This window comes from Dama dama, chromosome 8 (genome assembly GCF_033118175.1).
Source record: "Dama dama isolate Ldn47 chromosome 8, ASM3311817v1, whole genome shotgun sequence".
Taxonomy (NCBI): Eukaryota; Metazoa; Chordata; class Mammalia; order Artiodactyla; family Cervidae; genus Dama; species Dama dama.
In genome coordinates, this window is record NC_083688.1 from 15,314,857 (window position 1) to 15,383,493 (window position 68,637).

A 68,637-nucleotide genomic window follows, 5' to 3' on the forward strand; every position below is an offset into this window, starting at 1 on the left:
TACTGGAGTGCATTACCATGCCCTCTTCCAGGGGATCTTCCTGACCCAGGGATCGAACATCTCCTGCATCTCTCGTACATTGCCTGCATTGGCATGTGGGTTCTTTACCACTGATGCCACCTGGGAAGCCCTCCCTGATACATTACTCTTTACAAAACTTCAGGCTTTTTTCAGATTTCCCCACATTTCCCATTCGTGTCCTCTTTTTTCTTGCCCAAGCTTCCACATTAATCAGTCATGTCTCCTTCCCTTCTCTCAATCTGACAGTTTCTGGATCTTTCCTTTTCTTTCATGATGCTGACCCTTGGGAATAGTACTGGTTAAGTGTTTTGGTATTCTGTAGACTGTCTCTCAGTGTGGATTTGTCTGATGTTTTCTCATGAGCAGACAGGTTATGAATTTGGGGGGAAAGACATCAAGTGTCCTCGGCACATATCAGCACACATGGCGTCAGTATGACCCAGTGGTGCCATGAACCCGGATCACTTGGTGAAGAGGGTCTCTGTCAGGCTTCTCCACTAGCAGTTACTATTTTTTATTTTCCACACATGTTCTCATTAGAAGGGAGTCTTTTCTTCTTCTCCTTATTCTTTTGGCACCACCTTGCAGCTTGTAGGATCTTAGTTCCCTGAGCAGAGACTTCTGCTTTAGCAGTTGGCAGACCACTGGATTTCTCCAGCAGGGTGCACTTGAGTGCTGGAGAAGGGATGAGCTCTGGCCTCATCTCAGCGGTAGCAGTGTGTTCCTGAAGCTGAACAAGCTCAGGTCAGTTTCGTTCCACCCTCAGACACCAGCACCAGGTGAGCGGCATCCACCCCGAGGAGCCTCCCCCTGGAGTCACTGCCTCCTTGGTTTTGTCTCCTTTAGGCCTTTTTAGTGGCTAAGTCAACAACAATTTGATCATCTTGTTAAAATAACTTGCCTGGTTTGTGCTTCCACTTGGACCATGGCTGATAGACAGAAAGGAAATTTCTATTGAAATGCAGTCTCAAAACTACACTGCTTTAAATCTTTTGTAAGGCTTTGCATTAAGTTTCATTCCCCCCTGGTATTTCACATGGGCAATGGTCACTGGAATGCATTACATGCCCACCTTTGGGCTAAATAAAACATTCCAGGCTAAGACCCGGGGTGGTTTCTTATTTCCAAATCTAAATCTTTGGATTCCAACATCCCTCATTCCAAATTAAGAATTAAAATTAACAACTATATTTTGGTATAAAAATGTAAATTAAGTTTTGGCAATGATTAGTATCAATTAGAGAACAGTACTCTGATATTACATTCATGTAAATAATACTGGCAGTGTCTGGACTCTTCCACATATTTAGTTCTGGAATGCACTTAAAACAAAGACTCATGTGCTGAAGGGCAGAAGCAGGAAGCAAAACACTATTAGTCTCCCCATTTTCCACTGTATTAAAGAGTCCACAACCGGGTTCTTGCTGATATTTTCCATTTATTACTGCAGTAGACAATTGCTCTGAAAGTGCAACACTAAATCACTCTTGTCACAGCCTCTGCTCCTCCACTGGCAAATACTTGGAAATTCATTCTTGGAGCATCGTGGACCACAAGCGTCTCTCTGGGTGGAAAACGTGACTGCCAATGTCACAGGGCAAACACACACACACATGAACAGGAGGGTAAGAGAAGAGCACTGGCGAGGTGTGGGGCCAGTTTCTGGGGGTCCTGGGAACAGCCTGCCTGGGCACAGGGGGCGCCCCACCTCCAGCAGCCACCCCACACGTCTGCTAGGTTGGCAGATGCCTGGTGTACCTTGCTTCCTGTTTCTCTGGAAATGGTGACACCATAACCGCAACTGCGTCCTGTCTGTGTCACGGAGGTCCATGGAGTCATTAGGAGTTGAAAAGACCTCTCAAACTAGTGTGGAAAACAGGTGGTTTGGAGAACTGACTCTTCGATCTCTGGTTTAAAGCTGTTAGGCAGAAGATCTGGAAAGTTCTAGGGTGAGACACTGCCTAGCAGAAACTCTTGTTCTAGCCAGCATATTTTTGATGGGGAAAAAATAACTTTCAAATACTACAAAGAGGAAGGCGGGGGGCAGGGAGTGACATCAGCAGCTCTAGAAAACACGAGGCTAAGAAATTAAAACGAGACCCCCCCCAAAAAAAACCCCCACAAATATGGACAACTAAGCACTCGGTCTGACAAAACCTTCACTCGTAACATGTAACAAACATATGCACCCACACACACTTACTAATAGTCAGTCAGGTAGATGCCCAGAGGGCAAATTCAAACGTCCGCTCTCTTTGGGATTTTCATGGCAAATCTGAGTTTAGGCAAAAGTGAAGACCTCCCTGGGGTCTAAACTCAGGAGGCAGCGTTTGTCCCCTGCTTGGGCCAACGTTGCTCCTGTATTTGTCTGAGCCCTTCACAACTGTCTGGGCACTAGAGTTTATTCTTCATACTCCTGGAGTTTAAATCCCTGCTAGACCTTCTCTGATCTAACTTCACCTGCAATGGAAGCACCTCCCTTTTGGCCCCTGTTCTTTTATATGCCTCTATTCTTTTAGGAATAAGCACCCCAAGACAGTGGTAATGAGAGAGTGTTCAGGAGTTGGAAAGTAGGAAGAGTAATATAAATACCAGAAGGAAATGCCTGTTACTCTCCTATGATTTCTCTGAGACCAGGTGGCCAAGGACCCCGGCCTGCAAGGATAGGTTTTAGGGGAGGCCTTAATTTAAGGTACTGCAATCTGTGCTCACAAGAGCCAAGTAAGATGGCGCTCCTCGGAGGTTGCTGAGGACTGGTCCTCGGTACTTATTCCAACCCTAGGTGCTCTCTGACCTCTCTGACTTCAGTCCTTCTGGAGTCAGATCACCCGGCTTCTCTGGCGTGTGCCTGGTCATTTTTAGAGCCTGCCTGCAACAGCCCACAAGGTTTGTGTTGGGCTTCCTGGATCAGCACACACCAGCTAACACATTTACCGGGTGATGAGGACTGACAGCAGCGTTCTCCACCACTGCAGACAGGCAGAGCCATGCAAAGAAAGTCGTCTATCACGGTCACCTTTTCTCCAGATGTCCCAGTTTTGAGATCACAGAACTGACCATGTTAACACCTGGCAGCAGCCAACTTCTGCTTCCCTTCCTCCACGAGGGGAATGCAAGAACCCACAGCAACAGGCTGGACACAACAGGTCCTGCCCATCTGGGAACCTGGGTCAGAAAACACCCTCAGCTCCAAATCCTGCCCTTGGAACCTCTAGTACAACCTCGCTCCTCATCAAACTGCAGTTTGGTGCAGTTTAATTTACAATCATACCTTCTAAGCTGCCTCAGTGAGACCTGTGTGGCCCACTGGTTACAATTCTAAGTGCAGCAGTGCCTAAAAGGAAAGAGTCCCACAGGAGGGCAGACTGGAGGGCGTAAGGCAGGAAACTACAGAATTAGTAACACATATTCCAAAAGGGTGGCCTTGGGGGACAAGGGGTGTGAAATAAACAAAATGTCCCAATAATTTAATGGCAGATCTAGAAGAGAGCGTTTATAGCTATTCTGGGACTCTCCAACAAAACGCTTTTCCTGGATGCACAGACATTCATAATACTGCTCACTCTCAGTCGACAGCTCTGGCCTGTACACGTGGTCACGATGCCCTTCGTACAGCAGAGGCGAGCACGGCAGAGTGCCCGGGAGGCACCTGGACAGCACACAGCAAGACGAAAGGCTGAACTCCCCCCCACAGAACCCCATTAAAAAAAAAGTCTGTCCTGTTACAAAGTCACGTGTTCCGTTTTTTCCGCTTTATAAAGTCAGCGACGCTGGAGGGTGTCTAGCGGAATCCGTCCTCCAGGAATGAGTGCAAAAGGGGAGCACGCGGCTCGGGGACGTCGCTTCAGTGAGCAGATAGAGGGGCCAGCCGGAGACCTCCCATCCGCTTCGGACACACACACACATACAGAAAAGGATTATTGCCAGCTTGTGTACTCTCACAAGGTGATTTTTGTATTTCGAAAGCTTGAATTGTCCCTGAAAGAAAAAATGGGAGAAAAGAGGGCATTCAATACACAGTGTCATCTCCAGGCAACACACACACACACAGGGGGAAACCTGAGCTCGGCAGCTCTGGGGCCCACCTGACACCCTGGGACCTTCCTTCCTTGCTCATCTAATGCCAGCATGGCCATCTGCCCCCACAAGTCCCTTCAAACACTTGGGCTCAACTGGCTGTAATAGCAAGAGGTCAGAAACAACCCAAATGCATGCGACCAGGGGACTAAATATTAATGGGACACTGTGCAGCTTTTAAAAAGGGGGAAAGAAGCTCTCTACTGAGACTTCTGAAAAGAAGTCTTTCTCCCAGAGAGACCAATAGGTTAAGGTGCAGAACAGCATGTGCATGTGACGCCTGACTGTCTGTGTAAGCAGGGGTGGAGGAAATAAGGTTTTTATTTGCCTCAAGTTAAGCCATACATACTGAAACGCTGTAAGGCTCCGTGGGAACCAGTAACAGTGGCTACCTGGGGCGTGTGCTGGCAGAGGAAGGGTACTCTGGAAACTGGGCTGATGGAGAAAGAGTGGAAGGGAAACCTCTTTTTCTGTTTTCTTACACACACATATGCACACAGAAAATGTTTTAAAAAACTGAATCATCAATTTGTATTATATACTCAAAAAAGAAAAACAAAAAAAACCCAACCAACCAAAAATCCCTTGGTTCAAAACTTACAGCTGCTTACAAAAGGATATTCCAGGTGAAACCTGGACACCCTTCACTTTAAAAGCCTGGCATGTACACATGCACGTGTATGCATGTGTGCGTGTAACAGAGCACAAGGTATCTTCTTAGTTGCCTTCTAGGGGATGCAGACAGGTTTGGCTGCCCACTAGTAACCTCTCCTGTTTCAGCCTAGAAATCCAACACCTTAGCCATTTTAATCCCAAAATCTCAGGGGTGGAAGGGGCTTTAAAAGTCATTGCGCCTACTACTCTGGCCCCAGGCTTTGGATTTAAGTTTGTGTGAACTTTTGAGACATAAATTCTCATTAATCTGATTTTGGATTCATTTCCTCCGTTTAATTTTAATGGCACATTCTAGAAGCTTTGGTTTTCATTGACTTGTCGGAGAATTGTTACAATTGACTGGGTATCTGGCAACTGGACTGGAGAGAGTTAATACTGATGAATACATATGCTCAGCCCAGCCAAACAGCAGTGTCTTCCTGCCGATGGCTAACCAAGTCTCCCCCATGATGGTGGCAGGCTGACAGTAACTTACAGCCCTCACTACACAGACAAGTAACTGCAGATAAGAATGCTGAGAGGGAAACCGGAGCTGGCATGGGTGAACTCTGGCTGGGAAGAAACTGATATTATCTCAAAAGCCCACTGGCAATATTGTAACTGACACACATGACCATGCAGCTCCATGATCAATGCTACTAGAATTTGAATGATTTCCATCTAAGGAGTTGACTGAACACAAAGAGAACTTAGTGGAGTGATCATCTTTTTAAAGGAATGTCCAAAAGGACAGACTCCCCTGAGGTGCCACAAGTAGCTAGCAAAGAAGGAGGCATCTGATAGTAAGACAGAAAAGCAGGAGTCACTGAGGTGTGCTAGTTGAGTGCCCCCAGGAACACTGTGCTGCAATACTGAGGGCTGTATAATGGAGAACGCCTCTAAAAACAAAGTGGTTGGGAAGGAAGGATTTGTTTGGCTTCCTTCTTCCCCTTTGATGCCATCTTGATCCCCATGGGCCATCTGGTGGCTTGGATGGTAAAGAATCCTCCTGCAATGCAGAAGACCCAGGTTTGATCCCTGGATGGGGAAGAGCCCCACAGATCAACTGGATCACAAAAGTCAATCAGCAGGCAGACCAGAAAGGCAGGGCTTCGGGAAGGCAGAATCAGAGAATCTTCTGACTATGGGAAAAGGATCTATCTTGAAGTAGGAGAGATGGCAGGCAAATATCTGGACTCAGTCCTTTCACAGCTGTTTAGTGATGTAAAGAAGAACGTTCTCAGGATTAATCGTCCCCGTGAGCAGGACATCTTATCTTCTGGGAGAACTCCTGTGCTGTGCTGGAGCTGGGCCAGAAACAAATTCTCTCAGGTGGCAGGTAAACTGAAGAGCTCTACAACACGTTCCCATTCAGAAAGAGGTAATATTTAATTCTACTGTCATAGATCTCTTCATAGAAATCCTAAGAAGTCAGAAGCATTCTAAAGTTTATTTGCAAAACAGAAATGGGGAGGAACAGAGTAACGGAGCTAGAATCCAGCTGTTTTTCCTCCAGAATCTGATATAAAAGAAAAACAGAGGAACGAGGGTGGGCAACAGGCTCCTGATGACGACAGGCTGAAGCAGGCTGATGGCAGCGAGCCCCTCAGGTCCAGCCTTTGTTTAAAAAAAAAAAAAAAAGTGGGTTGAGAACAGCCTGGTGCCAAATTTAGTCTGAGGAATGTGTTCACATCAAAGCAGCTGAGAACTAACCCTCAGCTGTCCCTCACCCCAGGCTGCAGTGTATAGAGAGACGAGAAGATGGGAAGGGAAAAGGTAGACAGGAAGTGGCAGAGAACACAAGCAACTTTTTTTTCCCCCTAAAGATGGGTTTCTGTTCTTTTAAAAGCAAATTAAAATTTAGACAATTAAGACTGAGCACTGAAAAGTTAGACCCTACAGGCATCTTGCGGTGGGCAGACTATTGGCAAGGTTTATTGGTTTTGTTTTTTCAATGGTTCTCAATAATATAAAAGATCATTCAGAAGGAAATGGTAACACATTTTACATCATGGTCTTCAGGGAAACATTCTGTGGCTATTCAGCTGCCCAGCCCAGGCCAGCTCTGGCTTTCTCCTCGTGCCCTCCCTGCATAGTAAATAAAACGGCAAACCACCTAGGTTCACTCAGGTAAACTTCAATCTCTCATCTCTGCGAAGTGACCACATTAACTTTATTCCCCATCAGTAGAGACCACTGCTCTGCGCATGCCAGTCTAGATATGCAGGGACCCAGAATCTCTGCCCCATCCCCCAGCAGCTAACTGGGACTTCTGCTGAGGTATGGTTAACAGTGCCATGCTTATTTGTAAGAGGTCACATGACACAGTCCTAAAATATCAGCAGCCACATGGAATGGCACAAAACAGCAGATAAATTGAGGAGAATTATTTGTGGTTCAAGAATTATTTAACTAGCAGTTTATCCCTTCACAGATCATAATCTACTTGGCGGGAGAAAAGGCAGGGAGGACGAGAAGGCTAAAGTCCTAGGGGGCCTCTGAAATGGCAGCTGGTATGTGCATCTTCTTGGAACACCCAGTTAAACACTTTCAAGGTAAAATCAGAACATATGAAATAAAAAAATCCTTCTCAAGTCTGTCGTAACAGGGAAGTGAGCTGGGTTTTTTGTTTAGATTCAAATATTCCTTTCATTCTCCCAAGTCTGTGCTTCAAGGAGAATACTTAACCCACTGAAGGAATGTACCCTTCAACCTGCCCCATGAAAATGATATGGGGGTGGGGTGAGACAACAAAAAGAACAAAGAGCCTACAAAATGGCAATTAGGCAAATATGACTGTTCAAAAAAATTCAAAGGTATTTTTCCTGGGGAATCTAGTGCCAGCTGAAGGGAGAGGGAATAATTTTAAGTTTTCTTCTATTCTGTCTCTTCCAACTTCATTTTAAAGCCCCCTCCCACGACCCCATGGAACCTAAGATGCTGCTGAATTTTAAAGGTACCATCATTCTATGTATTTTGAGAGGTAAACACTGCCATTAAACTATGGCAAAAACCTTTCTTATCACATTCAGTGTAAGAAGCCCAATTTTAGGGATCTTCAAAGCAGAAAAAAAAAAAAAGGAATTTTATATGTGGTAATGCTGTTAAAGCAAGTCCCATATCGCACCAGGACTCTGGAAATTTAACCTATGGATGTATTTTGAATGTCTGCTATTTTCCAGCCTACAAGTCAACGTGTTGGTATTAGAACTAATACATGTTTTCATCCCTCTGATATACTAGCCACCATCTCAGAATTCTATATTGAATATACTTTACAGAGAATCCCTTTCAATTTCAATTCTGAAAACCTAGCATTATCATCTAAAAACTGAATTCGTGATGAAGGAATTAAATTATTTGAAAAACAGATATGAGTGGCGTGAGCATACAGGAATTCTGGGACTGTCTGTTACTCAGACCCCAGCCACTCGCTCTGTCCCTCACAGGGTCATACTCTTTTTGGCTCATCTAGGGAAGAGGGCAGGTCTCCTTTCCTGGAAAAAGTCTCCCTTGCTTCCTGTTCTGAAGTGGAGTTCTGAAACAACTACTGCAGCTGGCATGTTCTTTTCCAATTTTAGAAATTCTCCATTTCTTAGGGATGGGGTCAGGGGGTTAGGGGCAGGGATAGTTAATGTCCAGGGATGTGCTTTTGGGCCAGGCACATGCAGACACTGTCCCTGTAGCCATTCCTCTCATCCAGAATAAATTCATCCAATCCCTTCTGCTAAAGAGACAGACATGGACTTGGAACTCCCTTAACTGAAATATAAATATTCTTAAAATGAATGCTTCGCTGACCCAGCCTTTGCTATCCCAGGGCCCCTCTCTGCCAGCAAACACGTGTTGGTCTCACCATGATACAACCTGGAACCATGCTTCCTACACAGCCCTGAAATCTCCCCTATCTCCCACCATTCACTTTAGCCTTTGAAACTTGGAGGTTCCACCACTGTTTCCTCACAACTGACAAATACCACCAGCAAACGAGACACACCTCTCGCCTAAGTCATACAGGGGCCAGAGGAACTGCCCTATTAGTCACAGGACACTGCCAGATAGCTTAAACATGGCCATGTCTGGGAATTAAATAAAAAAAGACCTCTGGTCCATTTATAGTCATGAAATGTCAGCATCCAAAGAGACCAGACGTGAGTCCATGGAACCTCACTTTCCAGATCAGAAAGCAGAGGTACGTGAGGCTCATCAACCTGCCCAGGGGTTCACTGGGAGACACATGACCCAGGGAGGATAAGTCTGCAGCTCTGGACTCAGTGGTTCCCTCCAAGACGGTGGGTGCCTGGCACAGGCTCAGTGTTGGCAGAGATAAGCCTGGGGGCAGATGGGGAGGGGCAAGCCCTTTGGAGGAGGGTCCTACGGCTGGGAGGGACATCACAGGGTTACGGAGTAAGATAGACGAGGCCCTACCCTGAGTGTGAGAGACAGAGGGGGAGCGTCCGATCAGCGGCCGCTGCTGTTCACCAGGCCATGAAACTCCTCCCAGGCCCTGGCAAACCAGAGACAAAAAACACAACAGCACATTCAGATCAGAAGCTTTTTAACAAAGAGAGCAGACAAGATAACCCCACATCCCAATTCAGATACCCTCAAGGTCAGGTGGGGCCCACCGATACCTGGAAGCACAGCTGTGAGGGTCCCCGCCTAGACTTTCCTGTTAAGCAGGGTGGCTGACACCTTTCAGGGGCACCTGGCACTTCTGGCTTGTGCTCCTGCCCATCTGGCCCTCACTGTCCCCGGGAGGACTTCCACATCCTTCCAGCCACTCCTTCCACAAGTCTACTGGGGAGGCCACGGAGGTCAGATTAAGTTCACCCACCATGGGAGACACTTCCAATTCACTGAGGCGAGGGGCAGCAGCACTTTCTGTCTTGGGGATGTGAGGAGAGGAGGCAGAAGTGATTCTTCTCCATCAGGCCTCACCCTGAGGGTAAAGGCAGGCACCCAACAGCACTGTGATGCTGACGCCAAGACAGGTGAGGAATGACACTGCTTCCTCTGCTGCCATACATCACACCTTTTAACCCTTTTCAACTCAGATCCCAAATTCATGTCAGGTTCCACGCGTTTCTGATAATACCCAAGTAACGATTATCTTAAAAAATTGTATGTGCCACAGCATTTCCAAGGACCAAACTCCTTTGAAATTCCCCAGGACCGATGCTCATCGCAACTTTAATGGTTACTACCTAAATTTAGAAACTGGAGCTAGGAAGGGATAAGGAATGTGACTGAGGGGCAGTCTCTTGGAGGACATTCCACAGAGAACAAGCCTTGGTGGCTGCAGGCCAAGCACCAGGAGAAAGAGGCTCCCTCATGCCTCTGAAGCCCTGACCCACCTCAAGTTCTGAGAGGAGCTGATGTCCTTCCTTTTTGCCTGAGCCATTTTTCAGCCACTTAGGGGCAAACTGTCAGGTAACTTCCCTGGGAATTATATATAAAATGGGTAATTTGGTGCCTTTGAATCTAAAATCCCTTACCATCAATTATTCCATTCGTGGCTTAAAGGGGTGAAATACTCATGGTAACAACATACAGGGTTTAATATGTTAAATTATTTGCTCACTACAGGTTTAATATTATGGCCACTAAAACTACACTTCATCACTAGGTCTCCTACAGATAGCTTTTCTTCTTTTCTCAAATAGGAAAGGATGAAACAAAGACTGGCCCAATAAATTCTTTCTTCCATGCAATCATCACATCAGTTTCATTAGTTATTTCCCTTTTGAAGAGCAACACTTATGAGTTAATGATGTAGCTCTCGGAACAAGAGACTGATCCACAGTTAATGGTTTCTTCAGAATATCGCCAAAACCTGGATACATGTATGTTCACTGAATGGAAGGAAAACGTTAAAGAGTACCCAGTAAGCATGCATCTTGTCAGTTTACAAACTCAGTTTCCATAGAAAGACATGTTTCACAGCTCTTTCTGGAGAGACGGTAACACAATGAACTTTGAGAGTCCATCAGTGATGGCAGGAGGTCATTTCACTCTTCACTCCAAATGAAGATAAAGAGAAAGCAAAATTTGACACCCAGGCAATGACCCAGGAAATGCCCCTTCTCATTCTAAGAGTGAGGTTTAAGTTATATTTAAGCAAGTTAGGTGTCAACAAGAAACTGCATGGCTGTGTTGAAGGTTCACCTCACTTATCCTTTAGTTTCCGGAAAGGCCTACACTAGTCCAAATGGAAGTTCTCTATGTCAAGAACTTATGTCAAGAAATATGGATTTCAGAGTTCCCCTCTAATCCAGTTTAGCATTAAACTGCCCTCCTATTTTCTTCAGCAGTATATTCTTTACATGGAAAACTTCAACATGAAGAATCTGGGCAAAGAAATTTCCTCAGGTGGATTCAGTGGAGATAAAACCACTACTCACAGTCATTGGTACCATCGCTGGTTCTCAATGATTGACTAAGTAAACCAATCGCCTAAAACTAGGTGCGAATGTTCTAGCTATTTTCCACCTGGCATCCCAGGCATATATGTAATTTTAAAACTTGTTTCTTTGAAAGGTAAACAAAGAACAAGTTAAATGTTATATCTGTCATGTAAACTGAGTTTCCTAAAAACTTTTTTTCCCCCTATTATCCTAATACAACCTACAGGGAATTCTAAACAGATTCAAATGACAAGGTAACAATGAGTCCTTTCAAGACCACTTTTTACCAGCTGGCTTACCAGAGAGCAAATTCTAAAGGCAGAGATCTCATCCCTTAACTCTCCATTTGCCCCAACTCTGGCCCAGCCCCACTTCACAGCCTTGCCCTCAGCTGGCCCTCACACTCACAGATGAGCTGGGCCTCATACTGGTCTGGGCTTTACCTTGCACATCAGCATAGAGGGGCATTTCCCAAAAGCAAAGCCTGGCCAGCAATGATGCTGGGTGACGCAGCGCCACCAGCTATGATTTAGCCGTGGCAAGAGAAGGGATGGTTGCTCCCTGCATACCAAATTCAATATTTAAATAAAATGAAATCTAGATGTGGTGGAGTCCCCATGATTTGACCCATTTCTCCTCTAGAACAAATGAGTAAAGACAAGTCACCTACCCTCAGCTCTCTGTGCAGAGGGGGGCTGGTCAGTCTTCCCAACACTGTGGCCCACCAAGTGCAACAGGCCCTGTCTTCCCCTTCCCATCCCAGGCCAGAGGCACAAAGGGACTCAACAGACTATTCCAAAGAGGGATTTCCTCACAAAAGACACTGCTGTTTTATACGGCCCTGTGACCCAAGTCTTCTCCTGGTGGTCCCATGATTCTAGGGTGCAAGTCTGGCTGTGTTGTGAGGCTGTCCACCTGCAAGGACCCAAATCTCTGAAACCTCAGCCGCACACCTAACACTTGATTTAACCATTTTCCCACTTCTCAGTGGGCCCGTGCACCCTTAAGGGACTGACTGTTAGCAGTAAACAAGGGTACGAGGCAGCAAGCAGTGTTCCCTCTGCAGCAAAGTGGCTCACCATGCCCCTCGCGTAGTGGCAGCGGTCACCCCAGCTCAGCAAGTGGTGCTAGCAAGGAGCGCAGCAGGGAAAGGCCATGAGCAGTGTGATGAAGGCAGGCTGGGGAACGAGACACTTGAAATAGGACGTTGGAGACTGGACGGAAACACAGCAAGGGGGAGGGACACCTGACCAAGAAAGCTAAGCCACCCCTAAAACACTCCCCTCACCATTTCCAGGACCCCTCATCTCCAGAGTACATGGGAGAGAACAAGTGTTGGCTCTTTCCTCCTCGTGTCCCTTCAATTCTCAAGTCCAAGCAGTTGCTGTTCCTTGACTCAAACACAGCCACGCCTGTGGGAGAGCCATGGGGGAAGGACAAAGCAGAACAGTCCTGGCTTCTGTTCAGATGTGGCAAGGCTCAGAGGGGTCAAGGTCAGTTTGGTGCTTTCCGATCAACTCTTACTCTGGTGGGTGGAATCAGGCTCAACCTCTGGACCAGCTATATTAGCTGAAATTAAGATCAATACATGTGGACATCACAGCGGAAGGCAAGAGGGAAAGGGCCAGAGAACGGCATTCTTTGACAAATGTTGAAAACATAGAAAATATGCATTTCTGCACATCAACCATCTCCATCTTTCAGGAACTTTAAGTAATTTGGGGTAAGTGATCACAAAAAGCAGCAATGACAGGGCCACCTCCAGGATGCTCAGCCCACGTGCTAGTCCCGATGTGTGGTCTGTGGGATCCCAGGCCTCATGGAGATGGATGGGCAGTCAGGATGGCACAGCTCAGGGCATCACTGCCAAAACGGAGCAGCACAGCCACTTTGGAGAACTCCACACTACGCCCACAGTCACCTTCACAGATGCTATCAGGCCACCTGGCCTAGTGTGAGCAGAAGTGGTTTATTTATGGTTTGGGTGGAAGCTGTAAAGAAAACCTTCACATTAAGCCTTGCTAGATTTCTCCATGCAGGTTAGGGGCCTGAAGGCCAAGTTGCAGCACATACATGCCAAGCCTCAAAAACACGTGAGGGGCTGGGCCATGCTGTGGTCAGATGTCCTAAGGAGCAAAGTCACACAGGACAAAGACACGTCCCCACCCCCAGGTCCTGATGCACGACAGCCCTAGGGACTGGGGAAAGGGAAGGGCTAGAGCTTTGCGAAGTGTAAGCAGTGTGAGCTCAGAGAGGAAGACGAGCTGGCTCCAAGGGGAGAACAGAAGGGAAAAAGCTGGCAGAGAGCTTGCGGTTGGGCGGTTTTGGCCAGTGAGGAAAGCCCACTTACACAAAGCAAGGAAGCTCTACACACACAGCGGCACACAGACGGAAGCAGGGCTTTACCTCCAAGCAAGAGATGTCTTTGAAGTAAGACAAATGAAGTCAGCCAAGCGAAGGTCAAGGATCCCCCTTTCCAACCTGATGGACTTTTGAGCTGAATTCTAAATCAGAAATCACTCTGTTCCTGTCCTCAGCATGGCTGGTGGAAACTTAAATTACCAAAAAAACCGTGGGGGTCTCTTTCTGAGAGCCAGATGTCACCTCAGTGTCGGACCTCAGCGGAGATGGAACAAAATACCGTGTGATGTGATACCATGGGCTTATGGAAATGAGGCTGCATTCCCCGGATGGCCCTCCACGGAGAAGTCTGTGCCATTCCTTAATATGGTGACAGTCAGTCTGAAAGGCCACTTCTTTGATGCACCATAAAGAGCAAGAGCATGAGACAAGCTAGTTTAGCACCATTTATTAAGTGATCTCAGCTGTTGTCGTAGCTGCTGCATGTCAGCCTGTTCTTAAAACATAAAATGCTCTTCCAATTCCTCTTGTCCGGGACGGAAGGATCTTCCAGGTAGCACACCAACAGAACAAGAGACTCCGATGACGCCGGCTTCAATGACGGTGCCATCCAGAGAGGGAGAGGGTCATGGCACATTCAACCGCGGCTTCCAGAGGTTTTGAAAAAGGAGCCTTTGGGAGCCCAGCCTGCCTGGCATTCTAGTGGAAGTGCAAAAGGTTGGCACGTTGGGAGAGAAAGAGAGGGAGCCGCGAGGGGAAAGTGGCATTTAGGTGTCAAGGAGGGGTTTCTGGCCCCTGTGGCTGCAGGGCTGGAGGACTAGGCAGACCTCTGATAAAGCAGCAAGCAGCAGACTAAGGCACCAAGCCCCAAGGCTAGCCTAGACTCTATGGACCTGTACACACTGCTACAGAAGTCAGGAAGAGCTGCTTCAGGGTATTTGAAAGGGAGAAGAGTGGAGAGGGGAGAGTTGAAAAATATCTCTTTCCCTTTCCTATCTGGGCGAAAAGGTTGCTTGGGGGTGGGGTGGGGGGATGCGGGGGGCATTTGGGAACACTAAACACAAGAGTCCTAGGAAAAGCAGGTATGGATCTCTCCAGCCTAGACTGCGTCTGGCTGGAGGGCAGAAACTATTTGTATTCCAGAACAAAGAATAAGAAAAATCTGCCAAGAGAAAAAGAGTGCTGACCCAGGGCTGCCAAGGCAAGCCCTCAGGGTCGTAATGGCTAATAACTGCTGGTGGCTGTGATGAGCCACACCTAGCCATTTCAGACAGACCACCTCCTATGGCAGCATTCCCAGTTAAAAACTGGAGCTTAGCTGGTATGAGCCAGTTCCACCCACAACATGATCTGTAAATGCAGGGGAAAAGATTCCCAAATGATCTGCCTGCTGAGCCATCATTGGGCTCATTACTATAATGCTTGTAATAACAGTGTGATGATGTTATTACTAACGATGATGAGAGCAATAATCCTTGACCCTGTTAGAGCATACTCCATCTGAGGACCTTCAATTACAAAGACTGAATCAGCCTCACAAACAACCCTGCTCAGTAAAGCACTCTTACCCCCCACTTTTCCGATGGGACACGTGAAGCGGAGTGGCAGAGACTTTTCAAAGGCACGCACTGGTATCTGAGTCAGAGGACGGAACTACACCTATAGGTCCTGACTCCTAGCTGCCTTGCTCTCCCTTCACATGTGAGAAAACTCTTTAACAGCCACTCCCCACAACGTGTCTGTAACACCCTGACTTTATTTATGATCTTTAGTCACTGAAGGAGCAACCCTGGCCAGTGATTCTCACTTGTGGATGTCCAGCTCCACTCCCCTGAATCTCAGGTAGACTGCCAAGCTAACTTCCCCTCTGGCATTCCTGTTCCCCTTAGAGTCTACTCTCACACACTATTCTACTTCCCCTTCGACTTCAGCTCTGCACACAAGGAAATGGAGTCATCATTCCTGGTAAAGAAGTCAATTTCCCGGGACAAAGAGAGCAGACTGAAGCTAACAAGTTAAAAAGACATGCAAAAGTGGAGTGAGGGACAGACAGGGAGGAGGGCCTCACTGTTCAGTGAAATTATTTTAGAAACTGCAAGAAAAAGAAGAGCACTTTGTCTTTCATTTTAAGATAGAGGTTAGTGAACTAAAGACAAGACAGCCTGTGTGAATACAGCAAGCCCAGGCGGTTCAGCTGGGACTCTGCAGAAGGGATGTCTCTCATCCAGAGCACCCAGGGTGCAGGCAGGCAGAGAACCGCACCAGCAGAGAACTGCTATGAGTGGACAGAAGCACTGGGGGAAGACTGGTCTGTCCCTTCTCCTGAAGTCAGTCTCCTAGAAGACCATATTCCTCTGGACCCGACTAAGGAACTACTTTTGCTGAACTCAGGGATATGCCCCCCACACCCCCCAAACCCCCACAACACATACTTGATGCTGTCGGTGTGGGTTTTGTATTCCATAATGGTGTTGGGAGGTAGGTTAAGCACTCGCCGAAGCGTATCCCGTATGCGGGCCGTGGTGGCTTGATCGCTGGCAGTCTTATTCCATATGGAAATAATGTCCTCCTATAGGAGGGACGACAGAAGGATTCATCAAAGGAAACTGGAGGCAGTGAGAAGAGCAGAGGTAACACACGTGAAAGCAGACCTGCCCACGAGGCGGCTTACCTGAAAGCGGACAGAGACCACAGCCCCGCAGATCTCCTCCCCAACCATGAACTGTTCCCCCAGCATAGCCAAGATGAGATTCTCCCAGCAGCGGGATGCCAAGCCCTTCCGCAGTCGAATTATCCATTTTCCGCCATTTTTATTTGCATCATCCTGTAAAAAGAAAGTATTAAAAGTTAAAATATCGTCTACAGGAAAACTCTACAGGAAAATGTGGTAGGACTATAGGCAGAAGAAACGAGAAAAAAGAAACACAAGGTGGGGATCCTTGCAACCAGCCATTAAAGAAAAACAGCCAAACAGACCCTTTAAAAATAATCCTCTTTTGGGAACTCCCTGGCGGTCCAGTGGCTAAGGCTCAGCACTTTTCAGTGCCAGGTCCGGGTTCAATCTCTGGTCGGGGAACTAAGATCCCATAAGCCATACAGTGTGGCCAAAACAAACCAACCAACCCTCTTTTTTGAAAACTACATTAAAACAAAATAATGTCAGATTTCAAACACAGATCATTCCTTACTTCATTTGCTAAAAGTTTATCAAGTGTCCCATGTCCCCAAATACAGACATGAAGTCACGATCTCTACCCAGATCCAGTCTAGTAAAGCAGATGGACAAGAAAACTAATTACAGTAGTATATAGTCTGACAAGTACCGCTGTAACAGAGGTACACACAGGAAGTTTATGAAGAACAGGACAGTCAAAAACACCCAGAAACAGGAAAACATTTCAGCTGGGTGGTAAGGGACTCAGAAGTTAGCCAGGTGAAGGGCTCCGCGGGCACCGGGTAGGACACAGCTGTGTGCAAACACTGACTGTGAGGCGGAGACGCAAAGAGGAAGATCTAGCTATACTGAAGGGAGGATCTGGAGAGGACAGGTGACAAGTGCTGAAAGGTAATTAGGTATAAGATCATGTGTGCAACAGAAAACTGCATAAGATTTTTAATTAAGGTGTGTGTGTGTGTATGGTGGGGGCGGGGGTTCCCTGGTGGCTCAGATGGTAAAGAATCAGCCTGCAATGCAGGAGACTGGGTTCGATCCCTGGGTCAGGAAGATCCCCTGAAGGAAGGAATGGCTCCCCACTTCAGTATTCTTGCCTGGAGAATCCCCGTGGACAGAGGAGCCTGGTGGGCTACAGTCCATGGGGTCACAAAGAGTCAGACAGGATGGAGTGACTAATGACTAAGCACAGCACAGCACATGTGTGTGTGATCAGAGTCTTCTGGAAGAATGCTTTGGCATCAGAATAGAGAAGATGGACTACAGCAAAGAGATCACAGAGCTCAGCTCTGGGTCTCTGGTGACTGCCCCTAAGCTTGTTTTTACTCACTTTAACCATATGTATACTATGGTAATATATTACACACACACAAAACCAGTCTATGGGAAGAGTAATCCACAAAAATCCTTCAATGTTGTTACAACACCATGTTAGTGAGAAAACAATCTTTGAAAACCATCCACACAAACAATGGAATCGAGGCTTCTTCCTAGAGTTCCCATTTCCAAGGATGTACCCAACTGTGACGTAGCTTTCAAAGAAGACCTTAACCAATGCCCGGCACTAACCCCCAAACCAAACAAACAAAAAACCCCCGAAAAACAGAAAACTTCCTCAGAAAAGCAGTCTAAGGCTCTCAGTTCTCACCTCCCACATGGGTTTAATTCCTTCTTTGAAGAGATGGAAGTCGCTGTGGCCTGTCAGGTCCCCGGGACGCACCATGTGGCTGTAAAACCTCCAGAACTGCTCCACCTACAGAGAGAGGATGGCAGAGTCAAGAGAGGTGCCTTCTTTTTCTTTGAGCGAATGTGAGATTTAAGAGAAGAGCATAACCATGGAAGACACTCTGCTAGAGGCTCTACTTTTTGGAGGACAGATGCTCATTCCGGGGATTGTGGGGGAAGGACAGCAAGTTGGAGGGAAGCAGACTGTCTATTTTGATAAAAGAATAATGTCATACTATCAACACAAGAATAAACTCTTCAGATGAGAAATGCCAGCCTCAGCCAGGAGCCTTAGTTGGTAAAATGTCAATACACACCATCCTATGGAAGCCACAGGAGAATCACCACGTGCTGTGGGAGGACTTTGTTTTACACAATAAAAACCACTTAGGTTTGAGGTATATTCAGTGCCACACAACCTCAGCCTGAACCAAATCACTTAAAACAAAACAAAACAAAACAAAACAGTGTTATGAACAGTGTGAGTTAACTAGTCATTGTGCTCTACAGCACATGCCCAAGACTTATTTACAACTACAAGTCTGGGCACTTCTTGATCAGAGGTTTACTGTCAAAATATAGCATTAGCTACACTGAAGTACACTTTATTTCTATGTAGTTACTGAGCATTAAGTGACAGAATCAACCGCAGGCACTACTCTGTACCATGGTGCCCTTGCTAAGGCCCAGACGATCCAAAAACCAAGCAGACCTTAGCTTCCTCACTCAGGGTTTAAGTTTCTCTTCTTAGCTATAAAATTTCTCTTTGCTCCTCCTTCACAGTCCTGTTAGAAAATCACACATACTTCTCTGTAAAATGTATGCTTATTTATATTTATCACACTATTTCTGTTTTTCTCACTAGTGATTGGATAAGAAGAAATTACTTCTTTGTGTGTGTGCATGTGTTCATGCTAAGTCACTCCAGCTGTGGTCAACTGTCTGGGACCTTATGGACTGTAGCCCACCAGGTTCTTCTGTTCATGGGATTGTCCAGGACAAGAATACTAGAGTGAGTTGCCATGCCTTCCTCTAGGGAATCTTCCCACCCCAGGGATCGAACTCACATCTCTGGCATCTCCTGCATGGGCAGGCGAGTTCTTTACCACTAGAGCCACTTGGGAAGCCCTTGATCACTTTCCTATTCCTCTGCAATTCACAGAGAACACCTACAAACACTTTACAAGGAAAGAAAAAAATGTGAAACAGTCTGAAGAAACCAGTTGGTATTTGCCAAGAAACTGCTGAAGAGGCTCTAAATAAACATGAAGCAAGATTGCATAATATGCAGGTAAAAACAGGTACCATGTAGACAGAGATTCAGGTCACACTCCCAGATCTGGATAGCAACTGAGGAGAAACCCTAGACTGTGTGAAATGGTTATGCCTCTTGATCCTCTAGAGCACAGAAACCTGGGAAACATCTCATGTTACAAGGAAATTAGGAACGAAGCCATCTGCAGGACTTCAACACAGTATTTCACCTCAGTGAGTGCCATGCTTAATGATACCCAGGGATCTGGGTCAGTGAATGGTCCTATGCATACAACAAGCAATAATCTTTTTCCCACCCTAACACAGTGCAAAGAAATGAAGCTCGCCTTCTAGAAACTGTGGCTCACTGTGAATGAGGACTTGACGGAAGTGGTGGGGACAGAGCATACCAATCACCTCCAATCCTCCAGTGGAGCACTGCTTTATTAACAGTTTGGTCTCCACCAATCTGAGAGCCATTCTCTACAATCTTATAGCCAGAATTCTATACCCAAATCACGAGAGATGATGAAATAATAAGCAGGCCGAGAAACAGTAATACTATAAACTTTTTTTTTTCATTCTCTTAAGGCAACTTGCATTTTTGAAACTTTCAACTGGAACCAAAAAATAAATATTTAGACTTAGAACATGAAGCGCAGAAAAGACTTTAGAAATCATTTCAACTTCTTTCTTTGCTTTATAGTTGAGAAAATGGTTTCAGAATTTGCCCCAGCTCACAGTCAAGCAGCAGAACTTGTGATCCCCGAGTCCAACACTTTTTCCATTTCAAGATACAGTTTTCTTAGTCACCTCAAGAAATTTTAAATGCTGTTAAATACTAGGATCAAGGACCAGTGGGAAATACTACTTTAGCATCATTAGTTTCACAATGTAATTACTTTTCTGTGAGGAATACTGTGGGACATTTCCCAATGCCTCGACTTACATGACATTGGTGAGTATAAAGTGGCATTAACCCAAGATGATGCTGATGATAAAACTGTTCAACTTAACATATATGCCCAAAGAAAACAAAAACTCTCCTTGCACAAGCTGGGAAAATTCACACATGCTTTTTTTAAGCGGGAAAGAAAAATGCTAGTAGTTATAATTATGCTAAAATAATTGAACAAAATCCTGAATGGTTCAGTCTCTTCTCTCATCCTAAGTGCTTAACCAGTTGTTCATAACATAATGGCTGCCATTTTACCTAAAATATCTAGCAACGTATCAAAACTTTTGTGGATTCAGGAATGTTAGGATGATATGGATAATTTTTTAAATTCTACTGTTCTCTCTTCCAAGAATTCCTTCCTCTTATCACTTGTTCAAATTTTCTGAATTCAATCTTAAACCCATCTCACTCTCAAAGAGGCTTCTCCAGGCTGAAATCAATCCCTTTATTCTGAACTGCAAGAGCACCCTGGCTATATATGCACCTCCTACTGCCTCCCTGTATTAGAAATTCCTGGGCATGTCTTATTTCCCTAAGGGCAAGGTTTTTTAGTCATTTTGGAACCCTATTATGCCCCAAATTCATTCAACAAACTTTTCTTGAACCAAACATGTACCAGTGCACAGCTACTTTTAATAATTCAAAAAACTCTAAATTTAACAGTAATAAGAGAATGCAGGCCAACTAATACAAGATCTTTGCTTGTGGCTGAAATATCAACTCAACACAGTAATCAGATGATATGATTATCATTATATAGGCATATCTGATTAATAAACAGATAAACAAATACAGCCTGTCTCGTAAACAAACACTTTGAAAAACTGGAGCATCCTGGCATGCATTTCGGTATATGGTAGACTGAAAGAATGTAGGCTTTGGAAGGTGGTTTTTACAGCCTACCCAACCTGAGTCTCAATACTGGTTCCGCCACTTAATTAAGTTAATTATAACTGACTTGAGACTTCAGATCAGATATTTAACCCAAGTCTCATTTTTCTCATTTGTAAAATATGGATAACATCACTGACCTCATAGGGCTATCATAATGATCAAAGGAAACTATACAAAGTGACTATAATTGTGTGTCCTTCCTCTTTACTAATTTAAAGTTTACTGTCTATTATAGTTTCCTTTTCCAGTGTCTGCATTTTAAACAGAACGAATACCTTAGTAACTTCAAAAAAATAACGAATCCTGCATGTGATTCTGCCCACAGATCAACTGTACGAAATACATTAACAGTCTTCACCAAACAAGACTGGCTTTAATCACAGACAAGCCTCTCAGGGTTTACAACTCTAGTTTTCTGTGAGGAAGATGAGACAGTGCATGGGCTAACTGTACTGACAGTGCCCACAAAAAAACAGAGACTTCCTTTTCCTTCTAAACACAGAACAAAGATGCTAGTTTATGTGTAATCACTGACATATCCAAAACCCAATGTGAAGTTATTAAAACAAAAACTTTAAAATTTTATTCTCAATTTTATTGACAAGCTTCATGAGGACACCACATACTATAAAATTTTGTATCTCCCATGACACTTTGCACACAGAAAGGACTCCAAAAATACCTACTTAAACAAAACCAGTATTTTTGTATTGTCCCCATCTGATCAATTCCACAATTTATGCACTTATTGATCCTGACATATGTTGCCTATGGATATATAATGAGAAACAGAAGAATGAGCCAATTTAGCTTTACAGACTCAGGTCAGTCAACTAAGGAAACCAGAATCCTATGCAGGTTACCAGGAGGGTAGATAAACACAACAATGTAAATACAGACAAGAATGTACTACCAAAGCTTAGTACATTAAACCACCAAGTACTCACAGAGGCAAAGGTGCCAATCTGTTTGATATTCTGTTCATAGCTCTGTGAGCTGGTAGGACGGCCAGGGGTTCTCCTGGAGTACCAGAAAGTGTAGTTATACTGCAGGGGGTGCTCGGCCGGCCCAGGGACGACAGCCTGTGAATCAAAGGAGGTGTGTTAATCTGGGAAAATTTTCCACATGCTCTGAGACTGAGAAAACATTTCCCACCTCCATTAAAAAGGGTACATCCTCAATTACCTGCAATGGGCTCAAGACTCTGCTTACATGGTAAGTTAGTGGTTAACTGTCTCTAAGTTCCTGTAATACTGTCTCTGTTCTTAATGCTTTCAAAACTTTCTACCTCCTACCATGAGTATTTATGCTTCTATCACATCTCAACATATTCCCAGGCCAAACACTGCCTCCTCCATGACACCCTGTCACTTGCTGGCTCATGACACTAGGCAAGTTGCTTAACCAGTTTGTGCCTCAGTTCCTTATCTGCAAAATGGGGAAAACAATAATGACCACCCTCATAGGGCTGCTGAGAGGATCAAATTAACAGATGTGAAGTGCTTAGTACCATGCCTGACACACAGAAGTACTCAATAAATGACAGCCTAGGATTACTGATACTGTTAAATGTAAGTGCCTTGATTCATGCTCACTTACCTGTGTCCTCTTAGCATGTAAAATGCCTACATTTGGAATGTACTAAATACTGTGTGATAAGTGAATTAACGATTGCTTTAATATTTCAAGAAAGAAACTGAGAGATCTCTCTCTCGTTCTCTAAAATTCATTTATTCCAAGTCACTTTCAGCCTGAATTATTACCGACTAAAGAGTCAAACATTCTCAGTGATGGGCAGGATTTGAAATACTGAGCAGCAGCTTCTGAAGCAACTAACACCCTTGCTAAATTCCAAGATTAATCTCCCCCACCTCAGGCTCAGAGAATGTTGGAAAGCGAGGCAAGAACTTAAGATCCTGCGGCAAGGGGAACCTTCAAAGTCCCAAGATGAACTCCAGTGATGCAACAATCTTCTTTGAGAACAAAATCAGATACTACAAAACAGGGTGTAATCAAGTATCCTTCAGATTTCACAAGATCACCCAGTCCCAAGTCCAAAGGCAACGGCATCTGTGCAGCACAGAACCCACCTTCCTCTTGCTGCCGCTCTGACTCTTGTCTCGTTCCGTTTTTTCCTTCTCACCATCTTTCTGTGTGCTGTTTTCTTCATTCTGATCATGGTCCCCACTGTCATCATCTTTCAATCTGAATGGAAAGGCAAAACAACAGTACCCCATGATTGAGCTAATTCTTGTTTATCTAACTTATTCTTGCTTATCTAAGGCCACCAAGTCAGATGACCACCATGTAACCAACCAGCGGTCACTCATGTCACAGGCAATGAAGTGCCCATGAAAGAGGGAAAAGGAAACAGAAAGGCAACTGGGAGGATTAAGCAAAAAATGAAAATGCACATCAGCTAATTTGTGAATTCCAGAAAGCACCATGTTCTAGTTTTCTAAAAGTCTGCACAAAGAAGCAAGAGGTAAACAGTGTAAGGAGTTGTTTTCTATGTCAAAAATAGTCAATAATGAGGAGAATTTCTGGATTATATAACATTTTCGGCATTTCAAGTGAACTTGAGAAACTTCCCTTTCTATCCTGCCACTTCTATCTTTCCTACCGTTCCCCACTGCTAGGGCTAATCATTTAATTTCCAAGCTTAGAACTCTCCACTGTCCTGTGCCCTTCCATGTCCACCACGCAGGATATAATACAAGGAAATGTAAGATCCTCTACAACTCGACTGTCAACTGGCATCCTCGTTCCTTCTCCCCGCCTCCCAAAGCAACCCAGATTCCCACATCTGTGCTATGTACAAATACCACCCCTCAGCCTAAGGCACCATCCCTCCCACATCTGTTTTTCCTATTAGAGGGGGCCCTGGGTTGGTGTCTTATTAACCTTTGTATCTTCAGCAACAATGACAAGAAGATGCTGGATTGTTGTTAAATGAAAAAGAAATGAAAGGAAGGAAGAAATGTCTTCTTGCCTTGTAAGTTCAGTCATAAATACATCAAGTGTCACACTTTCAGGAGTAGTGAACCTACACTCAGTGCTGTGTTTTGGTTTGCTATAACTTCAAACTCACTTATTTATGACTTAAATGAAGATGCTGTTTTGAGATAAGAATGAAGTGTCAGTTCAGTTCAGTCACTCAGTCATGTCTGACTCTTTGCAACCTCATGGACTGCAGCATGCCAGACTTCCCGGTCCATCACCAACTCCTGGAGCTTGCTCAAACTCATGTCCATCAAGTCGGTGATGCCATCCAACCATCTCATCCTCTGTTGTCCCCTTCTCCTGCCTTCTATCTTTCCCAGCATCAGGGTCTTTTCCAGTGAGTCAGTTCTTTGCATCAGGTAGCCAAAGTATTGGAGCTTTAGCTTCAGCATCAGTCCTTCCAACGAATATTCAGGACTGACTTCCTTTAGGAGTGACTGGTTGGATCTCCTTGCAGTCCAAGGGACTCTCAAGAGTCTTCTCCAACACCACAGTTCAAAAGCATCAATTCTTTGGCACTCCACGTTCCTTATGGTCCAAGTCTCACATCCATAGATGACTACTGGAAAAACCAAAGCTATGACTAGACAGACCTTCATCACAAAGTAATGTCTCTGCTTTTTAATATGCTATCTAGGTTGTTCATAGCTTTTCTTCCAAGCAGTGTCTTTTAACTTCATGGCAGCAGTCACAATCTGCAGTGATTTTGGAGCCCCCCCAAAAATAAAGTCTGTCACTGTTTCCATTGTTTCCCATTTGCCATGAAGTGATGAGACCAGATGCCATGATCTTTGTTTTTTGAATGATGAGCTTTAAGCCAGCTTTTTCACTCTTCTCTTTCACTTTCATCAAGAGGCTCTTTAGTTCTTCTTTGCTTTCTTCCTAAGGGTGGTGTCATCTGCATATCTGAGGTTATTGATATTTTTCTCAGCAATCTTGATTCCAGCTTGTGCTTCATCCAGCCTGGCATTTCACATGATGTACTCTGTATACAAGTTAAATAGGCAGGGTGACAATATACAGCCCTGACATACTCCTTTCCCAACCTGGAACCAGTCTGTTGTTCCATGTCCAGTTCTAACTGTTGCTTCTTGACCTGCATACAGATTTTCAGGAGGCAGGTAAGGTGGTCTAGTATTCCCATCTCTTTGAGAATTTTCCAGTTTGTTGTGATCCACACAGTCAAAGGCTTTGGTGTAGTCAATAAAGCAGAAGTAGATGTTTTTCTGGAACTCTCTTGCTTTTTCTATGATCCAATGGATGTTGGCAATTTGATCTCTGCCTTTTTCTATATCCAGCTTGAACGAATGAAGTCTATCAAGATATTATGTGTAGTCATTCATACGCACGAGCAGGTCAGTAGGCGAGTAGCCCCTGCTGGGGACTTATCAGCAAAAACAGATAAAGAAGGAAGCATGGTGAGGGGACATTTAGACTATAAATACTGAGTGTTGTGTGAGGAATATCCGAGTTTCCATCTGAGCAAAGTTGTCCTTTGCGGATCTTGCTCTCTGAAGATCTTGAGCCACACGCTCCTGCAGTGACCAAGGTGACTTTTTGGTGGGCAGTGGTGTCAAACCCTGCAGCAGTCTCTGAAGGGAAGGGACATTAGCTCTGCTGTGGTAAAGCTGCCTCCCTTAGCAGTGGTGACAAAATGTTTAGCGGCCCTGCAAAGATCAGCCTGCCCATCACCACCAGTGCTGGAGTTTTCTAGGAGTTTTCTAGCAATAACTAATTTTTATTTTGGAGCTGGCAGTTGGACTTCAGTTCCTAATTGGCAAAGCCTTCTCACCCAGTGCCAATTCATATAAAGGTACACCTGGAACTAAATTTGGACTGTATTCCTTTCATCTCCCTGAGCCTGGAACAATACTGTGAGTAATCTACCACTGGTTTGGAATATGTTATGCTATTTCTTTACTAGCTAAAAAGACATCAGCATGCTACTGGCTTATGAAATTACTGTGACTCCCACAGTGGACCTGTGTTAAATAAACTACTGGCAAAGAAAATCTATCTCTGAGCATATTCTGTCACCCTCCAAAACAAAATACTAAGGCTCTCAGTGAACCTAAAATTCACTCGATCTAGACAAAAAGATAAATGGAAGGTGAATTCACAAAGATAGTAAGAATGCTGTTTAGTCTAGAGCTGGAAAATCAACTTAGGGATCTTTTCTGAAATCACTCTTCTGGCCCTACCCAGTCACACAAAATTTGGCAATTCTCAGGACAGGCACTAGAAGTGGTCAAACTGTAACTCAGACACAGGAATACCTTGGAGCCATTGTGGGTTTGAGTCCACATCACAGCAATAAAGCAAGTATCACAAGAAATGGAGTAACACAGATTGTTTGGTTTCTCAATGCACTTAAAAGTTATGTTGACACTACACTGTAGTTTATTAAGAGGGCATTAGCAATACGCCTAAAAAAAGTACGTATCTTAATTCAAACCTTAGAGTGGACAAACTACACATGTGCTGGGGTGCCCGCTCTGCCCATTTCACAGCCCTGGCTGTAGGATACACTCCAGAGATCGTGCACTGTGCCACACCCAGCCCCAGCGCCTCCCTGGCCAAGGCAGGACGATGAAAGGCACTGGTAGCCCAGCCTGGCCAATAACCTATGCCTCAGTGCCTTCCTCAGATTCCTCCCTCAGGTCTTCATCCAGAAGGTGAAAGATCTTACAGATTCAGGAGTTGGGGCAGTCAGTCATATGAGTTGCATGTAAGAAAACCCATGAGGGAATAAAGACAATAAGCAAAAGCAGAGAAGGCCAGGAGGGGCAAAGGGGATGGAGCAGATGAGCAGGAGTGGAGAGAAGAACAGGGTTTTTTGTGATGCTGCTATCTCTTCGGCTTCCCTGGACGCCTAGAAGACCTAATGGTGTTTACAATAACAACTTCCCCATTATGAAATTTGAGTCCGCAGGGTTTCCTTTTGAAGCGGGGCCTGTCCTAGCATCCAAGTCCCACAACATTTACCAGCACACTGTGTGTATCAGATATTATGAATACCTGACACACAGTCTTTTCCCTCCTTTCCATCCAGTGGTACCAACCCGCCTGCAGTTCCCAGCCTCACCCCTCTGTTGTGCTCATCAGCTGGTCTTTCAAAGAGCTCCTCTTCCCCTACTTAACTTGTCCTTTAGGACCCAGACTAAGGGCCACTTTCTCTTGAAAATATTCCCTGATCTATCTCCAGGCTGAGTTGGGACCCCTTCTTCTAAACATCCCCATATATTTATAAATGTTTTACTTGTCCTAGCTATACTGTCAGTTTTTTTGTCTCCCGATTACAAATATTTCATGAGTCTTTGTTTCTTTTTTTTTTTTATTGCTTAGGTCCAACATAGCTTCTAATTCTCTTCTTTAGGGAATATCCCAGGGACTCAAACCATTTCTCTCTTCTCAGCCCCCAACTTCCCACATATCTGGGGTCCTTTCCCTTCAATCTTGGTTGAAAAAGGGAACAGTTGCTCTAGCACCTCACATTTTGCCAGCTCCAAGCAAAGCATGTAAGTTCCTTTCTTTTTAGTGCTTTTGCTGCTAACCACTACTGGGAAACAGAAAAATAATATCAAGAGTAATTATGTCAGAGAAGAAACAATGCTACTGTGACCCTGGTCCCCAGCTCCCGACTCCCTTCTAAAACTTTAACTGGAAACCCTAATGGACCTTCACCTAATGCTGTTATTTCTTGAGGGTGGAGCTCTGCTCTCTGGGACAACACTTAAGGCAAGTCATTCGCACCCTATCTTCAGAGGCTACTCTTTCTTCCCAGCTGGACGCTGGATTTGAGCAAAGATACTATCCAGGTAGAAATATCAGTGCTCCTTAGACTCAGGCAGGCAATTAGCATCTGAAGCTATCCATGCTGTGGCGCCTAATCAGTTCACCAAGCTTCTGCCCAGCTAGGTCCTCATACTCTGACTAGACAATTCACAGCAGGTAGAAAATTGGGCTAATCCACCTTCACATGTCCAGTATCAGGACAAACACATTTAACACATGGATTTCTAAAATCAAGGCAATACAAGGCAGAATAGTAAGTGCCAAATAAGTGGTTCAGATAGCAGGTAAGAATGGGCCAAAGCTAACAGAGAGGACAGGGACAAAATAAAATCTGGCACCTGGATTTGAAAACCAAGCTCAATCCTGTAGGGACTGCAGTACCTAGAAAGCCTCTTAATGGTTTTACATTTGAATAGGATCGACAGCAATGGCACCTACAGACTTGATGGCGGGGGTGGGGTTAGGGCGCAGATTAGGTTACGCAGGTAGGCCACACAGAAAAGGATACTAGAACTCCTCTGAAATCTGAGCCCATCAGATTAGACTAGAATACTCAAATCCAAGCACTGGATTTGTAGGACTCTGGCAAACTGAAACATGTCCACATGTCCTTAGGAACCAAGTGGTGAAGAGTATAGAGACCAAACAGGTAACCAGTGGCCTACAAATTGCACTTTTTTGCATTAAAAAAAAACAAAAAACAAAAAACACCAAAGGGTTGGAGTGCTTTCTTCAATTGTTAATTTCAAATGAAAGACAGTTTACTTTTTTTCTCGTGAATAGCTAGAAGACAGATGTTTAAAAAAATCTGGCTCAGTATAATGAATAGTTAATAACTGGAACAAATTAAAAATGACCCAGGTTAGGGACTTCCCAGATGGTCCAGTGGTTGAGATCTCACACTTTCAATGTAGGGGGGCTCAAGTTCAAACTCTGATCAAGGAACTTAAGATCCCACGAGCCACAGGGCACAGCCAGAAGAAAAGAATCCGGGTTAATTTTTGTCAAGATGTGCTTGAACCAACTTTAAACAACCTGGGTATGAATCTCACCATATGTGGCCCTTCCTGCTGTGGGCAACTTATTTCATCTCAGAGAGTCTCATTTTCCCTATTTGTAAAACAAAGGAACAAGATCCCCCTTACAGGGTTGTTTGAATCAGTTAATATGTGAAAAGCAGCAAAGTGCCTATGGAAGCCATTATTGCCATTCTCAAATTAGCTTACTGCAGACCAAGAAATGAAGAAGGAAATGGCAACCCACTCCAGTGTTCTTGCCTGGAAAATCCCAGGGACAGAGGAGCCTGGTGGGTTGCTGGCCATGGGGTCGCAGAGTCGGACACGACTGAAGTGCCTTAGCATGAATGCATGCATTGGAGAAGGCAATGGCAACCTACTCCAGTGTTCTTGCCTGGAGAATCCGAGGACAGAGGAGCCGGGTGGGCTGCAGTCTATGGGATCGCACAGAGTCGGATACAACGGAAGCGACTAAGCAGCAGCAGCCCAAGAAATGATTTGGGTAGGAATGGGCCAGATGACCCATAAAGTGTCTTAAGATGAAATTTTGATTTCTTCAGTTTGGTGGAGAAAGGAGTATAGGGCTGGCAGAAAGCTCCACTGAGGCAGGACTTCAATCTAGAGCTAAGACTTGCAGGGCTTAGGATGGGCTTTTTGTTGTTCAGTCATCAAGTTGGGTTGGACTCTTGCAACCCCATGGGCTATAGCCTGCCAGGCTCCTCTGTCCATGGGATTTACCAGGCAAGAATACTGGAGTGGGTTGCCATTTCCTTCTCCAGAGGATCTTCCTGACCCAGGGATCAAACCTGCTTCTCCTGCATTGGCAGGTAGATTCTTTACCAGTGAGCTACCAGGGAAGTCCCTGAAGATGGGGGGTGGGGTAGTGGTAATCAGTATAGAGATGAGCTCAGCTACACAGTGGGCTACAGAAGCAAACTCCCAAGACTTTCTTCAAGTAGTAGAGCCCTTTCAGCAACCAGGAAACATTCCTGAGGAGCTGCCAAGAGTGCTGGAATCCAGGACCTATGAATTTGCACACCAGCACTCACTGTCCTGGAAAAACTCCTATTTCCCCTCAGCAACAGTGGGTCACAAACGAAATTAATGGTAATTCCACTTCACATGTCTCTCTCTCTCTATTTAACACTTTACAGAGTACCTTTAAGCGTTGCTGAATGTGATTTGATCCTTATCACACCCAGTGCAGCAGCAAGACACTAATCACTAATGCGGTTTGGATTAACATAGGCTCAGAGACTGGGTAACTTTCCTGCTGTCAAATAGCTGGTAACTGGTGGGTCTGAGGCTGGAAATCTAGGTCTTCAGAAAAGAAGAAAGATTGACTGCTAGACTATTAGAAGAAAGCCAAGAACAAAAGTCTACCTCCAGATAAAATCGCTGGAGGGAAATGTGCAAAAATATTACGCATTTCCTTTCTGCACCTCCAAACTGTTTGATGCTGAAACTAGCACTCAAACAATAGATAAGGTTCACCTGTTGGGCGAGAAACTGAGTTCTGGGAGAGTGTTTGGAAGGTGGGTAAAAGAGGAGGAAGAAGAAAGGAAGTAGGAAGGATCTCAGGAAGACGATGAAAATTCCGTAACAGAGCAGCCGCTGCGCTAAATGCGGCAGCCACATTACCTCACTGCATCCTCGCATGACACGGGCTGTTACGGTCCCTACTTTGCAAATGAGAAAACTCAGACTCAGAGGAGAGGTGACCTGCCTAGGCCAGAGAGGTGTGTGAGAAAAGCTGAATTCAGTGGCAAGGCGGCCAGGCTGCGGAAACACCTAAACCGCCAAGGTCTCCGCCCCTCCACGCCGCGGGTAACCCGCACTCGGGCGGGGCGTCCCAAAATCTCCTTCCGGGCCGCACGGCCACCTCCTGCCCACCGGACACCGCACTTCGCCCTGGGTCCATACGACCCTGGGGTCCCCGAGACCCCTGCATCCCTCGTCCCTAACCCCCTCATTCCCGCTGGCCGCCCTGGGCCGGCCAGACCGCAGCCCAAGTCAGAGACTGTGGCCTGTGCCGCAGTTTGCGCCGCCGGCAGTCCGGGCGGGGGTGGGCGCAAAGAACAGTTGGGGGGAAGGGGCCCTGGGGGGCGGCCACGCGCCACTCACGCGTCGAACTTGTTGTTCATCCTCTCGCCGCCACCGTCGCCACTGCCTCACGAAGTGACTTCCGCTCCCCCAGGTCCCTCCGCCTAGGGTCCGGCCACTTCCGGTTGCTCAGGGTACAGCGGAACGTTGGCGCGTTGGCCGGGTAGGGGGCGGATATCCCGGGACGCCTTGCTCCTGCGCAGAGGCGCTCAGGTTTGGCGGCGTGAAGTCGGGCCTCGGTTCCTGTCCCGGTCCTTGTTCCTGCCTGCTGCCCGCTCGCCCGCCCTGCTTAGCCGAGGGCGTCCTGAACGCCTCCCGAGGCAGGCTCCGAGATGGGCAGCTCCGAGTCGCTGAGGGAGCCGGCTCTTGCTACAAATCCCGACTCTACCTGCAGTTGGGCTGCGCGATCCTGAACTGTCTCCTAACCTCCCTGACGCTGTTTCTTTGGTACTAACCATCCTTTGATATACTACCCGTATCTTCACGTTGTCTTGTGGATTGATGAAGATAATCAGTGTCCAGCTCTACACAAAGTAGCCCTCAATAAACGGTAGCTATTGTTCATCTTTGCTTACTTGTGCCAGGAACTACAGAGCACCTCTCCACCTTCGGAGGCAGTCAGAGAGGGTGAGAGATTCACCCCAGGTGGCTGAGCTTGTAAGAGCCTTACAGGAACCAGCAGTGGTCCCTCCATCTTCGAATTACCCGCTGCTCCAAATACACAGCAGTGTGTGCAGTGCACACACACACAGACGCTCCGGAGTAAATGCAATGAACCATGCAATGATGAGTGATTCCGAAAGCCAGCAACCCTGGCTATTTCCAGGGTCTTGCTCCCTCTTCCCAACAATGTCCCGTTGTCAGGACACTGTAACATTTTTTAAATCTTCACCAGCACCTTTGTTCCTGTGATGAAGGTAGATAGGAACTGATATCTGTGCCCATATTTACAGATGAAGACACAGGTTCAGCAAGCACAAATGTGCTTGTGTCTTGTTACCAGTAGAACTCAGGGCTCAGGCTCCAGCCATACTCTAAAAGCATGGCCTTACTGACACCTCCCCCACCCCACCTGCCCCAAAGACCAGCTAGCCTCCTTGTTTCCTAACTAGGGCCAAGGGAGGCTGGTCAGGGTCTCCTCTCAGGATCCCTACTTCCCTCCCTGGCTCTTTGCTGTCTTAACCATCCCTTCGGACCAGTGCAAATTCCCTGGCCTTTGAGAAGAGAAGGGAGAGGGGTCCATTTTCCAAACCATAGTACTTTCTTAGAATGTTTAAGATTGGGTCAGAGTTGGGAATTCTGAACTCCAAACCTTATTTATCCACCATTGTTCTGACAAGCCCCTCTTACTCTAGGCCCCAATTTGCCCAACCTAAACATAGGGGAGTAGTGACTCTTGCTTATCTGTAATGCTATGAGGAGCTTTTGAGAATGAAAAAAGAGAATAAAACTCATAAAATGTTTGGTGCCTTCAGCCCCCATAAAGTAGGCAGATGCCACCTGGAGTGGGCTGCCTCCCTTCAAGAGATCATTGGCCACCACTCTTCATTTCTCTCTTGACTCCTCTCCTTCAAGAGGCTGCAGGGAACTTGCAAAAGGGAAGAGAGGCCCAGGCCTGGAGGGCTAGGACCTTGTCTAGCTGGGGACAGGATAAACAGAGTCCTTAGGGTTTCAGAAGCGATGGGAGTTGACAACACTTTGCTGAAGTGAGGAGAGTGCCAGGACCAGCAAGCCAGTGCCACGTGCATGCTGATTCCACTAGCACACTCTACCCACATCCCAGTCCCAACCACTCCAGGGTTCCAGCTCTGTCTCTTTATTTCCCCAGCTTTTCTCACATATCCCCCAAGAGTGTTTCCCAAAGAGTATACTCATGACCTCAGGAGCAGAACACAGCTGATAAGACTCCATGTGGCTAGCAGCGATCGGTCAGCTCAGTCAGAGGAGGGCAGATAGGAGCGGGGGTCCCCAGGAAAAGGCAGGGCGGGCACTCGGTTGTAGTGGGCCATGAGGAAGATGCCAGCAGTGCCACAGACAAAGAGCGAGAGCATGGCCAGGAAGCAGACTCGATCCAGCACTCGGCCCACCAGGAACCACTCCTCGTTCCCCTGAGGGTGAAAGGCAAGGTAAGAGATGACCAGAGGTGACACCAAGGCTGGATCTCTGGAGCATCCTTAGCCATCCAGCAGGCTTCTGCTCTTCATTTCCATGAGCCCTGCTCACCTACTTCAGGTCTGACTCTGGCCTTTTCCATGGTCCCATGGTGCCACTCCCAATTCCACTTTTTCCATGCCGTTGCCATACCATGGCCACCCCACTCATCCTGCCCTCATCTCAGGTCCAAGTTTGCACACTAGGTGTGCAAACCACACCCCACTCCCTGCTGACTTACACTGTCAAAGTGAGTCTGCTGGTGCCGGGCGCGGGCAATGAGGTTGCAGGCCTCCACGCAGGCCTGGATGGCCGGGGCAGCCTGCTTCAGGCTGCCACACCACTCAGGGCTCTGCCCTGACTCTGGACCTTTCTCTGTTGATGATAAAGGGTAAGGTTTGGGAGTAGAACTGGGGAGGAACAGTCGAAAAAGTGGCCCCCGCTTTCTTAGGGACCCCAGCCCCTCTCTCCCCAAACTGGACGTTTGCCCACCCCTCATCTGCTGTGCCTGGCACCTTGGTCAACAGACGACCCTTCCTGTCCATCACATCTCCTGCCTCACCAAGCTTCTCCAGCGCTGCCCTCACCAGCCCATTGCGCTGGCGCTGCCGGAAGAGGAGTTCACTGCGGGGCAGGCAGAGGGCTACCTCCTCCCCAGCTGTGATTGGCCACCCCGAGGAGGATCCATTCTGTAGCCGGGGCTGGGCATCCTGCACGGCCACTGGGGCCAGTGGGCGAACGTGCATCCGCAACAGCTGGGGCAAGAGCTGCAGGAACACCTGGAAAGATGTTGTGTGTGGCTTAGCCTAGTGGCCAGCAGACCTTCCTGGGTGACCGGGCTTGGGAGCAGAAGGTGACGGTTGGCACAAAGAGTTCACATGATGGGGGCCCCTGAGGCAGCCTGGCAGGGGCAGTGGCTTGGCCCTGCTACGGCTTACCTGTTCTGTGCCAGACACTGACCCAGGGCCTCCAAACTTTTGTGCATGTCAGAATCACCAGGACACTTGTCATAAACACAGGTTCCTGGGTTCCACCTCTGACCCAGCATGTCTGGGGCAGGCTTGGGAATCTGCCTTTGTAACAAGGGTCCCAGCTGACTGCTTCAGGTGGGCTGGAGCTCACACAGGCCCTGGAGCCACTTGACCCAGGCAGAATCCTGCCTCCTCCACTTTCTTGCTGTGCGACCTCGGCAGGGCTACTTAACCTCTCTGTGCCTCAGTTTCCTCATGTATAAACTGGAGATGAAACCAATACCCATTTCACAGAAGTCTTATGAAGGTTAAATAAGTTAGTATACGTAATATGCCTACCACAGAGTAAGCACTGTATATTACTCTTGATCCATCTGGGCATGTGCTTCAAGATACACATGGGGCCGGTTTGCTGCTGAACGTGGTGGGTGAGGAATGTGCCCAGGGCCAGGAGGGTGTGTGAACAGACAGGGCAGGAAGAGGCTGAAATAGGCAAGGGTAGGGAGCTTGCCTTGCGGACCCCTCGGGCCATGGAGTGTGTGTGGGGGGACCTCAAAGACACGTTGAGTACGACCACAGCGTTCACGACAATGAGGATGGTCACCACCAGGAGGAAGGTCAGGTACCTGCAGGGCAGGGTAGGCAGGTGGTGGGGCTGGCTGCTTCATCCCCAGATACCAGTCCCACCCCTAGTGGCTGATTCCCCCAAATCCCTGGGATTGAGGAGGGTGGGGAGTGGCAAGAGGGCAAGTACCCTGCATTCCTGAGAAGGGAGGAAAGGAGGTGGGCTCAAGCATGAGAGCCAGCCTTACTTGCTGATGAGTGGCACTGCCTGGGAGGTCTCGGGCACCTTCTTGGCCACGAGGAAGAGGAAGACGGTCTGGGCCAGGAGCACGTTGATGGCGACGGTACACTTCTGGCCCCCCGCTGCCCATGACCAAGAGGCCCTCAGAGCGGATCTCAACCTCCCCACCATGGGGCAGTACCCTCCCCACAAGCAGTCCGTGCCCTGGTGCCAGGTTCGGATGCCATTCTGCCCTCCCTGCTCCCGGTGCCACTGGCCGGGCCATAGGCCCCCTCCCACCAGCACTAGGTACCCTTGGCAGGAAGGAAGTAGATGAGGATGGCCACGGAGGAGATGAGGACACAGGGCGCGATGATGTTGATGACGTAGAAGAGGGGCTTGCGCTGGATGAGCAGGTAGAAGACGACCTTCTGGTGGCCTGCCTCCTCGGCTGGGGCTGCCTCGTCCAGCAGCATCTTGGCTGGCCGGTGCCGGATGGCCCACTCCCCGTTTTCTGCGGGCAGCAGGCGGGGGTGGGCACAGGGACTGGGGGCGGGCCGATCCTGGCAGCCCACGGAGCCCAGTGCCCACAGGAAGCACCACTGTGCGGGGATGGATGCTTGACACCCCTCCCGCCAAAACCGGAGTCACTATCAATGAGGAAGATCAGCTTTGCTGGGCCTTTAAACGACAGGCTTTTACGGTTCACAGGAGCTTTCACCTTGAGTGACACGGGAGGGGGCGTGGTCTCGGCCTGGCCCCGCCCCCACAGCCAGGTCCTGCGTGGACCTTGGATGGAGATTACCTGTGAAGGCCTCGGGGTCGATGAAAATCCATTCGATGGTCTGACCGTCTTCCTGGCTCAGCTGCAAATTGATCTCATTGGTGCTGTAGGTCTGGGACCTGGGAGATGGGGGTGGTAAAGAGGATAAATCGGAGTGTGTGTAGACTCAACCTGGAGGTCACACAGACCATCACCTGAGGGCAACTGAGGGCAGTTTTGCCTCAAAAAGCTCAGTCAAGAATTTCTGAGTTCTCCACAAAACCTTGGCAGGAGATGGGGCGGGTCGGAGGGCAAGGGCAGGGAATCTGGCTCTTGAGGTCTGGGGAAATTATAGAGTTTAAGGACCAGGAGGCTGAAGCTCCAGGGTGTGCCTCCTAGTAGCCAGAGCTCCGGGCCACCTGGGTCCCTTCCTTCCATTGCCTCCAGGGCAGAAGGGGCCGATGGTGAGAACAGGAAATACAGCCTGTACCTCTCTGATCTGTTTTTACTGAAGAGGGTCTCCTGACAGGTTCCCTTATTACAAAAAAAAAAAAAAAAGACTGCTTCTCTAAAATACAGGGAACCCATCCCACAGACCACTGTCCCCCCATTGATGGAGGAGGACACTGAGATAGCCCCGGTCTCTCTGGGGGTCTGAGGGTGCAGTGGTCTAATGCATGTGTGCATGTGTGTGTGCACGTGTGTCGTGGGCGTGTGTGTGCCTTCTTGCCCACCCACCACAGTCCCTGATGGTTGTCTTTGGCGCATGGGCGGGGAAACTGAGGCAGTGAAGGAGGATGAGTGAGGCGTCTGGGACTTAGCAGGGAGAGTTGTGGGCATCTCCAGGTGTCTGGGTCCCAGGGAGGTGGAGCCCAGCTCCCCACCCCTGGCCGGAAGCCTCGGGTCCCCACCTGGCCAGGACCCCTCTTTGATCGGCTCGGAGAACCCCCCACCCCCGTGCATGGGCCTCCTCACTGGAAGATGAGGGAGCAGTTTTGCCAGTCGAAGGGGAAGTAGGTGACAGAGACGGGGCAGGAGGAGCGGAAGATGGCCGGCGGCAGCCAGTACACACAGCCGTCGGGAGACACGAGCACGTTGCAGTAGAGGGCCACCTCGAACACGCCGTCCACGCTGCGCACAGGCCAGGTTGTGGGGCTGGGGGCCCGCGCCCCGACAGCCCCTGCTAGACTGAGACACCCCCCACCAATCCTGACCAGTCCTCTGCCCTGAGTAGATGGGGCCCGGGGACACGAACCCTTCCCAGCCACCAACCATACCCCTGCCTGGGCCCCCTCCACCCGAGCTTGGGGACCACTGCCTCCCTCAACAACCTCCCACAACACCCACTCTGCAAGGCTCCTTAGCCCCAGCTCTCCTCCATATGGGTCATGACTGTGACTGATGGTGGTTAAGCTCCCCGCTTGTCCTGTGCCTCCTGAGGGAGCTGTCCTTGTCCCCAAGGTAGCGGGGAGAGCAGCCACCCAGGCGGCCCAGCCCTGAGGCAGTGGAGCCGGGGCTAGATCAGTGCTGCTGGTTCCTGGGCCCCACCCTTAGTCCCCGTGCCCTGGCACCCTCAGGGGCCCCAGCTGCACCCTCTGTTCACCCATCTCTTTCCTGGAGGCCCCCTTGTCCTGTGGGCCCTGCCCTGCCCGGGCCCCCCTCCTCACTTGTTCTCTAGCACGATGTCTGGCCGCCACACCATGGTGGACGGAACCCGCAGCACCCACAGGCCGCCGTAGTCTTGAGGGTCCCAGCGAAGCCGGTAGTCACACCACTGCTGCAGGGGGAGGGGCTGCCAGACCCCATCCCACCCCCAGGAACCAGGCCCCTTCCCGGGGCAGGGGTGGGGTGCGCAGAAGAGGCAAGATGGGGTGAGAGGGGAACAGGCAGCTCTGAGGGGCCTCGGGGGCCCAGAGTGGGGCTGATGGAAGGAGGAGGGCAATCTAGAGGCTTCTTACCATTTCTATCCAGACATTGGTGGTGAGGGCCTCCTCTCGCTCATTCTGGGGGTTCAGGACAGAGGGCAAAGCCCCCATCATGGACCGACTCCCCAGATGTCCCTACAAGACCCCAGCCTCTTGGGCAGCCCCCATGGGATTCGGCCAGCTCCCTGGTGGGCTGCCCAAGCCCTGTCTCTCTCCGCTGTGGGCCCTGCCTGCTCCTGCCTGCTGGAGCCACCCCTTCACTCCCCAGCAGGGTCCCAGGGGAGCAGTGGGCTGTCATCCCTGCCCCCACCCCCCAACACACACACACACAGGCCTGTGCTCACCAGGGAGATGAGGTTGGTGAGGGTGAGCTTCAGGCTGACGTTGACCACGTCCAAATCGTGCTCGGCAGGCCTCAGGTGGGGGTTGTAGCCTTGCATCAGGTCCCCGAGCAGACGCTCCTCCTGGTTCCGGGTCTCAGCCCCTGGAGCAGACAGCGGTGAGCCTGGACACAGCCTCTGGGGCAGATTGGGGTGGGGGGCGGGACACGGGAGGGGGTGACATGGAGAAATGGGGAGCTGGGGGGTGAGGGACAGGCCTCAGTAGCGCCCCTCCCCAGGCCCTCCATTCCCTGAGGCCTTGGGCTCCTGCTCCCGGCCTCCCCAGGCCCCAGACCCCCTGTGTCCACACCCAGGCAGACAGCCAGCAGTGGCAGAAGGAACAGCGGCCTCTGGCCCCTGTGCATGGTGCCACGGTTCTCTGGTTCTCTGCAGGGACGGGGTGGGACTGCAGCTCCCCCCCGGGGCTGGGGGTGCAGCCTCCAGGGCTCATGTAACAGCCCACATTCTCCCACCCCAAGCCACCCCGGCCAGGCCAGCCCAACCCCACCAGCTGTCTGACCACAGCGTTGCCAGCTGTCCCCGCGCGGACACAATGCCGGGCTCAGATTACCCAGGCTGGGGAGGACGGAGGGGCTCCATCTGCCCAGACCGTCCGGCCTCTGTCCCCACTCTCAGGCTTAGTTGACCCAGTCCTCTGTCCGCGTTCCGGCTGGGGGCTGAGGACACAGCTGGGGATAGATGAGCATGGGATATAAAGGCGGAGCGCTGAGGAAAGATCCCGATTGGGGCTCCCTCCGGCCTGGTCAGGATTTGGGGAGGTGGGAACGCTAATGGGTAAACACATTTGGTGCTTGAGTTTCTGTGTCACGTGGTTGAGGCCCCCAAACCTGAATGCAAATGAGAGCACGAGGTGTTGGGGTCCCCCGGTCTCTGAGGCAGGGAACTCGGGTCTGGTGAGCTTTAAAGGAAGGGTGACCAAGGAAGATTTGGGACACAGGCCCTAGGGAATAGGACAGCTCCTGAGTAGGGGCTCCTCAGTGGGGCCTCAGCATCTGTGAAATCATCCACTCATGGAGTCCCCAGCTTGTGGGGGGACATAGCGAGGCCAGGGGGACCCAGGGATAAGCCTGAACAGCTCATGGGAACTCACGGTCCAAGGAGGAGGGGGACGGCAGGCAAGATGAAAGGTCTGATGAGTGGACCCAGAGGGCTCAGAAGGGCTTCCCTCATAGCTCAGTCGGTAAAGAATCTGCCTGCAATGCAGGAGACCCAGGTTCAATTCCTGGATTGGGAAGATCCACTGGAGGAGGAAATGGCAACCCACGCCAGTATTCTTGCCTGGAGAATCCCCACGGACAGAGGAGCCTGGCGGGCTACAATCCATGGGGTCCGCAAGAGTCAGACTTAGCGACTAAATTTAGCGACTTAGCGACTAAACCGACCAACCAAGAGGGGCCAGAAAACCAGCCCCATCCCCGCTGTGGATTGTGGTCAGCGGGAGGGTGGGCTGAGGCTGATCTAGGCACCGAGGGCCCTGCTGCCAGTGAGCCACCTGTCTTCTGACCAGCTATTCCCAGCAGACAGCTCAGCATGACCCAGTAGGTGGGCAGGTTCCCACACGTGCCGCCCACCCTTTGGCACGCTGAGGGAAGGCTGGGCGAGGTCTCTGAGGGCTGGAGGGAAGGCACCATCAGAGGATGTGTCCTCCTCCCCCCAAGTGAATGGCGTCTTTGGTTATTTCAATGTGTGACAGTGAAACAGAAGTCAGCCCACCTGCCCTGTCCTTGGAGATCCAGGTGAGGTTGGCTCAGACCCAGCCCCCTGCATCGGGTCACAAGGCCCTCCTGTCCTTGCCAGGACTTCAGGGTCAGGGGGTAACAGTAGTGCCCCTGCCTTCCCTGAACTACCTCACTCTTGCGTTTGGTCCTGCTCTGGACCCTGCGCTCGGCTTTCCTGGACGACCCCGTCCCCAACCCGAAAAGCCTTGCTCTCACCACGCATCTAGGTGTGTAGCCCACTTTCCCTGGTGTTTACAAAGCCAACGGCTCCTTTTCCCCACTTCACCCCCAGTTCCCCCCAGACTCAATTCTGTCACCTGTTTTGCAAAGCAGTACCTCTCCTCTTCTCTGTGCTAAGTTGCTACAGTCATGTCTGACTCTGTGATCCTATGGACTGTAGCCCTCCAAGCTCCTCTGTCCATGGGATTATCCAGGCAAGAATACTGGAGTGGGTTCTCGTGCCTTTTCTCCAGGGGATCTTCCCAACCCAGGGATCGAACCCATGTCTCTTAGGTCTCCTGCATTGGGAGGTGGGTTCTTTACCACTAGCACCTGGGAAGCCCACCTCCTCCTCTCTGCTCACCTCCAAGATGATGCTTTGCCAAATATCATTAATGGCTTCTTCCCCATAATCATGGACCACCTACTGCCCGCCCTCCTCCACCACCCCCAGACATAGATGGTCAGCTGATTCTCGACATTTCTGACTTTCTTCCCTACAAGTGTCTGGGAAGAAAAAGGAACAGTCTGGAGAGTGACTTCCTCCTGGTAGGAACTGTACCTCCTTCTTCTGGATGCAGATTTTAACTTCCGGTTTCTCCCCTTCTCTCTGCTCTGGGAGGTCTCCTTGGTAATCTAGGGGCATCTCTGAGGAGTGGCAGTTTCTGCCCTGGAGGTGTTAAAGTGGCGTATGGGAACCATCGGACTTCCCTGGTGGCTCAGTGGTAAAGAATCCACCTGCCAATGCAGGAGACTTGGGTTCAATCCCTGAGTCGGGAAGATCCCTTGGAGAAGGAAATGGCAACCCACTCTAGTATTCTTGCCTTGGAAATCTCATGGACAGAGGAGCTTGGCGGGCCACAGCCCACGGGGTTGCCAAGAGGCAGACAGGACTTAGAGATTAAACAACAACAGCTTCAGTTCAGTTTAGTTCAGTCACTCAGTCGTGTCCGACTCTTTGCGACTCCATGGACTGCAGCACGCCAGGCCTCCCTGTCCATCATCAACTCCCGGAGTTTACTCAAACTCATGTCCGTTGAGTTGGTGATGCCATCTAGCCATCTCATCCTCTGTCATCCCCTTCTCCACCTGCCTTCAATCTTTCCCAGGATCAGGGAATAACATCTTGGAACCCAGTAAGAGAAAGCCTCCAGTAGTCCTCACTCACTGTCTAACAACTCTGCCACCTTCTCATCCAGAGGCCGGAAAAGCAAAATGCTCATTTCCCAGTCTCCCTTGCAGGCGGGGCTGCCATGTGATGACTTCTTGATCGATGGGGTGTCTGCTGAAGTCAGCTGAGTGGTTTCAGCTTTTTCTTCCTGCTAAAAGGGTCAGAAAAGGCTAACCCCTTTCCTGCCTTGAAGATGATGTGAAGTACGGAGCTGTGGCAATCAAGGTGCTACCCAAGGCTTCAGGCTGGAGGACAAAGTCAGCACGTGAAGGAGGGAGGGCTGGGCAGAGAGCACAGAGCCGGGTCCCTCACAGCTTTGTGCGGCAGCTGAGCCAGGGAAGCAGCTGCTGTCTCGAGATTCTTCCCATATGAGAAAGAGGAAACCTTGATGTTTAAACCATGAGTCTTGGGGATTTTCTGTTCCTTACAGCCCAGCACATTTTCCTGATGGATTTATCGCCCTTTGAGAGAGGGTGGGTAGCTGTGCTGGCCTGGGGAAGTGTATAGGGACTCCGTCTGGCTTCATGGGAAGCTGGCCCCCTGTGGGTGTGACTTCCTGGGGAGGGAAGAAGGTGGGGTTCCATGTCACCCGGAGGGTGGACCAGTCCTGACAGCACCCTGGGGCTGGAGTGCTGGGCAAGTGGGTGCTGTTGGGGGACCCACTGTGACCCTGGGGACCTGCTCAAGAGGCATCCTTAGTTGGGTGGGGCATTTGGGGGCTGTGGCTCATCTGGTAAAGAATCTGCCTGCCATGTGGGAGACCTGGGTTTGATCCCTGGGTTGGGAAGATCCCCTGGAGAAGGGAAAGGCAACCTACTCCAGTACTCTGGCCTGGAGGATTCCATGACTATATAGTCCATGGGGTCGCAAAGAGTCTGACATGATTGAGCGACTTTCACTTCACTTCTTCTCTAGAAGGTTTATAGCCAGCCACCTGAGCAGGCTCGACACTGAGGCCTTGCCATTGGATTGTGTAAGACTTGCTGCAAACAGAGCCACCGTGTGGCAAACAGAAGCAACAACAGTGGCCGAGGGATCTGATTTCAGCCTTGCCGCCCTTACACATCTCTGAGTGGGCTTCCCAGGCGGCTCAGTGGTAAAGCATTGCCTGCAATGCAGGAGACCCCAGAGACACGGGTTCGGCCCCTAGGTTGGGAAGATCCCCTGGAGTGGCAACTCACTCTAGTATTCTTGCCTGGAGAATTACCATGGACAGAGGAGCCTGGAGGGCTGCAGTCCATAGGGTTGCAAAGAGTCAGACACCACTGAGCATACACACACACTATTTAGACATCTCTGTGCATGAGACAGAGACCCTTCCTGAGTTGGTGGCCAATTCCAGGGAAGACCCAGACTCCCTGCTCATCTGAAAGGTGTAAGTCTAAGCTAGTTTTCCTATTGAGAGAGGGTAAAAACTAAAGATTTGTACCTTGAATTTTTGGAAGGTTCATATTGGACAGCAGAAGTAAGTAGGGTCAATTTTGATTTTAAATAATTTCTCTTCTCTTCAGTTCCATGGAAATATTAAACATCTTTCCTTCTATATACCTGAGCTCACGAGGTCACTGATTCCCTCTGAGGGATGTGGGCTCAGCTGTGAGTCTCAAGCCTGCACAGCAAGGAGGTGAAGAATGAGGTTTTCCGACCTGTCTCAGTCCCCTCTTAGTTACCACGCCAGGCCTGGATGTAGAAGGCCCCTGTGAGCGCCCAGGGGCCTGTTCTCGGTGACTGAGGCCCACGAATGAAGAATGAGATAAAAAGCCACCCCTTAAATTTGCAGGACACATGTAACTACTGTGACTCCTCCTAGCAAATTTGATCTTCAGAATACCTCATGAGCCGGACTTAAGACACACTTTGCAGATGAGAAAACTGCAGCTGAGAGGTGAGGGGTGGTTGGCCCAAGGTGGTCACAGTGCTAGTGTAACCCCAAAATGTTGTCTATCGATACAACAGATGTTTACTGTCTCACACAGTTTCTGAGGGTCAGGAACCCAGGAGCACTTGAGTGGGTACTTCTGGCTCAGAGACTTTTGGGTTCATCCGAAGGCTCCACTGTGACCGAAGGGGCCCCCTCGGCTGGAGGATCCACTTCTGAGGTCACTCACAAGGCTGTTGGCTGGAGGCCTCAGTTCCTGGCCGTGTGGACCTCTCCACGGGGCTGCTCATCATGCCAGCCGGCTTCCCCAGAGTCAGAGAGCCAGCCAGCTGACCATGAGTGAGGGCGTAAGAGCAAGTGAGCGAGAATGTGCTGCGATGTCTTTCACTATCTACCCTCAGAAGTGACATACCATCACTCCGTCTCAGTCTATGGGTCACAGACTATTGGTCTATTGTTCACAGTACCAATCTTGGTACTGGGTGGGAGGCGCCGCCCAGGGTGTGAGTACCAGGAGGTGGGGGTCCCTGGGCCACCCTGGAGGTAGGCAACCACACAGAACAACATACTCAAAGAATTTGGCCCTTGGGATAGGATTGGTGGGGGCTCCCTTTGGGGTTGAGTTGTCAGATTTAGTCAGATGTAGCAAAATAAAATAGAGCGTTCCTAGTTAAATTTTAATTTCAGATAGACAATGAATCATCTTATTTTTTTAGTATATGTACATCCCAAGTCTTACCTTGGCAACCCTACTTTTGGAGGAGGAAAAGTGCCCATCCCTGGGGGGATGGCCGAGTCCTGAAGCTTTCAGATGGTGCGTTTGACCTGAGCTGGACAGGCTGACCTCTGGCTTCTGTGGATGATGAACCTGACCTTTCTACCCCCATCCTCAGTTTCCCAGAGGGACCCAGAGAGAGTGGCCGAGGCTTAAAAGCCTGGGGAAGGCCATTCTGCAGTCCTAAGGCTCCCATGTCTGCCAAGAAACTCCTTCCCTAGTAGATCTGGAGAGAGAGGCAGCCCCAAACTCGGCTCCAGGTGGGGCCTCAGACGCCCAAGGCTTAGGGGTTGGCAAGAGGGGGTGCTGTTGGAGCAGGGGAGGAAAGATCCAGGATCCCACCTGCTCCACCCCGACTTGGGGGAGGGGGAAGCTAGAAGATGCCTTTGTCTCCGACCCCTCACAGAGCGGTCCAATAGGCCGGCTCCAGTGCAAACTCCCTGGTCCCTAAGCCAGCCCCCTGCAGGCGTGTGTGCTTTGTCGCTCAGTCCTGTCTATTTGCAATCCAATGGACTGTAGCCTGCCAGGCTCCCCTGTCCATGGGGATTTTCTAGGTAAGAATCCTGGAGTGGACTGTCATGCCCTTTTCCAGGGGATCTTCCCAGCCCAGGGATTAACTCACTCTCTTGCATCTCCTGCATTGGCAGGCAGGTTCTTAATCACTAGCGCCATCTGGGAAGCCCAAGCCAGCCCCCTGCCTCCCCACAAATTGCCTTGCCCCACCCCCAGCCGATGTCCACGATCAGACCTTCTCCAGGGGCTCCAGGTTTTATTTGCAAAAGAACCACTGTTGAGAGGTGGGGCTCCCCCCTCCATTCCTGGACCTCAGCTGTCTCTGCCCCAGCTTTGCAAGGACTAATTGGGCTCAGGTCTCAGGGCCGAGATTTGGCCTCCCCAGGAAGAGTTGGTGGTCTCTCAGACACCTCTGTCCACACAGCTACCCGCCCCACCCCCAGCCCCTGCAGGCCCATCCCTTTCAAGGCAAACCCCCTCCCCCCACGCCCTGAAATGGCCTTGGTTGCTGGGCTGGGCCAAGGGCTCTAGATGAAGCGCTTGTCCTTCTCACGGTAAGAGAAGGGGTCCCCAGGGAAAGGCTGGGGTGGAGGCTGGTTGTAGGCGCCCTGCAGGAAGATCCAGGCTGTGCCCACCACCATGATGGGTGTCACCACGAATAGGCAGAGTCGGTCCACGGTGCGAGCGACCCGGTTCCAGCAGTCCTTCTCCTGGGGCCAAGGGTGACAGAGACAGTGGGGTGAGAAGGGCCCCCAGACCACAGACTCCCACCCCAAGCTGGGGCCCCGTGACAGATGCACGGCCTCAGCATAGCTGTGGGGGCTACCTCGGGCTTGCAGCAGACGGGAGGTGCTGGCGTGTCCCCAGCAAATACCCAGGCCCCCCTGCTCCCCAGCGACTGGCAGGGCTGGTTATCCGGGAATGTCCAGGAGACAGAGAGCAGGGCCATGGCCTATCCCCAACCACGCGGTGCTGCCGCGTGCCTGTACGTGAACTGAAAAAAGTACCCCTATCTCAAGAGAAAATTTTTACAAGTTGTATACATTAGGGGTAAAGAATCTGCCTGCCAGTGCAGGAGACCTAAGAGACCCGGGTTCGATCCTTGGGTCAGGAAGATCCCCTGGAGGAGGGCATGGCAGCCCACTCCAGTATTCTTGCCTGGAGAATCCTATGGACAGAGGAGCCTGGCAGGCTACAACCCATAGGATCACACAGTCGGACATGACTGAAGCGACTTAGCACATATACACACGTACAATATTGAACAATCATATAAGGCAGCCTTTTAAGTGTCTGGCTTTGTCTGGAGTTTCAGGCTTGGAGTTGAGCAGGGACAGAAAATGATTGGCAGCTGGGAGAAAGAAGGGACCCTAAGGGAGGTCCAGAGTGTGGCCCCAATAGGGCAGAGCTGTGTGCTTGCATGTATACCTGAGTGTGTGCCTGGCCACACACTGCTTTGAGGTTTTAAGCAGGGGCTCCCCCTCCCTTACAGGCCTGGAATCTGCACTCACTGTTCACTCCTTCATCTAAGTTGGCAGGTATCTCGGAGGGGAGCTGTGCCCCCTTAAGACAGGATATGCTTGATTAGTGCACTACTTGAACACCTGTACATGGCAACACCATGGCTACTCACCTCATTGTAATTGTTCTGGTCCTTCATGTGGTTGACGATGAAGTTGGCCCCATCTACAGCTGGCTTCAGCTCACTGAAGAGTTCCTGCTGGGCCTGCTCAGAGCCTGCTGGAGGCCGGCCTGTGGACACCAGGCCAGGGGTGTGCATGAGGCCTGCGCTTACCCCACCTCCCACGGATGGGCCAAACTCCAAGCCACTGGAGACTCACGTGCCGTGGTGAGGCGCCGAGCCAGCCCATGCCGCTCTGACTGCTTCTCAAACATGAGGTCACTTCGGGACTTGAGTGAAAAGTACTCCTCTGCCTTGGAGATGTAGCCCAGGGAGCTGCTCCTCCGGATCAGGGTCCCGGGGCTGGGCCCGTCCTCCGCCGGGCGGGACATGTGCAGGATCTCAGGAAGGGTCTCCAGGAAGAGCTGGGCAGGTTAGAGGGGCCATCATACAAAGTGGGTCAACTTCACTCATCCAAATATTGGGGCTCCACCCCTGGCTGCCACAAGGTGGTCCCCAATCCATCATTTATCCCTCTGACTCCTACTGATGGACACTTAGGTTGCTTCCAGTTGTCCCTCATTACTCAGCATAGAGAAGAACTCATTGGTTGAAAATGAATTCCAGGTGAAAAACAAAAGGTCAGAAAAATGACCCAAATGCTGAGCTAAGACCAGAAAAGTTGCTAAACGACCCCCGTCAGCTGTCCCCAAACAACCAGGTGGCCCTGCAGAGGCCAAGAAGCAAGGACAGCATCCCTCCTGGGGACCCTGCCCCCACAGTTCTCACTTTGTTTTGAATCGAGGTATAACCAATACACAATAGAATCAACAAACCGCCATCCTGTAACCAGGTGAAATTCTGCAGAAGCATTTCACTGTGTAAACACCTCTCAGATAAGAACTTTATCTAAGATGTTCCCTCCAGCCTGTGTGTGTGTGTGAGTTGCTCAGTCCTGCCAACTCTTTGAGCCCCTATGGGCTGTAACCCACCAGGCTCCTCAGTCCATGGCATTCTCCAGGCAAGAACACTGGAGTGGGTTGCCATGCCCTCCTCCAGGGGATCTTCCCAACCCAGGGATTGAACCTAGATCTCCTGCACTGCCGGCACAGATTATTTATCTGAGCCACCAGGGAAGCTCCCCTCTTTCCTGCCTGGCCCCATCAATTCCTACGCAGCCCCAGAGGGAATCACCACACCCAGACTTCTAGCACTAAAGACTGGTTTTGCCTGTCCTTGAACTTCACAGAAAGGAAATCTCGCAGTCTCTTTAAAGTCTGACTTTTGGGTAACATTCAGCCTGGGGCAATTCGAGAAGCCGGTGTAGCAACAACCCCGCCCCCCCACCATATGCACGTGCGTATGCGCTCCACCGCCGCAGGGTACCACGCCGCGAGCCCGTGCTTGTGTGCGCATGCGCCTCGCCCATTCCGCTGCAGAGAGGCACTGGACAATCTCCAACTCTTCGCTACTGAGCCCTCACCTTCTTCACCCGCTCAGACAGTACGTGGGTGCTGGGTGTGCGGAAGTGAATGTTGAGCACGATGACACAGATCACCACGACCATGGTCACCAGCACCATGCCAAAGAGCAGGAACCTGTGGGCGCAGGTGCAGTCTGGAGCCCCTGCCCAGGGTGGGGAGTGGTAGGGTGGGGGTGGTGGGGGGCGGTCGGGGAGGGCCGCTCACTTGCCGATGAGGGGGATGGCCATAGACGTGGCTGGCAGCCGCTTGGAGATGAGCAGCAGGAAGACAGACTGGGCCAGGAGCACCGAGATGGCCATGGATGTCTTCTCGCCACCTGGAGGAGCCTGTCCTTAGCTATGACCTCTGGCCCGGGGCCTGGAGGGTCTCACGGTGGCCCCCTGCACTATTGTCCACAATGCCATGATGCCCAGGGCTCAGGAGCTACAGCACTTAGGTTCTCATCCATCTTGCCCCTTATTGCTGGGTGACCTTGGACAAGCGGCCTAACCTCTCTGTGCCTCAGATTCCTCACTGCTAAACGTTGGGAGGACAGAGTAAGACAGTGTGTCTTAAATGCTCCGGCTCTGCCTGGCACTGGGTGAGGGCTCAAGGAACACCTGCCATCCTCGTCAGCCAACCCCTGCCACTCAGCCCTTCTAGACCACAGATCTGCTGTGTCCTGCCCGGTGTAGAAGCCCCAGGGTGTCCTCACACCAGACTAACACTCCTCATGTCACCCCTGTGCTCAGAGACCCCAGCCCAGCACTGCCCTGCCCACCTGAGCCCCTGAGAAGCGCTGTGGGGTGGGCCCTGTGGTCACAGACCCCTGGCCCCCCGCCCCAGTGCCCCTTTTCGGCCTGCAGCACACCTCACAGCCTGGCTCTGGTTCCCACCCCACCACCCCCAGACTGCACTCCCAATCCTGTATTTTTCACCCTGCCTGCCAGGGTCAGGGCTGGATCACATTTGTCTCTGGGACTCACTGTGCCCTGCTCATAGTAAATGTTCTGGAGCCAAGTGACCACAGATGACATGTGACATGACACCTTCTAGAACCAGGTGAGTATAGATCGCATGCCCCCTGCCCTGGCTTCCTAGAGACCCTGTGATCCACCCATTGGCTCCGCAGCCAATCTCTCCCCAGTGGAGGGAGACTCTAGTGTTCTCCCTAGGGTCTTTGAGAAGCCCAGCATGAGAGGCAGAAGTGAGGTCCAAGAGGGATGGGACTCCCTGGGGCCCTGTCCACTTAAGGGATGTCCCACAGGGTCACTGACAGGCCTTCCGCTGACAGGCCATGTGCTCCGCACGCATGGACCCTGGGCAGGGAACCCCAGGAGTGGTGGCTCCCCCACCAAGTGGCTCCCGGGGAAAGTGAGGGGCAGGGCTGGGGCGACTGAGCTCAGGGGTCCTCGGGGAGGGGGTGCCAGGCACTGGGCTCACAGTCGGCCGGCAGGTAGAAGACCAGGTTGATCATGAAAGAGATGAGCACGCAGGGCACCAGGATGTTGATGACGTAGAAGAGCGGCTTGCGGCGGATAATGAGGTAGAAGGTGACGTCCTGGCGGTTGGGACTGTCCAGCGGCGCACTGGGGTCCACGTTGACCCTGGCTGGCCGGTGTACTATCTCCCATTCCCCGTTCTCTGAGGGAGACACGTGGACGCCGTGGGGTCAGGCTAGGCAAGGTGGCCAAGGAGAGGCTTGGTGCAGGATGGGGGGCTAAGTGGGGAGTGAGCCGGCCCAGGGGCTCAGCCAGGCCTGTCTGCAGGGTCCTAAGGGGGCTGGGGGTGGGGACACAGAGGAGGGTTCACGTTCTGTTTGTGGATGTCTTTCCCTGGGGCTTGGGATGAATGTTTCACTCTACAAGCGCAAAGTTTTCCTCTGGGATGGATTTTTTTTTTCTCCTTGGGAGAAATAAAAGCTGAGGCCATATGTGGTTCAAATAAGAGCCTTGGGGAATAACAAAGCAGTCAGAGGAATCACTACCCCCCCCCCCATGATGTACCAGCCTTGGGACGAGCGGAATGTGGGTCTCCTCTGACAGACAGGGGCAAGTGGTTGGACCCCATAAAAGGTCTGAGCCTGGTCACAGACGGGAGAGGGGGCCGTTGGGAGGGGGCAGCATTAATACTGTGTGGAAGACACACGGCACACACATCAGATGACAGCCAAAGCCCCAACCACCCCCTGGGCCCTCTGGGGATGGGAAAACTAGACCACCCCCCCTCATCCGTCGGCCAGATCAACCCCAGGGACCCTGTCCAGACCGGGAAGGGTCTGTGTCCACCTGCACGTCTGTGTACCGGTGTGACCATGTCCCCCTGTATGTATACACACGTGCAGCTCTGTGACTGTATCTGTGGGTGGGTGTCTGGGGGAGCCTGGCCACCTAGGAGCTGCAGCTCCCGGCACCTGTGAAGCCCTCAGGATCGATGATGATCCACTCCACAGGGTAGGAGCGGCCGTCTTCTTCATCCTGCCTCAGGCTCAGGGTGATCTCCTTGGTCGTGTACTTGAGCGAACTGGCGAGGGCAGAGGGCAGAGAGTGGGTCTCAGCCGCTGGCTGGGGACACAGTGGGGATGGGGCCTCTGCCTGGCTGGGGGCGGTGTTTGCCTCCCTTGGCCCCTGGCAGGGTGCCCTGGTAGGGAGGGGCGGTCAGAGAAGTGGGGGCACCTGAACTTCAGGGAGCAGTTCTGCCAGTCGAAGGGAAAGTAGGTGACCGAGATGGGGCAGGAGGAGCGGAAGATGGCAGGCGGCAGCCAGTAGACAGAGCCCGAGGGATAGATGAGAACGTTGCAGGAGTAGGAGATCTGGAAGGAGCCGTCATTGCTGGGAGACACGGACAAGGGCCACAGTGAGTGCTGGCCAGGGTTGGGGGAGGCAGAGGTGGGAGGGTGGGGGAGGGGGCGGGGGGAGGCAGGGGGGGCTGCGGCTCAACTTGTTCTCCAGCACAATCTCTGGGAGCCACACCATGTCAGCAGGCAGGCGCAGGACGCTGATGTTCCTAAAGTCTTCAGCGTCCCACTGCAGCCGGCTGTCTGTCCAGCTCTGGAAGCCCAAAAGGAATGTTAGCAGTGGGCTCTGTTGTTGTCTGGGGTCCCCCACTTCCCCCCTACACTCTGTGCCAACCACTTCCCTGGGGGGGGGAAGACTCGACAGGATCTGGGGCTGGGACAAAAGAGGTTGGGGGAGGTGGGTACAGAGTGGGACTCGGGTCTGTCATGTACAGCTGTGTAGGATGTGCACTGCACAACTAAGGGAGGACTATTTCCATACTGGACATAGAAGACTGACTGACAGGTAGCAGACAGCGTCTTCTAATAAAATCAAGCCGCTGTGAGAGTGTTCCCTGAGATGAAGATCCTAATTCGCCGAAGGCTCTATCTGCGCTGTGGTGGCACTAGCTGGTGAGAAGAGCAGTTGGCTCTGGGGTTTCTCAGGAGGCAGGGGCCAGTCTGTCCTGGAGGACAGTGTCTGAAGCAAGCTGGGGATTCCCCAGCAGAAGCGAGCATAGGGGAATTTGGACGCTGCATCCTCTCTCCGACCCCCTGGCTCTGTGTGGGGTGTTCTCCTTACCTGCTCAATCCACACATTCGTGGTGAGGGTCTCTTCAACTTCTTTCTGTAATCAAACAGGAAGCCGGTGCCCCAGAGGCCGGTACACATTCCCCAGTTGCCTTCTCCCAGCTCCCACCCGGGGGGAGACCACGATGATGACCTGTCCCCAGCAGTCAGGAGTGGATGGACAGATCAAGAAGCAGGGAGGGCACACGGCCTCTTGAATGTGTCGTGGGTGCAAAATGGGGTGGGGGCGGGGAGAACCCAGAACTGAAGCTGGAGTGGAAGGGGCAACACCTGAGGTCTGCAGGCAGCACGGGGCGTGGAGAGGGCCTGAGTGCACTTCCTTGGGAGAGGACCTACGGGAGCTGGGGCTGGGGCCTTGACCTTCCTCCTCACGGCCATCCCAGCCGGACCTCCAGGAAGCGGTGGCTGCCGCCCTTCCCCCACCAGCCAGGAGGGGCCCCTCACCAGGGAGATGAGGTTGGAGAGGGTGAGAGCCAGGGAGATCTCCACGCTCTCCTCTTTGTGCGCTGCGGGCCGCAGTTCCTTGTTGTAGGCCTTCTCCTCAAACAGGTGCCGGATCAGCCGCTCCTCCTCGTTCAAGCCCCAGCTGCCTGGGGAGGGTGGGGGACAGGGGCCCAGGGAGGACGCTGCCCTGAGGTCCTGCTGGGCATGCAGTGGGATCCCAGGGGCCGGCCCCTCCAGGGAAAAAATGGCCGTGGGAGTGGGGAGGTGGGCCTGATGCTGGGAGAGGGTGTCCCAGGCCAGAGGAGGAGGGGGGAGACCATGCACTGGGGACCCTTTGGAGAGGGTGATGGCCATTCTTACCGCACACGACCAGGGCAGCCAGCAGCCCCAGCGTTAACACAGGCCCTTCCATCCTGTTCCTCTGACTGGGTCTGCCCCTCCAGTCAGCAGGGCTGGGGAGTGTGGGTGGGTTCCAAGGGGACAGGTGCAGGGTGGGGGTGTGGAGGGGAGAGCAAAGGAAAGAGGCAGCCGGAAATGCAATCTGACACCTCTAGGCTCTTCGGCAGGGCAGGGCAGAGAAACTGGGGCAGGTGATGAGGGGGTGGGGAGAGGGACTGGCCGGACGGGGCAAGAGCCGGGGGACCTAAGGCAGAGGGACTCCCCACAGCTACCGGTGAGGGTTGGAGCTGGGCAGAGAGGCTGAAGGCTGGGGGCAGCACTGGGCAGCCACAGACAGGGCAGCGGGGACAGGCAGGTCGGCTGCTGCCGTTTCTTGGGAGGCAGACTAATATCCTGAGATGGGGCTTTGCAGCCTTCCTCCAGTGTCTTTGTGAGCTCTATCAGCTGAATCTGGAGGCTGGGACCTACCCCTCGAGCCCCAGTGTCCACCCACCCCAGTCCCACCCTAAAGAAGCTCTAGAATGGTCTTTGTGGATCATAAATAATGTTTATTAAAGCAGCTGTGATTTTCTGGTGGTGCATCTGAGAAGACAAATGGAGCCCTAACCCCCTGCCCCCACCCCACTCTGGCAGTGACGGTTTGTCATCGTGCTCCTTGATCCCCTCCCAGGCCCTGGAGCAGCGGTCCTGATGGGGGTGGGGGAGACAGGGGGTGGAGAGGAGACCAGGCTCAGGGCCACCTGGCTGGGGCCATGTGAGGGCTGAGTGGGTGGCGCCCCTTCCTCCCCAGCCCTCAGCCCTGCCTTGAACCCTTGAGGGCTCCCTCGGGCTCTGCCTCCGCCAGGGCTGCCAGGCGGAAGGCCTGCAGGGCCTGCAGCAGCAGCCGGGGAAGGCTTCGGGCCAGCGTAGCTGGCTCCAGACCCACCAGGCCACCAAAGACCACATGCCGGCCCCCCAAGCCTGCCCAAACCCAGGCTTGGAAGAGCCCGGTTAGTGTCTTGGAGCCCAGATCTGCCAGGACCTGCAGAGGGGGAAGGCAGACAGCTCAGGGGCCCACAACCCCACTCCTGGTCCCCCTCCTCCTTGCCCCAGAAACTCACAGGCAGAGCTACCCTGTCCCCAGGCCCCCCCCCCCCCCCCAATCCAGCACACTTCCTGCTCACTTGGACATGCCCACACTCCACTCACACCTCCTCTCCACTCCTTCACACCTACCCAACACCCAGCTCACATTCAGCTGCCCTCCCCATAGCCATCCCCCTACCCATGGCTGTTGGGGGAGGGTCCCTTCTGTTCCCTCTCCCCAGCAGGGCTGACCCAGGTTAGCCTTCCCAGGCCACTGTGAAGGAGTCTGGGAAGCCTGGGGACCCACCTCGTTAAAGTCCATGGCTAGGCGCTCCGGGGGCACCTGCAAGATCCAGGCGTGGGTGCCCTGGAGGGTGGCCAGCTTCTGCCGCAGGGGCTCCAGCCCAGGGCAGCCTGCAGGAAGAGGAGAGACCTCGGGAATAGGAGAGAACTGACACTAGTATGGAGTCGGGGTGATATTCCCACCAGAACCTCGGGACACCTCCCAGTGGGCAGACCTCCACATGCTGGGATGGGGCAGCCGAAGTTCAGAGGGGTTAAATGGTAACACAAAGCCCAGCCTCTGTGGACAACTGGAGCGGGCCCAAAATCACAAGTTCCACCCCCCCCCCCCCACCCCGCAACAAAGAATCATGCGCCCTGCTGCGAGGGAGGGCGAGAGCGGGTCTGACCGCTGCCAGATGGGGTGAAACTGCATCCCAGCACAGACAACCGCGAGAGTCCCCTCCTGGACACGGCCTCCCTTGGCCGGCTCCTCGGGCGGCCGCCGGTAGGGGGCGTCATTACCATTCACTTCCCCGCGCCGCTCCGACCTCCGCTTAGGGAACCGAGGGCCCGCAGCCCGGGGAGGCGATCCTGGGGAGACGCAGGGTTAGGGGAACGGCGCGGCCGCGCTGGGGTGGGCCGGGGCTGGGCTGCGAATGGCTTGGAGTACCTGAGTGCAGCCGCTGCTCCCGGGAGGGGTGCCTGGGAGGATCCCGGAGCGACGGAGCGGGGCGAGCCGGGGCTGGTGCCAGGCGACGCACCCCCGGGCGCGGGCCGAACAGCTCCTGGGCCCCTCGCAGCAGCTCCAGGAGGGTGTGCGCCAGCGAGCGCAGCTCTGCGGGCGGGACGAGGGTCCGAGAGGCGGTCAGACGTGGGCCAGACCCTGGGGCCCTCCCGGCCCAGCCCCGGGAACCGGACTGACCACATCGCCGCCGGCGCTGCAGACACTGCTGGTGCGCCAGACGCGCACAGGCGCCCGCGGGCCCCAGGCATAGGTGGGCGTAGAAGGCGCAGGGTGGGGCGGCCTCTGTCTGCGGTTCCTCCGATGGGTCCCAAGCCAGAAGCTCCCTGCAGCTGGGCTCGCGGCTGAAGGGAGAGGCTGCGGGGGGCGTCAGGGATTAGCTTACCACCTCTCCCCTGCTTTAAGTCCTAGCCCCGCAAATCCCTCCCGGGAGGAAAATAAGCTTTCTCCACGCAGGAGCCTGGGGGCCGGTGGGATGGAAATGGGCTCGTCCCAGGGCAGTTATGGGGCACTCTGGGCAAGGGGTGGGGGTAGGGGGAAAGGTGCTCACCGCTCATCTGCTCCTGGAGCCAGTCCTTGAACACAGCCACACGGGTGTAGACCCCAGGCTTCCCTGGCTCCCCGCATCCGTCCCCCCAGGAGGTGACCCCGTACAGGACCTCCTTGGGGCGGGGGCCGGGCTCAGAACAGGTCAGGGGGCCTCCCGAGTCACCCTGCAAGGACCAACAGAGAGAGGCAAGAGAGAGGTCACTGTATGGACCCACCTCATCGCCGCCGCCCCCCCAAATGACACCCTTATGCCTGGCAGGGTCAGGCAGCTCTGAGCTCTACTGGGGTTACCACACTTGTACCCATTTTAGCGATGAGGACACAGAGGTGCAGAGAAGTTGAGTGACAGCCTGATTGTAGAAGGAAAGGAGGGGGTCCCGCCGCCGGGGAGTGGCCCACCACCACCCTCCGATCCGGCAGGGCTCCTACCTGGCACGAATCGATGCCCCCGGCCAGGTAGCCCGCACAGAGCATGCTGCTGGGGCGTAGCCCTGGTCCCAGGGCCCTCCTGCAGGTGTCGGCGCTGAGCAGGGGCACACGGGCCTCCCTCACTGCCTCGGCCTCTGGCCCATCTAAGGGAAGCCAGGGAAGGGGCTCAGGCCTGGACGGCAGGGGTCCTGTTTTAGGGTTCCCCCTTCCCACCGCCCTCCTTGAGTCTTCCCCACTTGGTGAGATGGGCATCATTTTGCAAAGACAGCTGGGCATAGGTCAGAATCCTTCCACCCCAGCCTTCCCAAGCTTCATCACTCCAGACCCCCATTTCCCCCACGCCCCCGCGCGGCTCACCCAGGCCCTGTCCTGCCTAGTACCTTCGAAGAGGGCACCCCAGCCCGCGATGGCGCAAGGAGTGCCTGCGGGGGGCTCCTGGGGCTTCCGGGGCAGGCACACGGGGCGCGCAGCCCCCGTCGGGCTCACCGGAGTCCACAGCTGCACCAGGGCCAGGTCGTTGTGGAAGGTCCGAGGGTCAAACTGGGGAGGGGGTGGCGGCGCCGTGTCAACGAGGCGTGGGCTGGGAGTGCTGTTCCCAAGTCTGAGGGCCTGGGGGTTGCCCTCTCACCTTTGGGTGGGGCACGATGCGGTTCACCTGCACCTCCTCCGCCGGTTCCCCCCGGGGTCCCTCGGCCAGCGTCACGGTCCACAGAAGCTCGTTCGGGGCGCTGCGGCGCGAGACACGCAGGATAGGAATGCGAGAAACTTTCCCCTGGAGACCCTGCCCTCCGCCCACGGGTACCACCCACCCCTCAGCGAGCCGGAGGCCGCGGACGGTGCGTCCCGGGAAGACTCCGAGCCGGGAAAGGGGACAGCCGCCGCCAGGGGGCAGCAGAGACCGCGCCTCGCGCGCGGCGCCCCAACCCGACGACCCGGAAGAGCTGGAGCCCCGTGCTGGGGGTCCCCAGCCCGGGGACCCGACATACCCCGCGAAGCAGTGCGCCGCCGTGAGCACCCAGGACGCGGCCACCAGGACGCCGCCGCACAGAGGCTGCCCGCCGAGCTGCAGCCTCACCAGCCAGGGCCAGGTCCCCGGCGGTGCCGCCTTGCCCCCGACAATGCGGCCGTGCGCCCGCGTCACGTTGACGTCGCCCGGGCGCCTCTCGCCACACGGCCCTGGAAAGGCCGAAGGGGCACAAGTCAGGAAGCACAAGTCCCAGTCGTCCTAACCATCGAGACCCCTCCAGGGTCCACCCTGCGCTCAGCCCTACTCTCCTCCCCCCCCACACCCCAAGCCTTTGCAACCTCACCTGGCTCAGGTGAATCCTGCAGGAAGGGGGCTTGAGGCCTGGGACGCCCAGGTGCTGCTGAGAAACACACCTCTGAGCCTCACGGCCACCCTTCCCCTCTTCTCCACTGCAGGCTGGGCCTGAGCCCTCTCCCCGCCTCAGGGAGCACCCCAAACCACCCCCCCACCACCACCCTGCCCAGTACTGTGTGTGTGTTAATCGCTCAGTTTCCGACTCCTTGCGACCTCATGGACTAGCCCATCAGGCTCCTCTGTCCATGGGATACTCCAGGCAAGAATACTGGAGTGGGCTGCCATGCCCTCCTCCAGGGAATCGTCCCCACCCAGGGATCAAACCCAGGTCTCCCGCATTGCCGGCAGGTTCTTTGCCCTGTGAGCTACTTGGGAAGGGTCTATTTCAGCTGCTATAAATGGCTCACTGTTCACCAGATGAGCCCAGACTGTGCCAGCCCTCCTGCCTTTGCAGGTGCTGTGTGCCCAAGCCTGGTGGGTGTGCCCTTTCCACCTGGGGAGACCCTCCCCCGCCTATTCTTGGTTGCAGCCCCACCCCTTCTGTGTGTGTCCCCAAGAGGGTGTGAGTTCTGATGGAAGGGATGGGGTGGGCAGGAGAAGAGGCCCGGGGTAGTTGGGGCGAGCTCACCAGGGCATGGGGTGGTATGGTTGGCACAGCTCCGGCACTCGTGCAGTCTGTGCTGAATCTCCATCGCCACCCGATTCACCGCCCACTGGGCGCTTCTCTGGGCAGCCTGCAACACCTTCGTCCCCTGGGCGGACAGAGCTGCCGGGGACACAAGTTCCTCATGCAGTGTTGGGGAAGAGCCCCAGGCTCGTCCACCTTGCCCCAGCCATGAGCCCTGCCTTGGGACACCCTGGAGGAAGGCAAGCTGGGCTGCTGGAGTCCCGGAAGGGAATGGCACTCAGCCACCAGCCCCGGCACTCAGAGCAGATAGGCTCGGATGCTCGGCCTGAGATAGCTCTGCGATTTCAACCGGGCTGGGCTGGAGTCCTTAAAAAACGAGGGCCTTTCCTTAGAAAACCTTGAAGGAAAAACAGCACCCCAAAGGTGCAGATATTACTGGATGCAGGCTTACAGACACAAAATGACCGTGGTGGGTCGAGTTCCCCACCGTGGGGCCCAGGTAGCCAAGAGGATGCTGCCCTGGGCCCCTTCCTCCCTGCTGGACCCAGAACCTTCCGGAAAGCACACCTTTTGGCAGTACTTGCCAGCTGTCCCCTCCCTCCCCCTCCTCGGTCTCCCCTCTCCTCCCCCACCTGTGTCTCAGTTCTCGCCCCTCTGCCAGCAGAGGGGGGCAACGGGGGTGCAGAAGGGGCCAAAGGGCCCTATGAGTGGAGATGGTAAGCTCAGGGCCCCCTGTCTGAGACCCCTCCCCCTTCCTCTGGCCAGCTCACCTTGCAGGGTGCTGGGGGGCACGCGCATGTACAGCGGGTGCCCGTGGGCAGACCATGGGTCTGGGAGGGGCGGCAGCAGCAGCAGCAGCGCGGCCAGCAGCATGGTGACCCTGTCCCTGCGCTCCGTCCCCCTCAGGGTCCGCCCTCCAGGCGCTTATCCTCGGTGCCTGCCTCCTGGGCACTGAGTTCTCGGCCCTCGGACCATCTGACTCCTTTCTCTCACTTCAAAATGACCCGCTTCCCTTGGCCTGTCCCTCACCTGGCCCTTTACTCCCAGGAGCCCACAGGGGGAAATGGGGCCTGGGGCAGGGGGGTGCTATAGAGAGGACAGACTGCGGGAGGGGGGCCGGGATCGGGGGAGGGAATGGGGTAGTGGGCTCACCTTTGAAGTTTCATCATCTGGGCTCTGAGGCTCCCCGCCCCCCCCCCCCCCCCCGCTGTCTGTCAAAGGAGCCCTTGTTTCTGCGGCTCCATCAAAGGGGCCTGGACGGGCCAGAAGAGCTGACCGTTGGGCTGGAGGCCAGGCAGAGGGGGCTGGTGGGCAGGTCCTGTCTCCAGGGCACAGAAGAGGGGGGGATTCCCATCGGCCTCTATTCCCTGAGGAGTTTACGGCTATGTTGGGGGTGGGTGTGTATGTGTGCAGACACCCCTGGAAGGGAGGAGGCAGGGGGCGTCTGAGGGTCTTCTGCAGCCCCGCCCCCTGAAGAGGTGCCCAAGCTCCCAGCCTCTCTGCCCCTAATTGCTTGGCAGCGTCCCTCCCCAGTGTGGCCATTTCTAAAGATGATCAAAGCGCCCTAATTAGCGCAGTAATTGCCGCCCTGGGAGGAGCGGGGTGGGAAGAGACGGAGGAAGGCAGACGCTGCAGTGGCCCCGAGGGGAAGGCGGGAGATGAAAGTCCCCCCCACAGTGGCCCAGTTCGGGAAGGACAGGCCCCAGCAGCCTCTGCCGCTCTCCCAGACCCCCTGCCCTGCGCAGGGCCCGCTCGGGCTGCCGGGGTGGCATTGTTCTCAGTAGCTGTGACCCTGATATGGCAGAAGAGTCTTCTGGCATCTCATGGGAAGGGCCACAAATGGGCAGCTCTTAGGGGCCCACGTCCCCCACCTGGGCAGCGAGGAATTGCCCCCACTACCCCACAGAATGTCCTGGGACCCGAAAAACTATCCTGGTGCCCCCATTCATTCTGGTGACCCTAGGGCGCCTTTGGCCCGGCCTGGTGCTTTTTTCTGAGTAGATCTGTCATGACATCTGCTCATTAACATTGTCCTTTCTTCTCCAGCTTTTGCTCCTTCTGCATAGGTGAACGCAGCCTGATGGGAACCTGTCCTGCCTTTGACAAGACAGAACTCCAGACCTACAGAGATAGCCTGAGTCAGGGGTCCCATGGGGTTGATGGGTGAGAGGCGGAGAGGAGGCAGCCGGATCCAGCAGCTTCTCCAAGTTCCTCCTTCTGTGCCACTGTGGGCAGCAGACAAGAAGCTTGATTTGTTTCTCCCTGAAATTCTCTTCCCCGGAAGGTTGCAATGCCCCATGAGTTTGGTTCTCCCCAGCCTCTCTGGGGCACTGATCACAATGAGGCTCCCAACCCCTGGAACTCCAGTCTGAGTCAGCTCAGCCCTGCCCCCGAGAGCCAGTCGCCAGCATCTCTTCCCAAGTCTGCATTTGGTGACATCACTTCTGTATCTTGAAGTCAGCTCTGGTGGGAATCAGCGAATGCTAACAATCAGAGCTCTTTTGCCCTGGAGAGCCAGTGATTTGGCATTTACCATCACACCACTGCATTGTTCAGTTGCTAAGTCATGTCCAACTCTCTTCAACCCCATGGGCTGCAGCACGCCAGGCTCCTCTGTCCTCCACTATCTGGGAATTAGTTCAAATTCTTGCCTATTCAGTTGGTTATACTATCTAACCATCGCATCCTCTGCCACCCCCTTCTCCTTTTGCCTTCCCTCTTTCCCAGCATCAGGGTCTTTTCCAAGGAGTCAGCTCTTCCCATCAGGTGGCTAAAGTATTGGAGCTTCAGCATCAGACCTTCCTGTGAATATTCAGGGCTGATTTCCTTTAGGATTGACTGGTTTGATCTTACAGTCCAAGGAACTCTCAAGAGTCTTCTCTAGCATCACATTTCGAAAGCATCAATTCTTTGGCACTCAGCCTTTTTTATGGTCCACCTCTCACATCTGTACCTGACTATTGGACACTGCACACCTTTTCCCCCTCACTGATTACACCTCATAAAAATAATACCTCTGAATCAGGAATGCCGTGAAAATACTGAGTCTATTTACTGTCCCCACCTCCCTTCAGGATAAGATCCCCACCATTGCCAAGGAAAAATTAGGGAGCTCAGAGCATGGACTGCAAGTCCGCTCAGACCCCAGCTCACCCTTCTCTGGCCCCTCTGCCAGTCCTGTTCCCGTGGCTGGATCACGAACCCTCCCCTCTCCTGTGTCTTGACACCACCCCAAGTCCAGGTCAGCTTCATTCATTTCCACAGGTCACCTCTTGAGAACTTATGTCTACATCCACATCTCATGAAATGATTCTATTATCGGTGATGGGTGCACCCATTCCTTACCTACTTCTCCTATTGGACCATGATGGAGAGGACCTCCAGCCACTGTCCCAGCAGGCCCTCTCATCTCTGTCACCTCACCCTCTTACAGCTTCTTCTGAGCAGTGACTTCTCTGTTGCAGGCTGTCCAGTGGGCTTCTGCCTGTTTAAGGGGCTCAGTCTCCATCTTCTAGAGTGGACAGCTCCCCCCTCTCCCCATCCCCTGCAGGGCTCACTGCTGCACTCTTGTCAGAATCCACGGTCCCCCCCAGGCCCCTCCTCTGAGTGGATTGGATAAAAGGACAAGGGAGAAGGGCCTTTGGGATGGCAGTGTTGGTGAACAGAGTGTCTTCCCTCACAGCTCCAGCCAGGTAGGAAGGAGGAGTGGAATTCCTGGAGGAATCAAGGAAACCCTTGCTACAGAATCAGGGAGCTGGGAGAGGGAGAGACTGGCATTCCAGTGCCCAGTGGAGGTCACCCCTCGCTGACTGGCTGGGGCCTCCAGAAGTGCTGAGAGGGGAGGGGCCCACATCCCCCGATCTCCATGATGTCTGGTCCCTAAGCATTTACAGAGGGCCTTCCACATGTGTCCACAGGCCTGGGGGTTGGCCCCCAGTGTGAATGAGACTGGTGGCTTTTGGAGAAAAAAGGTGGCACAGTTAAGACGCTGCCAGCCCTATGTTGCCATAATGCATGTCTGGCAGGCAGGACAAGCTACATAAGGTGCTGGGATCCCCATGCAAAATGAAAACGCAGGGCCCCTTGTTCAACAGTTGTTAAGAGTTTCAAGATCATGACATGCGGAACATTAAACCAAATGTGGGGCCTTGCAGAGCAAGGGTCCAAGTGCCCAGGGGAGTCACCCTAAGAGAAACCTCCGTCCGCTGGCAGGTTGGGCCCCGGCACTTCTCGTTTTCAGTGAAAAGGAGCTACAGCAGCCTTAGGGTCTTGACTCTGGTTCTAGGGCTCCCTGGCCCAGGTGAATCAGAAGCAAGGGCTTTGTCTTTCTGCCGACGTGGACACTGAATCTGGGTTTCCCAGGTGGCTCAATAGTAACGAATCTTCTTGCAATACAGGGAATGGGGAAGATGTGGGTTTGATCCCTAGGTTGGGAAGAGCCCCTGGAGGAGGGAATGGCTACCCACTCCAGTATTTTTGCCTGGAGAATCCCAAGGACAGAGGAAGCTTGTGGGTTACAGTCAATGGGGTCACAAAGAGTCGGACTCAATTGAGCTACTGAAAACACATGCACACACACCCCCGACACTGAAGAATAAAGCGGGAGGGGAGACCCCTACTCACCCTCCCACCACCCCACGAGGTCTCCTGAAGCTCCGCCTACACTTGGGGAAGGGAAAAGTGAAAGTAGCTCAGTCATGTCCCACTCTTCGCGACCCCATGGACTATACAGTCCATGGAATTCTCCAGGCCAGATTACTGGAGTGGGTAGCCTTTCCCTTCTCCAGGGGATCTTCCCAACCCAAGGATCAAACACAGTCTCCTGCATTGCAGGCGGACTCTTTACCAGCTGAGCCACGAGGGAGGCCCAAAAGAGAGGGAGAGGCGTTTTAATCAAGTGAGAGCCTGGAGTCTCCATGGATGATGCCCAGGAGAAGGCTCTAACCTGGAGGGTGGAGAAGGCTCAGAATCTGGCTGGATGTTGGGACAAGAGCTGTGTCCTGCAGTGACAAAGGGGCCTCTGTCTGGCACAGTCTCGGGCAGGCCTGAAAAACCTAAATTGATTTAAATCTACATCCTACTGTGTCGAGATTCCCCCTGTAAGCTGGTGGGAGCCACCTGCGGTTATGAGCTCGGTTCTTTGATGTCTGTCTGCTACGGGGAGTAGGGCTTTCTGCCTCATCCCCATGGTGTCCCCAGCACCTAGATCAGAGCCTGACACTCTGTATTTGCTAAACAGATGAAGACATGAGGGCTGGCCCGTCTTCTGGCTCCAGGGACTGGCACATCAACTTCAATCTGTCTGAAGCCATCTGGGATCTCTAGGTTCTCCGGCCCCCCGTGGGCTCTTCCCCATCAGCTGCCTTTCATTGCAGCGGGCTGGGGCCTGGTCTGCCACCCCTTCTCGCTCGGGCCCATGTTCCCTTGGCCTGGTCTGTCCTCTCCTCTGGAGTGCAGGTCTCCCTTGGAGTGCGGGTCAGTGGGGAGCAAGGCAGGGTTGAGGGTTGGTGGGAACCAGCACTTCCCATGGTTATCTCTGGACCAGCAGGTGGCAGAGCTGGTGTCTCCCCCTCAACCTGTCCTTCCTTTTTTCCTCCTGGTTTTCCTGGGGCTGGGGGCAGGACCTCTGTCCAGGGTGAGAGACGAGGAGGGGCTGTTAGTGACACCTACGGCCCCTGCTTTCCCAGCCTCCCCTCCAGGCCGCGGGCTCCTGCCTGCGAGGTGAGCTGGTCTTGTCTGCTGACGCTCCTGTCCTGGGTGCCCTCTGAGGCCACAGTGGCTCCACCTCACCCCTCCTGCAGGTAGGAGCAAAGTCTCAGCCCCAGCCTCCCACCTGCAGAAGAGGGAGGGAGACAACCTTGGACCTTTTTGTCAATACCTCCGGAAAGCCCTAGCAGGCTCGGGGCGGGAGGCCCCTGGAGGCCCTGGTGACCTGGGCCAGCCCTACAGCCTCCTTGCTGGCACCGAGCCCTCTCTTGTATTTGTAGGAGGACGGGAGGGGGACCGTGGGCCTCTGGAAATGGTGAGGAGAGACCCAGGCATTTGCCACCCTGGACAGAACTGCCTCTCCAGGTCGCTACACTTGTCCTCTGGGGGAGGACCTTTCCCACCTCCCCCGTCAGGCCCCTCCAGGCCATGGATGTATTTGCCCCTCCCCTCACCCCAAACCACCCTGACCTTCTGGCCCTGCCAGGGGGTGGACAAAAGGGCAGCTAGGTTGGGGGGTTAACTAACCCAGAGCTGACCAGGCCACCTTTGAGGGCAGTGTCCCAGGACATGAGAGTGGGACCCACAGCTATGCCGGCTTCTCGGGCCAAAAGCATCCACGAGCCGGCTGCTGACATATTGAAACATGAGGAGAGGGGGACTCAGGCTGTTCCTCGGATGACAGGCTGCTCCGGCCGTGATTCAGAGCTCAGGCCTGGGGGTTCTGACTGTACCTCTGGGTGATTTGGGGTGAGTCACTTCCTGTTGAGGGTTGGATTGCGTTCCCCAGAAGATATGTTGATGTCCTAACCCCCAGAACCTCAGAATGTGATCTGATTTGGAAACAGAGTTTTTGCAGACGTGAAAAATTTGAGAAGGTCATACCGGAGAAGGGTGGGCCCTTCATCCACTGCGCTCAGTTGCTTCACTCTTTGTGACTCCAAGGACTGTAGCCCGCCAGGATCCTATCAATCCATGGGTTTCTCCAGGCGAGACTACTGGACTGGGTTGTCATGCCCTCCTCTAGGGGATCTTCCCAACCCAGGGATCCAACCTGGATCTCCTGCGTCTCCTGCACTGCAGGCAGATTCTTTACTGCTGAGCCACTGGGGAAGCCCCTGTGTCTTTGCAAAAGAGAACAGATACACAGGCAGAAGCTGGTGTGACAATGGAGGTAGAAACTGGAGTAGCCACAAGCCGAGGACTTCTGGCCTCGGGAAATAAGAGAGAGTCATGGGACAGAGTCTCCCAAATAGCCTTTGAAAGAGCATGACCCTGCCAGCACCGTGATTCTCTTGGCCTCTAGCCTCCAGAACTGTGAGAGAATAAATTTCTGCCCAGTTTGTGATCATTTGTGATGGCAGCCCAGGGAAACATACACTTCTGTTTCTCAGCCAGTCTGGGAAATGGGATAATATCACCCATCTTGCTGGGAGGCGTGAAGGACACCTGCTGGGCTTCCAGTGAAGGGCTGGCAGGGACTGTCATTATTGCTGTAGATCGGCACTTTGTACTCGCTGGGAATCCATAAGATGCTGTCTCCCGGCACGAACATGGTGAGAATAGCAAGGGCCCGATCCTGGAAGGCACGAAGGGAGATGTTGGCGCCTTGAGAATGGAAGAGAAAGGGACCTGGGGCAGCAGTGTGGGGTTGGGGAGGGGCTCCCCAGGTCCTTCTCTGAGCATCAGGCTGCACAGGACCTGCTCAGACACCCTCTGAGCATCAGGCTGCATGTGTCTGAATATTGGGGGCTCCCCTTGCCCTGAGGGCCCTTCCCCAGGCTTGGCCTGTCTCCTTCAGCTTGTCAGCTTTAGCTGTTGCTCTGATTTCTCCCGCCCTTTGGGCTGTACTTGACTACTCGTTTTTTCCTTTGGCCACACTGCGAGGCATGCAAGATCTCAGCTTCCAGACCAGGGATTGAACGTGGGCCATGGCAATGAAAGCCCGGTATCCTAGCCACTAGGCCACTCTTGACAGTCCCTCAGACTACAAAGAGATTAAACCACTCAATCCTAAAGGAAATCAACCCTGAATATTCACTGGAAGGACTGATGCTGAAGCTGAAGCTCCAATACTTTAGCCACTTGATGGGAAGAACTGACTCACTGGAAAATACCCTGATGCTGGGAAAGATTGAAGGCAGGAGAAGGGGATGACAGAGGATGAGCTGGTTGGATGGCATCACTGACTCAATGGACGTGAGTGTGAGCAAGCTCCAGGAGATGGTGAAGGACAGGGAAGCCTGGCGGTGCTGCAGTCCATGGGGTGGCAAAGAGTTGGACACGACTGAGCAACTGAACAATAACAACACCAACAAGACCACCAATGGACTCCTAGGCTGAACTTGACTTTGAAAGGGAGAGGCAAGGGTGCTGCTTGGGGTTGGGGGCAGAGTGCCAAGTCGGGGGCTGCCCCCTGCAGGCTCCATGGGTGTCTAAGAATGGACAGGTCCTGGACCTGCACGAAGGACTTTCTGTGGTTGGCGAGACCCCTGGCTTCTGACCGGGTATGTTCAGCAGGGGTCACAGGCATGAAAGCACACAGACCATGCCCTTCACACCCCCAATTCAGAACCCAACCTTTTGTGTACATCCCATAAACCATTCAGTCGTCATCCTCCCCCGCTCAACCCTTTCCTTCTGAAGCAGTTGGGAGGAGAAAGGGGTCATCTCCACCCTCTCCCCTCCCCCAGGCTCATTCTGGCCTTCTCCAGCAGGATCAGCCCCCTACCCTCACCACTGGTATCCTGCGGGGGTGGGAGGAGGGTCCCAATGCTTTTCCACTGTAATCACAGACTCCAACTTTTTTGTCTTCATTTAGTGAGAAATATTGGAGAATTCAGGGGAATTTTGCTAAAAATACCAGGAAAACATAAGCAAAATACAAAAACTCAAGTCCAGATGAGTTTGTAGAACATGAGGTCATGTCCTACTAACAGTGTCTTCCCCAGGTGGGTACCACTGTGGGTGGGGCAGTTCACCCCATAGGTTGAACCATATGAAGTCCATCAAAGTGGTCTGATAAATTCAAAAGAGTTACAGCAGATTTTTTATTTTATTTAAAAAAATTTAATTTTATAGTTTCCCAGGTGGTGCTAGTGGTAAAGAGCCCAGCTGCCAATGCAGGAGACAGAAGAGACATGGGTTCTATCCCTGGGTTAGGAAGGTCCCCTGGAGGAGGGTATGGCAACTGACTTCAGTATTCTTGCCTGGAGAATCCCCATGGACAGAGGAGCCTGGTGGGCTACAGTCTGTGGGGTTGCAAAGAGGCAGACACAACCAAGGCGACTTAGCACAAGCACATTGCTGATTAACAATGCTGTGATAGTTTCAGGGGGACAGCGAGGGGACTCAGCCACACACACACATGTATCCTTTCTTCCCTAAACTCCCCTCCTGCCCCGGGAGCCACATAACATTGAGCAGAGTTCCATGTGCTGGACAGTTGGTCCTTGTTGGCTATCCATTTAAATACAGCAGATAGCACATGTCCATTCCAAACTCCCTGATTATTCCTTGCCCCCACCCTTCCCCCAGCCACCATAAGTTCCTTCTCTAAGTCTGTGAGTCTGTTTCTGTTTTATAAGTTCATTTGTATCAATTCCTTTTAGATTCCACGTATAAGGGAAGTCATACAATATTTCACCTTCTCTGTCTGACATACTTCACTCAGTATGACAATCTTGAGGTCCATCCGCGTTGCAGCCAATGGCATTATTCATTCTTTTTAATGACCGAGTGTATATTCCATTGTGTATATGTACCACATCTTTATCCATTCCTCTGTTGATGAACATTTATGTTGTCCCCATGTCTTGGCTATTGTAAGCAGTACAGCAGCTTTATTTTAAAATGTCAATATTTACTACATGCCAGAAACTACATCTTTCTCATCATTTAAACATGATAGAAACCTTTAGGAAAGAAGAACACATGTAAGGCAAAACTCTTTTAAGTTAAATATGTGTGCAATTTTGAATACCATTGTTCAGCCCTGTGCAAACCAGTCCACAATTGTGCCTGTTTCCTCTCATTTTCTTCCTTGTCTTTTGTCTTCCTTGCTTGTGATCGCTCTCCATAAGTTTTCTTTTCCTTTCTTCAGCCTTGCCATCAGCTGTTACTTTGAAATTTGCTAATTTAATGCCTTCAGTTTCTACTATAAGATTCACATTTCTCCCCTCTTCTACATGAAAGATTTTCCCTAATCAATACTTTTTATTCTTATGGCTTTCCTATCTCTTTGTTAATATGAGATGATCTTTGTAGAACTCATTGTCTCTCTGATGAAGAGACATTTACTAGAGTTATGTGGTTTCTTCCGTTTCCTTCCATTTATTTTCTTTCATGAAAATAAACAAAATTTAAAAAATTATATTTAAAGTAGTCAGATCCTTTCTCATAGCAATATTTCTATGCATTTAGTGCTCTAAATTTCTACCTGTATCAGTGCAAAAATAGATTTCTGAAAATGGTTATTATTCACTGATTATGGCTCTTTCTGACAGGGAGATTTATTTTTATTTTGTTTTGCTTCTTACCTCTTCTTTGTGCTTTCTCAGTTAGCTTGAACTCTTTAAGCATTTGTACACATGCAAAACATTAAGAGTATAAAAGCAAAGTGCAGGACATCGAGTAGATACCTTATCATTGACACAAAGTTGACTTAGTGCAGTATCTCACCCAGTAAATATTAATGTGGAAACTGCTGGAGCATAAGCAATTTCTTGTGGCTCTATGTAATACAATCTATTAGACCTTTAATAATAATTATTTGAGCCAGGTGTTATCAGACCCAATTTGCAGATAAGGCCACTGAGACGCAAAGCTATTGAGTGACGTGGCCAAGATCAGCTCACCAGAAACAAGGAGCAGAGAGGAAAAGCAATCCCACCTGCTGCTGAAGGCCACTCCCTTGACCACTGCCCTGCCCTCCCTCCAGAACCCACGGGGACCTCCCGGTTGCTGTCAAGGTTCACTGAAGGCTCCTGACACAAAGATCAAAGGTTCTTCTCGAAAGGAGAGAGGGTTTGCCTCCCCATGGGGGACACCTGGCTGTGCTGAGGCAGGAGGAGGCAAGGTGAAGCAACAGTGGTGGCACTTGGGGGTAAGGGTGGGGGTCTACGGGAGGCAGATGAAGCGAAGAGTGGGAGACCAGGGGCCTGAAAGGGCTGGAGCGAGATGAGAGACTGGAAGCCAGGGCCTCAAATGCCACTGAAGTCCTCCCAGCATCCATCTTGCACCCCTAGGTTGGTTCTGTCCCCCCAGGGCCCTGGAGGTCTCGGAGGCTGAGTGGGGGGTGGTTCAGCTACTCTCTGAGTCCGGCTGCCACCCATGGAGGAGAAGGGGGAGGACAGGGACCCCAGGACCCTCCAGTTGGGCATTTCAGCCCCCTGCCCAGAGCGCCAGACCCCATCACTCAAGGCCCAGTGGAGGCTGGCAGCCAAGGCAGGGGACCAGAGGTTGGCAGGGATCGGCATAAACTCCCTGAGGCAGTGAGCGAGGCATAAACAAGGCTCCTTGCCTGCCAAGCCCCCTCCCCTGTGCATGCACATGTGTGCGTGCGCACACATGCACACACACACACACACACACACACACACTGAAATGCAGCCCATTTGCACGGTAATGGCTTTGTGACAGCAGGAATTATCTGCAGTATTAGTGGCAGCCAGGTTGGGGTGGAGGGTGGAGGGCAGGCTGAGGGCAGGGGCCCCAGGCTGAGACTGGGGGATACCATAGGAGGAAGCAGGCCCCTGGGGGTGGGACCTGGGGGTCTGGAGATGCTGCAGAGGCCGCGGCATGGGTAGGATGCAAAGGGCTTGGTGAGGGCCAGGGCCAGGTGGTTGGCCCCTGCCCACTGCTGCCCAGTCCTTCCCTTCCTGTGCCCAAGGCCTGTAAGTGGACAGATGATCAGGGGCACTAACTCAGGACCTGAAATCATGGCCAAGCAGCCCCTGTGTCCTGGCCTGGCCTCAGGGCTATGTCTGCTACTCAGTCCTGGGCTGCTGCATCCTCTGACAGGTTGGGGGGGCAAGGGTGATGAAAGCACCCCTCAGGAGGGGAAGACATGTGTGTGCGTGTCAAGGGGTGGCAGGGTTGGCATGAGCTATTTCCCTCTGTGACCGTCAGAACCGAGGAAGCAGCGTCAGGTTATCCAGCAATGCCGGGGGCCGGGGGGTGGGGCGGTTGG

The 68,637-nt window shown here is 52.1% G+C and overlaps 4 protein-coding genes across 6 annotated transcripts; all 4 read right to left on the reverse strand.

The window, feature by feature from the left end:
• Window positions 1-1,439: 1,439 nt before the first annotated feature.
• On the reverse strand, window positions 1,440-31,074 carry EIF4E2 (eukaryotic translation initiation factor 4E family member 2). 3 transcript variants are annotated; one of them, XM_061148505.1, is made up of 8 exons: window positions 30,961-31,009; window positions 23,113-23,227; window positions 21,970-22,104; window positions 17,840-17,944; window positions 16,192-16,344; window positions 15,953-16,089; window positions 9,181-9,259; window positions 1,440-3,999 (listed from the first exon to the last, which is right to left on the reverse strand). In XM_061148505.1, the coding sequence occupies exons 1-7, from the start codon at window positions 30,978-30,980 to the stop codon at window positions 9,214-9,216; spliced, it is 711 nt and encodes a 236-aa protein (XP_061004488.1). In that variant the 5' UTR covers window positions 30,981-31,009; the 3' UTR covers window positions 1,440-3,999; window positions 9,181-9,213. The 3 variants fall into 3 exon arrangements, with proteins under 3 accessions (XP_061004488.1, XP_061004489.1, XP_061004486.1); XM_061148506.1 differs by lacking the exon at window positions 9,181-9,259; XM_061148503.1 differs by lacking the exons at window positions 1,440-3,999; window positions 9,181-9,259 and adding an exon at window positions 13,954-14,219 and having other exon boundaries at window positions 30,961-31,074.
• A 1,799-nt stretch (window positions 31,075-32,873) lies between these two features.
• On the reverse strand, window positions 32,874-38,278 carry LOC133060387 (acetylcholine receptor subunit gamma). The gene is made up of 12 exons (XM_061147868.1): window positions 38,224-38,278; window positions 37,878-38,017; window positions 37,567-37,611; window positions 37,276-37,385; window positions 36,584-36,739; window positions 35,651-35,748; window positions 35,159-35,359; window positions 34,874-34,988; window positions 34,573-34,687; window positions 33,653-33,869; window positions 33,332-33,465; window positions 32,874-33,047 (listed from the first exon to the last, which is right to left on the reverse strand). Exons 1-12 carry the CDS (start codon window positions 38,276-38,278, stop codon window positions 32,874-32,876), a joined length of 1,560 nt encoding a protein of 519 aa, XP_061003851.1.
• A 6,423-nt stretch (window positions 38,279-44,701) lies between these two features.
• On the reverse strand, window positions 44,702-51,825 carry CHRND (cholinergic receptor nicotinic delta subunit). The gene is made up of 12 exons (XM_061147869.1): window positions 51,684-51,825; window positions 51,324-51,469; window positions 50,872-50,916; window positions 50,234-50,343; window positions 49,969-50,124; window positions 49,707-49,816; window positions 48,737-48,937; window positions 47,519-47,630; window positions 47,314-47,428; window positions 46,051-46,255; window positions 45,843-45,961; window positions 44,702-44,919 (listed from the first exon to the last, which is right to left on the reverse strand). Exons 1-12 carry the CDS (start codon window positions 51,733-51,735, stop codon window positions 44,737-44,739), a joined length of 1,554 nt encoding a protein of 517 aa, XP_061003852.1. The 5' UTR covers window positions 51,736-51,825; the 3' UTR covers window positions 44,702-44,736.
• Window positions 51,826-52,487: 662 nt separating this feature from the next.
• PRSS56 (serine protease 56) lies at window positions 52,488-57,614 on the reverse strand. The gene is made up of 13 exons (XM_061147870.1): window positions 57,512-57,614; window positions 56,769-56,879; window positions 56,103-56,156; window positions 55,779-55,968; window positions 55,421-55,520; window positions 55,173-55,332; window positions 54,793-54,935; window positions 54,365-54,527; window positions 53,995-54,171; window positions 53,743-53,907; window positions 53,595-53,663; window positions 53,095-53,201; window positions 52,488-52,743 (listed from the first exon to the last, which is right to left on the reverse strand). Exons 1-13 carry the CDS (start codon window positions 57,612-57,614, stop codon window positions 52,516-52,518), a joined length of 1,770 nt encoding a protein of 589 aa, XP_061003853.1. The 3' UTR covers window positions 52,488-52,515.
• Window positions 57,615-68,637: the final 11,023 nt, after the last annotated feature.

Excerpts from the sequence above, each read along its gene's own strand:
- EIF4E2 (XM_061148503.1), bottom strand. The coding sequence starts at position 30,980 with ATGAACAACAAGTTCGACGC. Across the intron at positions 22,105-23,112 it reads AGAGCGGCAGCAAGAGGAAG|GCTGTCGTCCCTGGGCCGGC; the intron begins GTGGGTTCTGTG and ends TTTGATTCACAG. Across the intron at positions 14,220-15,952 it reads ACCCACACCGACAGCATCAA|AATGCCAGGCAGGCTGGGCT; the intron begins GTATGTGTTGTG and ends CACTTCCACTAG.
- LOC133060387 (XM_061147868.1), bottom strand. The coding sequence starts at position 38,278 with ATGCACAGGGGCCAGAGGCCGCTGTTCCTTCTGCCACTGCTGGCTGTC. Across the intron at positions 37,386-37,566 it reads CCAATGTCTGGATAGAAATG|CAGTGGTGTGACTACCGGCT; the intron begins GTAAGAAGCCTC and ends CTCCCCCTGCAG. Across the intron at positions 35,360-35,650 it reads CGACCCCGAGGCCTTCACAG|AAAACGGGGAGTGGGCCATC; the intron begins GTAATCTCCATC and ends TGCTGCCCGCAG.
- CHRND (XM_061147869.1), bottom strand. The coding sequence starts at position 51,735 with ATGGAAGGGCCTGTGTTAACGCTGGGGCTGCTGGCTGCCCTGGTCGTG. Across the intron at positions 50,344-50,871 it reads CGAATGTGTGGATTGAGCAG|AGCTGGACAGACAGCCGGCT; the intron begins GTAAGGAGAACA and ends TTGGGCTTCCAG. Across the intron at positions 47,429-47,518 it reads GCCATCCCCCTCATCGGCAA|GTTCCTGCTCTTTGGCATGG; the intron begins GTGAGCGGCCCT and ends CTGCGCCCACAG.
- PRSS56 (XM_061147870.1), bottom strand. The coding sequence starts at position 57,614 with ATGCTGCTGGCCGCGCTGCTGCTGCTGCTGCCGCCCCTCCCAGACCCA. Across the intron at positions 56,880-57,511 it reads GCCCCCCAGCACCCTGCAAG|CTCTGTCCGCCCAGGGGACG; the intron begins GTGAGCTGGCCA and ends TGTCCCCGGCAG. Across the intron at positions 55,969-56,102 it reads GCAGGATTCACCTGAGCCAG|GGCCGTGTGGCGAGAGGCGC; the intron begins GTGAGGTTGCAA and ends CGGCCTTTCCAG.